The sequence below is a fragment of the Loxodonta africana genome, chromosome 3 (assembly GCF_030014295.1).
Source record: "Loxodonta africana isolate mLoxAfr1 chromosome 3, mLoxAfr1.hap2, whole genome shotgun sequence".
NCBI classification, from domain to species: domain Eukaryota; kingdom Metazoa; phylum Chordata; class Mammalia; order Proboscidea; family Elephantidae; genus Loxodonta; species Loxodonta africana.
Genome location: NC_087344.1, coordinates 26,372,301 through 26,444,389, shown reverse-complemented (window position 1 = coordinate 26,444,389; position 72,089 = coordinate 26,372,301). Strand labels below are relative to the sequence as shown.

The 72,089-nt window shown below is 41.6% G+C and overlaps 1 protein-coding gene across 1 annotated transcript; it reads left to right on the top strand.

Moving 5' to 3' along the window:
- The first annotated feature begins 41,143 nt into the window (after window positions 1-41,143).
- On the top strand, window positions 41,144-68,443 carry LOC100659723 (zinc finger protein 883-like). The gene is made up of 5 exons (XM_023552370.2): window positions 41,144-41,454; window positions 49,129-49,375; window positions 63,028-63,154; window positions 64,080-64,224; window positions 64,780-68,443. Exons 2-5 carry the CDS (start codon window positions 49,373-49,375, stop codon window positions 66,506-66,508), a joined length of 2,004 nt encoding a protein of 667 aa, XP_023408138.2. The 5' UTR covers window positions 41,144-41,454; window positions 49,129-49,372; the 3' UTR covers window positions 66,509-68,443.
- The last annotated feature ends 3,646 nt before the right edge of the window (window positions 68,444-72,089 follow it).

The window sequence follows — 72,089 nt, the reverse complement described above, 5'->3', positions numbered from 1 at the left end:
ATTGATCCAAAAAGAAAAACACCAAGACATATTATCATCAAACTCACCAAAACCAAAGATAAACAGAAAATTTTAAAAGCAGCCAGGGAGAAAAGAAAGGTTTCCTTCAAGGGAGAATCAATAAGAATATGTTCTGACTACTCAGCAGAAACCATGCAGGCAAGAAGGGAATGGGACGACATATACAGAACACTGAAGGAGAAAAACTGCCAGCCAAGGATCATATATCCAGCAAAACTCTCTCTGAAATATGAAGGCAAAATTAAGATATTTACAGACAAACACAAGTTTAGAGAATTTGCAAAAACCAAACCAAAGCTACAAGAAATACTGAAGGATATTGTTTGGTCAGAGAACCAATAATATCAGATATCAGCACAACACAAGGTCACAAAACAGGACGTCCTGATATCAACTCAAATAGGGAAATCACAAAAACAAACAAATTAAGATTAATTAAAAAAAAAATACACATAACAGGGAATCATGGAAGTCAATAGGTAAAAGATCACAATAATCAAAAAGAGGGACTAAATACAGGAGGCATTGAACTGCCATATGGAGAGTGATACAAGGCGATATAGAACAATACAAGTTAGGTTTTTACTTAGAAAAATAGGGGTAAATAATAAGGTAACCACAAAAAGGTATAACAACTCTATAACTCAAGATAAAAACCAAGAAAAACGTAACGACTCAACTAACATAAAGTCAAGCACTATGAAAATGAGGATCTCACAATTTACTAAGAAAAACGCCTCAGCACAAAAAAGTATGTGGAAAAATGAAATTGTCAACAACACACATAAAAAGGCATCAAAATGATAGCACTAAAAACTTATTTATCTATAATTACCCTGAATGTAAATGGACTAAATGCACCAATAAAGAGACAGAGAGTCACAGACTGGATAAAGAAACACGATCCATCTATATGCTGCCTACAAGAGACACACCTTAGACTTAGAGACACAAACAAACTAAAACTCAAAGGATGGAAAAAAGTATATCAAGCAAACAATAAGCAAAAAAGAAGGGGAGTAGCAATATTAATTTCTGACAAAATAGACTTTAGACTTAAATCCACCACAAAGGATAAAGAAGGACACTATATAATGATAAAAGGGACAATTGATCAGGAAGACATAACCATATTAAATATTTATGCACCCAATGACAGGGCTGCAAGATACATAAGTCAAATTTTAACAGAATTGAAAAGCGAGATAGATACCTCCACAATTATAGTAGGAGACTTCAACACACCACTTTCGGAGAAGGACAGGACATCCAGTAAGAAGCTCAACAGAGACACGGAAGATCTAATTACAACAATCAACCAACTTGACCTCATTGACTTATACAGAACTCTCCACCCAACTGCTGCAAAATATACTTTTTTTTCTAGCGCACATGGAACATTCTCTAGAATAGACCACATATTAGGTCATAAAACAAAGAAAAACTAGGGAAAAGAAATCAAATACTTGGAAAGTGAACAATACCCTCCTGAAAAAAGACTGGGTTATAGAAGACATCAAGGAGGGAATAAGGAAATTCATAGAAAGCAACGAGAATGAAAATACTTCCTATCAAAACCTCTGGGACACAGCAAAAGCAGTGCTCAGAGGCCAATTTATATCAATAAATGCACACATACAAAAAGAAGAAAGAGCCAAAATCAGAGAACTGTCCCTACAACTTGAACAAATAGAAAGTGAGCAACAAAAGAATCCATCAGGCACCAGAAGAAAACAAATAATAAAAATTAGAGCTGAACTAAATGAATTAGAGAACAGAAAAACAATTGAAAGAATTAACAAAGCCAAAAGCTGGTTCTTTGAAAAAATTAACAAAATTGATAAACCATTGGCTAGACTGACAAAAGAAATACAGGAAAGGAAACAAATAAACCGAATAAGAAACGAGAAGGACCACATCACAACAGAACCAAATGAAATTAAAAGAATCATTTCAGATTATTATGAAAAATTGTACTCTGACAAATTTGAAAACCTAGAAGAAATGGATGAATTCCTGGAAAAACACTACCTACCTAAACCAACACATTCAGAAGTAGAACAACTAAATAGACCCATAACAAAAAAAGAGATTGAAACGGTAATCAAAAAACTCCCAACAAAAAAAAGCCCTGGCCCGGACAGCTTCACTGCAGAGTTCTACCAAACTTTCAGAGAAGAGTTAACACCACTACTACTAAAGGTATTCCAAAGCATAGAAAATGACGAAATACTACCCAACTCATTCTATGAAGCCACCATCTCCCTGATACCAAAACCAGGTAAAGACATTACAAAAAAAGAAAATTATAGACCTATATCCCTCATGAACATTGATGCAAAAATCCTCAACAAAATTCTAGCCAATAGAATCCAACAACACATCAAAAAAATAATTCACCCTGATCAAGTGGGATTTATACCAGGTATGCAAGGCTGGTTTAATATCAGAGAAACCATTCATGTAATCCATCACATAAATAAAACAAAAGACAAAAACCACATGATCTTATCAATTGATGCAGAAAAGGCATTTGACAAAGTCCAACACCCATTCATGATAAAAACTCTTACCAAAATAGGAATTGAAGGAAAATTCCTCAACATAATAAAGGGCATCTATGCAAAGCCAACAGCCAATATCACTCTAAATGGAGAGAACCTGAAAGCATTTCCCTTGAGAACGGGAACCAGACAAGGATGCCCTTTATCACCGCTCTTATTCAACATTGTGTTGGAAGTCCTAGCCAGGGCAATTAGGCTAGACAAAGAAATGAAAGGTATCCGGATTGGCAAGGAAGAAGTAAAGTTATCACTATTTGCAGATGACATGATTATATACACAGAAAACCCTAAGGAATCCTCCAGAAAACTACTGAAACTAATAGAAGAGTTTGGCAGAGTCTCAGGTTATAAAATAAACATACAAAAATCACTTGGATTCCTCTACATCAACAAAAAGAACACTGAAGAGGAAATAACCAAATCAATACCATTCACAGTAGCCCCCAAGAAGATAAGATACTTAGGAATAAATCTTACCAAGGATGTAAAAGACCTATACAAAGAAAACTACAAAACTCTACTACAGGAAACTCAAAAGGACATACTTAAGTGGAAAAACATACCCTGCTGATGGATAGGAAGACTTAACATAGTAAAAATGTCTATTCTACCAAAAGCCATCTATACATTTAACGCACTTCCGATCCAAATTCCAATGTCATATTTTAAGGGGATAGAGAAACAAATCACCAATTTCATATGGAAGGGAAAGAAGCCCCGGATAAGCAAAGCACTACTGAAAAAGAAGAAGAAAGTGGGAGGCCTCACCTTACCTGACTTCAGAACCTATTATACAGCCACAGTAGTCAAAACAGCCTGGTATTGGTACAACAACAGACACATAGACCAATGGAACAGAATTGAGAACCCAGACATAGATCCATCCACGTATGAGCAGCTGATATTTGACAAAGGACCAGTGTCAATTAACTGGGGAAAAGATAGCCTTTTTAACAAATGGTGCTGGCATAACTGGATATCCATTTGCAAAAAAATGAAACAGGACCCATACCTCACACCATGCACAAAAACTAACTCCAAGTGGATCAAAGACCTAAACATAAAGACTAAAACGATAAAGATCATGGAAGAAAAAATTGGGACAACCCTAGGAGCCCTAATACAAGGTATAAACAGAATACAAAACATTACCAAAAATGATGAAGAGAAACCCGATAACTGGGAGCTCCTAAAAATCAAACACCTATGCTCATCTAAAGACTTCTCCAAAAGAGTAAAAAGACCACCTACAGATTGGGAAGGAATTTTCAGCTATGACATCTCCGACCAGCGCCTGATCTCTAAAATCTACATGATTCTGTCAAAACTCAACCACAAAAAGACAAACAACCCAATCAAGAAGTGGGCAAAGGATATGAACACACATTTCACTAAAGAAGATATTCAGGCAGCCAACAGATACATGAGAAAATGCTCTCGATCATTAGCCATTAGAGAAATGCAAATTAAAACTACGATGAGATTCCATCTCACACCAGCAAGGCTGGCATTAATCCAACAAACACAAAATAATAAATGTTGGAGAGGCTGCGGAGAGATTGGAACTCTCATACACTGCTGGTGGGAATGTAAAATGGTACAACCACTTTGGAAATCTATCTGGCGTTATCTTAAACAGTTAGAAATAGAACTACCATACAACCCAGAAATCCCACTCCTAGGAATATACCCTAGAGATACAAGAGCCTTCATACAAACAGATATATGCACAGCCATGTTTATTGCAGCTCTGTTTACAATAGCAAAAAGTTGGAAGCAACCAAGGTGTCCATCAACGGACGAATGGGTAAATAAATTGTGGTATATTCACACAATGGAATACTACGCATCGATAAAGAACAGTGACGAATCTCTGAAACATTTCACAACATGGAGGAACCTGGAAGGCATTATGCTGAGCGAAATTAGTCAGAGGCAAAAGGACAAATATTGTATAAGACCACTATTATAAGATCTTGAGAAATAGAGTATAAACTGAGAAGAACACATACTTTTGTGGTTACGAGGGGGGGAGGGAGGGAGGGTGGGTGAGGGTTTTTTATTGATTAATCAGTAGGTAAGAACTGCTTTAGGTGAAGGGAAAGACAACACTCAATACATGGAAGGTCAGCTCAATTGGACTGGACCAAAAGCAAAGAAGTTTCCGGGATAAAATGAATGCTTCAAAGGTCAGCGGAGCAAGTGCGGGGGTCTGGGGAACATGGTTTGCGGGGACTTCTAAGTCAATTGGCAAAATAATTCTATTATGAAATCATTCTGCATCCCACTTTGAAATGTGGCGTCTGGGGTCTTAAATGCTAACAAGCGGCCATCTAAGATGCAGCAATTGGTCTCAACCCACCTGGAGCAAAGGAAAATGAAGAACACCAAGGACACACGACAACTAAGAGCCCAAGAGACGGAAAGGGCCACATGAACCAGAGACCTACATCATCCTGAGACCAGAAGAACTAGGTGGTGCCCGGCCACAATCGATGACTGCCCTGACAGGGAGCACAACAGAGAACTCCTGAGGGAGCAGGAGATCAGTGGGATACAGACCCCAAATTCTCATAAAAAGACCAAACTTAATGGTCTGACTGAGACTGGAGGAATCCCGGCGGCCATGCTCCCCAGACCTTCTGTTGACACAGGACAGGAACCATCCCCGAAGACAACTCATCAGAAGTGAAAGGGACTGGTCAGCGGGTGGGAGAGAGACGCTGATGAAGAGTGAGCTAATTATATCAGGTGGACACTTGAGATTGTGTTGGCAACTCTTGTCTGGAGAGGGGACGGGAGGATAGAGAGAGAGGGAAGCTGGCAAAATTGTCAAGAAAGGAGAGACTGAAAGGGCTGACTCAAGAGGGGGAGAGCAAGTGGGAGTAGGGAGTGAGATGTATGTAAACTTATATGTGACAGACTGATTGGATTTGTAAATGTTCACTTGAAGCTTAATAAAAGTTATTTAAAAAAATGTGAAAAGACAAGCTACTGACTGGGAGAATATCATTCATAACCATATACCTAATAAGAATCTATATAATGATTAAAGGTACAATATATCAGGAGGATATAACCATATTAAATATTTATGCATTCAATGACAGGGCTGCAAGATACATAAAACAAATTCTAACAGCATTGAAAAGTGAGATACACAGCACCACAATTATAGTAGGAGACTTCAACACACCACTTTCGGTGAAGGACAGAACATCCAGAAAGAAGCTCAATAAAGACACAGAAGATCTAAATCCACAATCAACCAACTTGACCTCACAGACATATACAGAACACTCTACCCAACAGCATCCGAGTATACTTTCTTTTACAGCACACATGGAACATTCTCTAGAATAGACCACATATTAGGTCACAAAGCAAGCCTTAGTGGAATCCAAAGACATTGAAATACTACAAAGCATCTTCACTGACCATAAGGCCATAAAAGTAGAAATCAATAACAGAAAATACAGGGAAAAGAAATCAAACACTTGGAAACTGAACAATACTCTGCTAAAAAATGACTGGGTTATGGACATTAAGGATGGAATAAAGAAATTCATAGAATGCAATGAAAATGAAAACACTTCCTATCAGAACCTTTGGGACACAGCGAAAGCAGTGCTCAGAGGTCAATTTATATCAATAAATGCACACATCCAAAAGAGAAGAAAGGACCAAAATCAAAGAATTATCCCTACAACTTGAACAAATAGGAAGACTGCAACAAAAGAAACCCTCAGGCACCAGAAGAAAGCAAATAATAAAAATTAGAGCAGAATTAAATGAAATAGAGAACAGAAAAACAATTGAAAGAGCTAACGAGACCAAAAGCTGGTTCTTTGAAAAAATTAACAAAATTGATAAACCTTTGGCCAAACTGACAAAAGAAAAACCCGAGAGGAAGCAAATAACCCAAATAAGAAAGGAGATGGGCGATATTGCAACAGACTCAACTGAAATTAAAAGAATCATATCCGTTTAATATGAAAAATTGTACTCTAACAAATTTGAAAACCTAGAAGAAATGGATGAACACTACCCAACTAAACTAACACAAACAGAGGTAGAACAACTAAGTAGACCCATAACAAAAGAAGAGATTGAAAAGGTAATAAAAAAAACTCCCCCCCCCAAAAAAAACCCTGACTCAGACGGCTTCACTGCAGAGTTCTACCAAACTTTCAGAGAAGAGTTAACAGCACTACTACTAAAGGTATTTCAGAGCATAGAAAAGGACGGAATACTCCCAAACTCATTCTATGAAGCCAGCATATCCCCAATACCAAAACTAGGTAAAGACACCACAAAAAAAGAAAATTACAGACCTATATCCCTTCACGAACTTAGATGCAAAAATCCTTAACAAAATTCTAGCCAATGGAATTCAACAACATATCAAAAAATATATAATTCACCATGACCAAGTGGGATTCATACTAGGTATGCAGGGATGGTTCCACATTAGAAAAACAATTAATTTAATCCATCACATAAATAAAACAAAAGGCAAGAACCACATAATCTTATCAATTGATGCAGAAAAGGCATTTGACAAAGTTCAACACCTATTTGTAATAAAAACTCTCAGCAAAATAGGAACTGAAGGAAAATTCCACAACATCATAAAAGACATTTATACAAAGCCAACAGCCATCATCCTCCTAAATGGAGGGAGTCTGAAAGTATTCCCCTGAGAATGGGAACCAGACAAGGATGACCTTTATCGCCAATCTTATTCAACATTGTGCTGGAGGTCCTAGCCAGAGCAATTAGGCTACATAAAGAAGTAATGGGCATCCAGGTTGGTAAGGAAGAACTAAAAGTATCTCTATTTGGCGATGACATGATCTTATACACAGAAAACCCTAAAGAATCCTCAAGGAAACTACTGAAAGTAATAGAAGAGTTCAGCACAGTATCAGGATACAAGATAAACATGCAAAATCGGTTGGATTCCTCTACACCAACAAAAAGAGGAAATCACCAAATCAATGCCATTTACATTAGCCCCCAAGAAGATAAAAAACTTAGGAATAAATCTTACCAGAGATATCAAAGAAAACTACAAGACACTACTGCAAGCAACAAAGAGAGACCTACATGAATGGAAAAACATACTTTGGTCATGGATAGCAAGACTTAACGTTGTAAAAATGTCTATTCTACCAAAAACGATCCATAGATACGATGCAATTCCAATCCAAATTCCAATGACATTTTTTAATGAGATGGAGAAACAAATCAGAACTTCATATGGAAGGGAAAGAGGCCCCGGATAAGTAAAGCATTACTGAAAAAAGAAGAACAAAGTGGGAGGCCTTACTCTACCTGACTTTAGAACCCATTATACCACCGCAGTAGTCAAAACAGCCTGGTACTGGTACAACAACAGATACATAGGCCAATGGAAAAGAATTGAGAATCCAGACATAAATCCATTCACATGTGAGCAGCTGATATTTGACAAAGGCACAAAGTCAGTTAAATGGGGAAAAGGCAGTCTTTTTAACAAATGATGCTGGCATAACTGGATATCCACTTGCAAAAAAGTGAAACGAGACCCATGTACAAAAACTAACTCAAAATGGATCCCAGACCTAAACATAAAATCTAAAATGATAGAGATAATGGAAGAAAAAAATAGGGGCAATGCTAGGAGCCCTAATACATGGCATAAACAGTATACAAAACGTTACTAACAATGCAGATAGAAGAGAAACTAGATAACTGGGAGCTCCTAAAAATCAAATACCTATGCTCATCCAAAGACTTCACCAAAAGAGTAAAAAGATTACCTACAGACTGGGAAAAAGTTTTTAGCTATGACATTTCCGATCAATGTCTGATCTCTAAAATCTGCATGATGCTGCAAAAACTCAACTACAAAAAGACAAGCCAATTAAAAAATGGGCAAAGGATATGAACAGGCACTTCATTAAAGAAGACATTCAGGTAGCTAACAGATATATGAGGAAATGCTCACGATCATTAGCCATTAAAGAAATGCAAATCAAAACTACAATGAGATTCCATCTCACTCCAGTAAGGCTGACATTAATTAAAAAAAAAAAACAACACAAAATAATAAATGTTGGAGAGGTTGTGGAGAGACTGGAACACTTATACACTGCTGGTGGGATTGTAAAATGGTACAACTACTTCGGAAACCGATTTGGCGCTTCCGTAAAAAACTAGAAATAGAACTACCATATGATCCAGAAATCCCACTCCTTGGTATATATCCTAGAGAAATAAGAGCCTTTACACAAACAGATACATGCACACCCATGTTCTGCATTTCTAAACTGCAGCACTGTTTACAATAGCAAAAAGATGGAAGCAACAAAGGTGCCCATCAACGGATGAATGGATAAACAAATTAAAGTATATTCACACAATGGAATACTATGCATTGATAAAGAACAATGATGAATCCATGAAACATTTCATAACATGGAAGAATCTGGAAGGCATTATGTTGAGTGAAATTAGTCACTTGCAAAAGGACAAATATTGTATGAGACCACTATTATAAGAATTCAAAACATAGTTTAAACAGAGAAGAAAATATTCTTTGATGGTTACAAGAGTGGGGAGGGAGGGAGCAAGAGGGGTTTTCACTAATTAGATAGTAGATAAGAACTATTTTAGGTGAAGGGAAAGACAACACTCAATACAGAAGAGGTCAGCACAACTGGACTAAACGAAAAGCAGTTTCCTGAATAAAATGAATGCTTCTGAGGCCAGCATAGCAGGGGCGGGGATTTGGGGGCCATGGTTTCAGGGGCCAACTAAGTCAATTGGCATAAGAAAACATTCTGCGTCCCACTTTGGAGAATGGTGTCTGGGGTCTTAGATGCTAGCAAGCGGCCGTCTAAGATGCATCAACTGGTCTTGTCCCACCTGGAGCAAAGGAGGATGAAGAACACCAAAGACACAAGGTAATTATGAGCCCAAGAGACAGAAAAGGCCACATAAATCAGAGACCCCATCAGCCTGCGACCAGAACTAGATGGTGCCCGGCTACAACTGATGACTACACTGACGGGAAACACAACAGAGAATCCCTGATGGAGCAGGAGAGCAGTGGGATGCAGACCGCAAATTCTCGTAAAAAGGCCAGATTTAATGGTCTGACTGAGACTAGAAGGACCCCGCAGTTCATGGTCCCCAGACCTTCTGTTAGCCCAAGAGGGGAGCCATTCCCAAAGCCAACTCTTCAGACAGGGGTTGGACTGGTCTAAGGGATAGAAAATGATACCGGTGAAGAGTGAGCTTCTTGGCTCAAGTAGACACATGAGACTACATGGGCAGCTCCTGTCTGGAGGGGAGAAGAGAGGGTAGAGGGGGTCAAAAGTTGGCCAAACAGACAGGAAAACAGGGAATGGAGGGAAGGAGTGTGCTGTCTCATTAGGGGGAGAGCAACTAGGAGCATATAAAAACAAGGGGTATATAAATTTTTGTATGAGAGACTGATATGATTTGTAAACTTTCACTTAAAGCACAATAAAAATTAAAAAAAAAAGAATCTAATAACCAACATGTGCATAAAACTTTGACAACTGAAGAACAAAAACAAATAACCCAGTCATAAAATGGGCAAAGGACTTGAACAGACAGTTCACCAAAGAGCACATTGAAATGGCCACTAAACATCTAATATGCTTAGCTCCCTTCTCAACGACATTGCCCAGGCCTTGCTGGTCTGCATTGTTGCCCTCTGGCCACTGAGGTTGGCAAGTAAGAGGCAATGCTGGTGCTTCTGCCAAAGCTGTAGGACAACAGAGCTCTTCCTAATTTGCGTAAACTCACAGGAAGTTCCTGGGTGGCACAAATGGTGTGTGTTCAAGTACAAACCTAAAGGTTGGAAGTTCTAACTCATCCAGTGGTGCTGCAGAAGAAAGGCCTGGAAATCTGCCTCTGTACAGATTATAGCCAAGAAAAATTTATGGAGCTCAGTTTTCCTCTGTAACACATGGGGTCAGTATGAGTTGGAATCAACTGAAGTGCAAAAGGTTTGGTTTTGGCTTCTATGCTCATAGGGGTCAGCCCAGAGCTGCTGTGCATCATCTTGCCTACCTGGGAATGAAGCTGACACAAGGACAGCAGAGCCAAGAAATAGAGAGAGATGCTGCCCTGGTGAGTTTGTTGGGTTGCCTTGATCCAGCTGAGTCTGAGGCCATCAGTTTTGGTTCCATTAAGTAATGAATTTCCTTTTTGGCTTTATACAACCAAAACAGTTCTCCCTAGCAGTGTGATGATGGTTGGCAAACAACCTCTCCAGGTCTCAGTTTCCTCATCTGTATAATGGGTTGTGGCTGTCAACAGTGAAATGAGTGTATGTGTGCTGACTGCCCTACTCCATCCTGATGTTAAATAAACATCCTATAGTATCTAAGAATAACCCAGTTTGTTCTGTCTTCTGCAGTTTGCTTGCTTGGATACAAGAAGGCTTTTCAATGGACATGTTTGACCCTTACCATTCTTGCCCACTGCAACAACCCAGTCAGAACATTGAAGGCCTGAGGACAGAGGGAGTAGACATATCCAGGGACAGGGCTCTGAGGAAACTGTCAGAGGCTCCAGGGACCATTTCTGGAACGTTCAGGGCCATGATTGGCTCTGTGTTCCTTCGAAGTGACCTCTTTTGGGCTCATAGCTGGGATGAGCTCTGAGAACAAAGAGCACGTTTCAGACAATGGACCTGAGATTGAGGCTTTTCTGATGTGGCCCCAGCAGGGCAGGAACATGGATGGAATTGCCTTCCTAGTGAGGACACCTAGGCTGTTTCACTGAATGGCCACCAGGACATGGGGACTGTGGCTCCTGCCAACCTGGAGGCAGGTGTGACTTCAACCTTCGTCTCCTGTATCTCCCAAGACCGGGCCCCTGGGGCAGAGCCTGCACTGAGGATTTGTGAATGTAAGGGATTGAATCGTATCCCCCCAAAATTCATGCCTGCACAGAACCTCAGAATGTGACTTTATTTGGAAAGAGTCTCTTTGCATAAAAAATTAGTTAAGGGTCTCCAGATGGTATCTTCTCGGATTTAGAGTGGACCTTAAATCCAATTACAGGTGATCTTATAAAAAGAGAAGACACAGACACAGAAGAGAAGGCCATGCGAAGATGGAGCAGAGATTGGAGTGATGCAGCCACAAACCAGGAACACCCAGGACCCACCAGAATCTGGAGGAGACGTGGAAGGATCCTTCCCTAGAGCCTTTGGAAGAAGTGCATACCTGCTAACACCCTGAATTTGGACTTCTGGCCTCCAGGACTGTGAGAGAATAAACTTCTGTTTATTTACCCAGTTTGTGGTTCTTTGTTGCTGCAGACGCAGGAGATTCACAGAGTGAGCAAATGGTTTTCCAAGAAAGCTCCCAGAAGACCTGGGTGGGGAAGTCTAGAAGCAAGGAGGGGAGGTGTGGAGTCTAGGCAAGGGCATGAGTCAGAAAGTCCAGTGGAGGGTGACTTTGGCTTTGGCCCCCGGGGAGACTCGGAGACACCTCTTGCTTTAGGGCAAGAGAGCTGGGGTGTTTGCACTCCACACTGCAGTCATTGGTCAGGGCTGCCCCTGGGCTACGTTAAGTCCAGGCACTTTTTGTGTATGTGATTTAGGTGAAAGTTTACAGAGCAAATTAGTTTCTGATTGAGTAGTTAATACACAAATTGTTTTGTGACATTGGTTGCCAATGCTGTGATTTGTCAACACTCTCCTCTTCTCCATCCCTAGTTCCCTGTTTCTATTTATCCAGTTCTCAGATCCCTTCCTGCCTTCTTGTCTTTGCTTTTGGGTTAGTATGCCCATTAATTTCGTATACATGATTGAAATATGAGGCACGTCCCTTATGGGTGTCTAATCTTTGGCGGAAGGGTGAACTTCATAAGTGATTTCAGTACTAAGTTAAAAGAGTGTCTGGGGGCCATACTCCAGGGGTTTCTTTAGTTTCTGTCAGACGATGTAAGCCTTGTCTCTTTGTGTGTGCATGAATTTGAATTTTGTTCTACATTTTTCTCCCACTCTGTCCAGGACCCTCTATTGTGATTCCTGCCAGAGCAGTCGACAGTGGTAACTGGGTGCCATCTAGTTTTTCTGGGCTCAGTGTGGTGGAGGTTGTGGTAGTTGTGGTTGATTAGTCCTTTGGACTAATCTTCCCCTTGTACCTTTGGTCTTCTTCATTCTGCTTTGGTCCAGCCGGGATGGGACCAGTAGATGTATCTTAGATGGCTGCTCATAGGCTTTTAAAACCCCAGTCGTTACTCACCACAGTTAGAGGCATATTTTCTTTATAGACTAAGTTATGCCAATTGAGCTAGGTGTCCCCGGAGACTGTGGTCCCCAACCCTCAGCCCAGTAGCTCAATCTCTCAGGGCATTTGGATGTGTCTGTGATCCAGACACTTCTGACCCGCCAGTGGACTGCAGGCAAAGTTCACTCTAGCAGCCCAGGCAGCCCTTCAAAAACGTGGAGTTGGCCTCCATTCCTACTCTTCCAGTTGCTTTTTTAGAAGCATAAATCAGAGAAGCTTGACACAAAGATCATATATTGTATGACCCCATTTATGTGAAATGTCCAGAACAGGCAAATCCATAGAGAGAGAAAGCAGATTCATAGTTGTCAGAGGCTGGAGAAAAGAGAATGGGGAGTGACTGCTAATGGGTATGGAGTTTCCATTTAGGGTGATGAGACTGTTCTGACACTAGAAAGAGGTGGTGGTTGCGCAATTCTGTGAATGTCCTAAATGTCACTGAGTTGTTCGTTTTAAACTGGTAAATTTTATCCTATTTGTATTTTAATACACACAATATAGAAATCATGTTATATCCCTGCTGTGCTCTGAAGCCTTCCATGGCTTCCCAGTGCCTCAGAACCAAATCTATACTCCTCTCCTAGCCCAGGAGCCCTTGTGTGGTTCCATCCTGCAGCTCCCCACCGTGTCTCCTTACTCATCTCCTTGTCTCCAGCCACACCAGCCTCCCCCCTTCTCCTCTGACATCCAAGGTTTTTTCCACCTCAGGGCCTTTTCACATGCTCTCATTCATCCTTCAGGTCGCCAGTGAAATGTCACCTCCCAGCAGACCAGCCTCAAGTTCAATGCCCTGTCTTTGTACCTTGGAGGTTTGCTTTAAATCACTGCCCACAGCTTGTCATTTAATTGTGGCTTTAGATGTTGAATGGTGTCTTGGTCTCCTAATGCTGCTGTAACAGAAATACCACTAAAGCGTAGTTTTAAAAAAATAGGAATTTTTGTTCTTGCAGTTCAGGAAGCTAGAATTCTGAATTCAGGGTGCTGGGTCTAGGGGAAGGTTCTCTCTCTGTCGTTTCTTGGGAAAGATCTCTTTCAGTTTCTGTGGTCCCAGCAATCTTTGATTCCTCGGCAATCTCCAAGAGGTGTCTATCTTCCACTCTGTGATTGCTTCTGTGCCTAATCTGCTCTTTTTATATCTTGTGAGTAGGTTTAAGACCAACCATAGACTGATATGACCTCATTACCAAGACTAAGAAAACCCTATTCCCAAATGGGTTTACATCCACAAGTACAGGGGTAAGAATTCCAACACTATTTTTGGTGGGACACAATTCATCTAAAGCAAACAGAAGGTTCTACTGGGAAGGAGTGCTAAGGTGCTCAAATGTGTGGAGAATGAATGAATGAGTGAGTGAGTGAAATGAGTGAGTGGAAGGACCAATAGATGGACTAAGGTGAGGAGAGGAGAGACTGTCTGGGTGATGTCTGAGGGAGAGTTTCCTGGCAGTCTGTGAAGACAGCCCCAGGAGGAAGCGATGCCTCTTCACCTGTTTTACCCAGGAAGAAAAGAGTCTCCATTCTAATCAGCTGCTTGTTCTCCCAAGCTCACTGCTGCCTCAGAACGAAGGGGACTATGTTTCCCTTCCTTTCACCATTCTTCAGTGGATTTTCCTTTCAAACTGCTGGCAAGCTTGGGTGGGGGACAGTGGGGCACATGGCATTAGGAGTGGGGAAAGGCTACCGCTCTGACCTATCTCCCCCAGGAGGCCTCTTTGTGCTCAAACTCTGCCCAACGTGCCTATCCCCATATATAGTTTATTTTTGTCTGCTTTTTACGGATTTTTTTTTACAAAAATTATATCACATACAGACCTCTAAAGCTGGTTGTTATCCTCCAGGATGGAATTCATTTTTTCAAAGCTCTGTATTCACGGAATCCCTGGTGGTGTAGTGGTTAAGAGTTCAGCTGCTAACCACAAGCTCAGCAGTTCAGCTCCACCAGGTGCTCCTTGGAAACCCTATGGGGCAGTTCTACTCTGTCCTATAGGGTCGCTATGAGTCAGAATCGACTCGATGGCAACGAGTTTGGCTGATTTGGTTGGTATTATTTCACAACTGAAGTCACCTTAACTTGTCCCATCCTTTCCTCTATTTGCTTCATCCCCCGGATTTTGCTGGGGACACGAGGCTGCCGGACATCTGTGAACATTGAACCTTTGTCTCCTGGGGCTCTGATGTCAGTGGGTTTGCCCCACAGGGAAAAGGGAACACAGGCTTTTTAAGACACTGTCCTAGATCAGTTTGCAAAAGGCTGAGTATGGTGCAGCCATTGCGGAAAAGTGTGTCAGTTGCTCATGAATTACCATGTGACCCAGCAATTCCACTCGTGGACATATACCCAAGAGAAAGGAAAATTTACATCCACGCAGAAATGCACAGCACTATTCACGGAAGTACCAAAATGGAAATAACCCAAATATCCATCAATAAATGAATGAGTAAGCACAGTGTGGTCCATCCACCCGATGGGATATCACTCAGCCATAAAAAGAAATGGAGTGCTGATACCCACTACAACGTGGCTGGACCCTGCAAACATTGTATGAAGCGAAAGGAGCCAGACACAAAGGACCACATAGTGCATAATTCCATTCAAATGAAAGGTCCAGAACAGGGAAATCCAAAGAATCAGAAAGTAAACTAGTGGTTGCCTTGGGCTAGGGGCAGAAGCCCTGATGGCACAATGGTTAAGTGCTGGGCTGGGAACAAGTTTGGTGGTTTGAACCCGCCCAGGTCTCCAACGGAGAAAGATTTGGCGATCTCCTCCCATAAAGATTTACAACCTTATGGGGCAGTTCTACTCAGTCACATGGGGTCACTATAAGTCAGAATCATCTGGATGGCACCTAAAAACAGAGTTTGGAAATGGGGGAGTTGGGGAGTGATGGCTAATGAGTATGAAGTTTCTTTTTGGGGAGTGACACAAATGTTCCAGATCTAGATAATAGTGGTGGTTGTACAACTCTGTGAATATAATACAAACCACTGAATTGTACACTTTCAAAATGGTTAATTTTGGGAAGGGAGGAGGAGAAGCTCATGCTTATTGGGCACTGAGCTGTGAAGGATGATGAATAAATTTGGAAACAGACAGTGGTGATGGTTGCACAAAATGGTGAATGTAATTAATATACTGAACTGTACACATAAAAATGGTTGAAAAGTGATTAATGTAATTGATATCACTAAATTGTACACCTGAAAAATGTTGAATTGGAAAATGTTGTATTATATATGTTTATAACAATAAAAATGGTTGAAATGGCAAATGTTTTGTTATAAATATTTTATCACAAATTTATTTTTATTATGATTTTGGCTTTAAAGAATGGAAATTTAGTGGGCAGAGTTCTGGAGGCTTTGAGTCCAAATCAGGATCTTGGCCATGTTGGTTCCTTCAGATGGCTTTGAGAGAGGAATTGTTCCCTGCCTCTCTCCTAGCGTCTGGTGGCTGCCAGCAGTCTCTGGTGTTCCTTTGCTGCTTGTAGATGAGTCTGACTTCATCATCACATGAAGTCTGTCTTCCCCCTGGTGTGTGTGTGTGTGTGTGTGTCCGTTTTCATGTCTGTTCTCCCCTTTCATAACACACCACTCAGAAGGGATCAGGATTAAGACCCATCCTATTCTTGTATGACCTCGTTTAATTTAACTGATATTATATTCGAAGAAAGATCCCATTTCTAAACAAAGTCACATATACAGGTACAGGGGCTGGGACTTCAATAATTCAATCCATAATACCTGGTTGACCTTGGTTTCCAGTTCAAATTTAAGAATGAGGCAATAGATTTATAATACATAAGATCCCTAGGAATGCTATGTATTGAGTGGGACTTTTCTACAGGCAGGTCTTGTTTTTTGTTTTTTAAGAAAAAAAAAATTCTTTTTAAAGGTTAAGCTTATGTTAAGAGAATTTTATCTCAATTAGAAGCCAGAAGGAGGAGGATGCCTACACTCAGGCTGGGGCAGGCCCCCAGGACACAAAAAGAGTGGAATTGTGTATTGATGCGTGTAAGTTGTGCAGCGTGCTGGGCACTGATCCCCAGATCCCTGGTGGTGGAAACTATTGTTTTCCTATATTGCAAATGAAGAAACTGAGGCTCAGAGAGATGGATAACTCGGCCAGTTCACACAGCACAGCAAGGACATGTTAGGGCTGAGGACTTGAGTTCTGCTTTGGGCTGAGCTGCCTTCTGGCAGCATTCTCAGGATGTGGAAGTCAAAATCTGGAAGCTGAGAGTTCACCTCTCACTCCTGGGGCAGGAACTCCAAGACCTGGGAGGCAGCGTTTCCATGTGTCCAGTCTAAGGGATCTCGCCAGAAAACCCCCCTAAACAAAGCTCAGCTCATGAGCGCCCCTCGTGGGGCTGAGAGGAAGGGGCTAGTGCCAGATACTCCTCAGAGCGTGAATTTCTGGGGAGTCTTTAGTACACTGTAGTATAGAGCTTGGCTGCTAACCAAAAGGTCAGCATGGTCCTGAGCAAGGGGTTGGTGGAAAGAATAAAGTGCGTGTATGTGTGTGTGGAAACGTGAACATTCAAGTGTTATGTAGGCATGCGTGTGTGCGTGTGCATGTCTGCATGTGTGTGTTGTGTCTGCATTGTGTGTATATGTGCGTGCACGTGTGTCTGCACAAGTGTGTGTGTGTGTGAGTTGAAGGATTCGTGCGTGTGGATGTGCGTGAGTGCTTTGCAGATGTGTGTGTGTGCATGTGTCACCGTGTATGCACATGTGTGAGCATATTGCTTATGGGTGTGTGCCTGTGTAGGGAGAGCTTAGAAACTAGCAAAACTGGCCAGAAATCCTGGTGGTTAGAGTATGGGCTCCAGAGTCAGCCCATCCCGGCCTCAGTCTCCCCATTGTGAAGCTGGTTGATCTTCATGGTCAGGAGGATCAGCCCAGTGAGCATCAGTGACTGTTCGAAGATTTGTTCCAGGCCAAACCCCACAAACAGGGAAGATTTCACCATCGGTGCCTGCCCACTTCCCAAAGGAACCCTTATAATAGGTGGATGTGCAGTTTTTCAGAATGTCTGTGATATTGTATTTATACATTTGTGTGTTTCTATCTCTACAGAGTACAGTATAGTATACTAAAGGAGGCCTGGTGGCTCAGTAGTTAAGATCTTGACTGCTAGCCAAAAGGTTGGCAGTTCGAATCCACCAGCCCCTCTTCGGAAAACCTATGCAGCAGTTCTACTCTGTCCTATAGGGTCGTTATGAGTTGGCATCAACTCGAGGGCAATAGGTTTTGGTAGCATACTAAAACAACTCCATAAGTACTATATAAACCAGCTTTTTCAATTAACAGTACATTTTGGATTCCTCCTCACTGGACCTCATACTCATACTTCATCCAATGTCCCCACCAAAGGAAAGGAGGCCCCAGAGGGGAAGGCCTAGCTCGAGGTCACCACTGTCACCCCCGAGAGCTGACACTGGGCCTGGATCTGCTTGTTCGTCCTACCTGGTGTCAGGCCCCACCAGGGATGGAGGGCTGGTTGTCAGGACTTGAGACTTTGTCCAAAGCGCATTTCTTCATTATTCTTTTATCCATGCTGGAGGTTTGGAGCTAAGATCCTAGCCCAGGCAGAGGAGGCCCCAGCTGGGTGAGACGGAGCTGGTCATGGAGGACTCCAGCCCAAGGGGGCCAGGGATGAGCCTGGGAGAGCAAGAGGGGAAGCGAGGGCTCTGTCTGGGAAGATGGGCAATGCTGCCCGGAGAAGGCAGTGTACAAGGCGAACCCTGATGATTGAATGGCGGTCTCACAGGCATAGTCGGGACAAGGTGGAGAGTGACCACGTGAGTGGAAGCTGGGTATCTTTAGGCACCTCCTTAACATGACACTCATGAATAGAAACTGATGCTTGATGCTGGGGCTTAGCTGTAAGTCCCAACTTGGCGCAGGAAAGGTAGGCACCTGCTGCAACACAGCACTGCAGGCACCCAGGTGGAGAAACCAAGGATTGAGTAGGCAAAGTGACTTTGAAAGAGGGTAGCCAGGGACTGAGCTGTTCCCCTTTGTGAGTATCAGTTTCCCTGTCTCAGAAAAGGAGCCGAATACTCGGCAGAGTCACAGCCAGTGCCTGGGTGAGATTTTGGCACTTGGTCAGCTCCTGGATTCCAGGCACTGACCAGTCCAGATCCTCGCAACAGCCTTCAATTCCCAAAACACCTGGGGGATTCAACAACCGACCTCTCTTCTGGTCAAACCTGGGCTCTTATGGGCTCGGAGGGGTAGGTGAGGGTAGGGTGAGTGGTACACAGCCCTGCCCAGGGTCCAGTGGACATGGGAATGGGCTGGGGTAAACAAGACAGAGCTTCACGAGTACAGAAACGGAGGCCCAAGTCAGCAGGAAGTGGAGGGAGCAATAATAATAACAACGACAAGAGTGAGGTTGCTGTGAAATTCTGTCCTGGGAGTGGCCCTGTTAACATATGTTATGTATTGAATCGTGTCCCCCCAAAATAAGTGTTATAAATCCTAAACTCTGTGGTTATAATACCATTTGTGAATGAAGTGTGTCGTCATGTTAATGAAGCAGGATTAATTTATGTCAATGAGGATTAGGTTGTTTATTATGTTAATGAGGCAGGATTGGGGTGTATCTTGAGTCATTCACCCTTGACATATAAAAAAGATTAAACAAGCAAGAGAAGAAGAGATGGGTGAACAGAGATGCCAAGCCACATGAGGACTGCCCAGGAGCAGAAGCTCAAAGAGACTAGGAACTTTCTCCAAGCCAACAGAGAGAGAAAGCCTTATCCCTAGAGTTGGCACCCTAAATTCAGACTCTGGCCTCCTAAACTGTGAGAAATTAAATTTCTGTTTGTTAAAGCCACCCATTTGTGGTGTTTCTGTTATTGCAGCACTAGATAACCAAGACATCATATTTAACCAACAACCCTGTGGCCACGTTTCTCAGGAGGAGTTGGAAGCTCGAGGATGATGGGCCGCTGGATGGGGGAGCATCTCCGGCACTGATGACCCCCCTTGTGGGTGGACAGAGGGAGAAGTCATGACTTGGAGGCTGAGTCCTGTCCCCAGAGCAGAAAACAGCGTCACGGTATCACAGGGACAGGTGTGGAGATCGCTGAGGGTTTGTGGCTGGCGGCATAGCCCACTCCAAAGAGTAGTACCTGCCCAGGACACCACAGAAAGGACTATCACTTGTGGGGATCCACAGCCCCCCATTTCCTCATGAGGTAGGCACGCTGAGAGGTTTGTGCACCAAGTTGGACCACTCGAAGATGTGTAAGGAAGGAGGGGAAGGTGGGGGCAGGAAACCTTGGTCCCAGAAATACCCTGTCTAAGGTGTCATGGATTGAAGCATGTCCCCCAAAAAATGTGTGTATCAACTTGGTTAGGCCATGTGTGGTTGTCCTCCATTTTGTGATTGTAATTTTATGTTGAGAGGATTAGGGTGGGATTGTAACACCGCCTTTACTCAGGTTACCTCCCTGATCCAAGAGAAACAGAGTTTCCCTGGGGTGTGGCCTGCACCACCTTTTATTTCTCAAGAGATAAAAGGAAGCGGAAGCAAGCAGCAAGTCGGGACCTCATACCGCCAAGAAAGCAGCACCCGGAGCAGAGCATGTCTTCTGGACCCGGGGTCCCTCTGCCTGAGAATCTCCTTGACCGGGGAAGATTGAGAAAAAGGACCTTCCTCCAGAGCTAACAGAGAGATAAAGCCTTCCCCTGGAGCCGATACTCTGAATTTGTAGTAGATTGTGAGAAAATAAATTTCTCTTTGTTAAAGCCATCCACATGTGGTATTTCTGTTATGGCAGCCCTGGATGACTAAGACATAAGGCTTTATCCACAAAGAAGTGTGTTCTAGGACATCCATGGTGAAACTGCCTGTTGGGGCCCAAGTTTGGGGACCATCAAATGTCTCTTGCGGGAGCTTGTTAAATAAATGAGGGCCCATTGGTGCAATGGGGTATTATGCAGGTAAGAAAGCACACTTCAGTAGCCACGAATTCGTCCAGCCCCCAAATTTGGTTTCTAAGACCTTTCCCCACTGAAAGGAACCAGGGGTCCTGGAGAAATGGCTGATCTGGAAGGGGTGGACAGAGAATATAAAGATGAGCTTGGAGCCCCTTGTAGTTCTGGAAAGGAAGGATGGGGTTTCAGAATCCCACAGTGGTGGAGTATGTTGGAGGGACCCAGAGCCACCTGAATGAGCTCTGGAGGGCCAAGGCTGGGACAGTTTGTGCATTGGGTTTTAATCCAAAGTATAATGTAAATATCCACGAGTCCATACTAATATAAGTAAATACATAAACTGTTGTTTTTGTTGTTAGGTGCCGTCGAGTGGGTTCCAACTCATAGCAACCCTATGTACCATAGGATGAAACACTGCGGGGTCCTGTGCCATGTGTACAATCGTTGTGGTGCTTGAGCCCATTGTTGCAGCCACTGTGTCGATCCATCTTGTCAAGGGTCTTCCTCTTTTTCGCTGACCCTCTACTTTACCAAGCATGATGTCCTTCTCAAGGGACTGATCCCTCTTGAAAACACATTCGAAGCATGTAAGACACAGTCTCTCCACCCTTGGAAACCCTGGTGGAGTAGTGGTTAAGTGCTATGGCTGCTAAACAAATGGCCAGCAGTTCAAATCCACCAGGCGCTCCTTGGAAACTCTATGGGGCAGTTCTACTCTGTCCTATAATGTCTCTATGAGTTGGAATAAACTCGACAGCAACGGGTTTGGTTGCGTGGAAAATAAACTGAGAGAAAAATCTTCACGCCAAAGAGTCCATAAAGATGTGTGCAGATACTGCCCCCTGGAGGAGGTTAACATCACCTATCCCTCAGTGTGGCTGTGCATGGCAGTGACCTTTATAGTTTGGGATGGAAGGAGTGCTTCACAGTGGAGACACCTGACAGCACACCAGGTGAGCAAGGTCAACACCAGCAGGTAAGTCAGCTGGAAGCATGTGCCCTGGATATGAGGTGATGAGTGTGGAACCTCGCCTCCGTTGCCTTCCTCCAAAAACCCGTTACCATAGTCCAACAAAGAGAAAACGCCAGAAAATCCCAGTATTGGGGCATCCTACAAAACACTTGACTAGCATCCCTTAACACAGTCAAGGTCTCAAAAATGAGTAGCCTGAGAAACTGTCACAGCCCTTAGGAGCCAGAAAAGATGTGAGGACTCAATGTCATGTGAGTCCTGGATGGGACCTTGGGACAGGAACAGGACATTAGGAAAATACTAAGGAGCTCCAAGTGAAGTATATCAAAAACCAAACGAAACCCGTTGCCGTTGAGTTGATTTTGACTCATAGCAACCCTATAGGACAGAGTAGAATTGCCCCATAGAGTTTCCAAGGAGTGCCTGGTGGATTTGAACTGCTGACCTTTTGGTTAGCAGCCGTAGCACTTAACCACTACACCACCAGGGTTTCCATAGACTTCAGCTAATGTATTGGTTAATTGTGACGCATGTACATCGCTATTCGTCACCAGGAAGGATCAATCGTTGGAGGAGGCTCTTAGTGAGGTGAATTGGCACAACAGTAGCAGTGATGGACTTGATCACGCTGGAGACTGTGAGGATGATGTAGGACAGGACGTTCTGTTCTGTCCACATTGGGTTGTCTTGAGTTGGAGTTGACTGGATGGCAGCTACCACCACCATCACTGCACTAATGTAAGATTCTAATAATGGGAGTACCTGGGAATGGGGTTGGATATATGGGAACTCTCTGTATTGTCTCTCAACTTTTCTGTAAATCTAAAATTACTCTAAAAGATAAAGTTTATTTAAAAGAAAGAAGTTGGCCAATTGTTAGATAATAATAAAAATATTTTGTACTCCAAACAAACAAAAACAAATCCAGGTGGGTCTCTCTTCATGAAGTGGCATGTGGGGATATGCAAGATGGGTATTTTGATATTAAGGTATAATTGACGTTCATAAAATTAATCTAAATAAAATCCAAACTTTTAGCATACAGCTGTGTAACCGAGACCACAGTTGATATGTAGAACAGTCCCAGCTTCCCCCAAGTCCCCCAAACTCTCCCTTACCTTGTGCATTTTGCCCTTTCTAGAATTTCATAGAAATGGATTCATTCAGTAATAATATAGCCTTATGAGTCTGGCTTTTCCAATTTATATAAATATAAATAGAACGTGCAGTGAAGCAGAGTCTGTATTTATGAGCAGGATGTAAATGTGCAGCACTAAATTATCTATGTGGGCTGCATTCTTGACGGAGACTGAGACCTGGGGGATGGAACAACTTCTTCACCTTTTCATTTTCACCCAGTATTACTTATTCAACTAGATGAATTGGCACAGTTGCTGCAATGATGGCCTCGAACATGGAAATGATTGAGACAATGGCACAGGACCCGGCACTGTTTTCTTCTGTAGTACATAGGGTAGCTATGAGTTGGAACTGACTCGATGGCACCTAACAACAACGACAGCAATGTTACTTATTCAAAGATTAATTAAAAAATCTGAGGCACTCAGAAAGTCCGCCAAGCGCACTGCTGGGTGAGGAAACCAGTCCCCGAGCTGCCTGCATAGTGGGGCTTCTTTCATCCTATGTTTTAGGATGTGGGGAAGGGCAGGGAGGAGGGGGCCTCAGTGCTCTGTCCTGCATGTATCTGGGTTTTGATTTGTGTTTGATTCTCCCACATAGAAAATGTACTCATGCATCTTTTTTTTTTATCAGTTGCATGGGTGTGCATGCACATATGCACGATCTGTGTGTGCACATGTAAACATGGGTTCATGCCTCAAGCATGCACAGAAGTGTATGTGTTGTAGTATGCATGCACATCTCTGTTCAGTTATGCACATACGGGAACACACGGCATGCCCACATCTATAAATGTGTGTGTACACGCATGTGTGTGTGTGGGAATGCATGTACATATGCACGCAGGTAGGAGTGGGAGCACACACACATAGCGGAGGTCTGCTCTGAAACCACAGATGGCGTCATTTCTCAAGCTGAAAGAACTGAAAAAAAAATTCAAGCCTCGAGTTGCAAAACTGCAGGAGTCTATGGCGGAAATATTAAATGAAGCAGGAGGCATCAAAAGAAAGTGGAAGGAATACACAGAGTCATTAACCAAAAAAAACTGGTCAACATTGAACCATTTCAGGACATAGCATGTGATCAGGAGCCAATGGTAGGGAAGGAAGAAGTCCAAGCTGCACTGAAGGCATCGGTGAAAAACAAGGCTCTGTGAATTGACGCAAAAACAATCGAGATGTTTCAACAAACAGATTCAGTGCTAGAAGTGCTCACTCTTCTGTCCCAAGAAATTTGGAAGACAGCTACCTGGCCAACCGACTGGAAGAGATCTGTATTTATGCCTATTCTTGAGAAAGGTGATCCAACCGAATGCGGTATAGTGAACAACATCATTAATATCATATGTAAGCAAAATTTTGCTGAAGCTCATTTATTTAAAAGCGGCTGCGGCAGTATATTGACAGGAAGTGCCAGAAATTCAAGCCAGATTTAGAAGAGGACGTGTTGTTGTTGTTAGGTGCCGTCAAGTCGGTTCCGACTCATAGCGACCCTGTGCACAACAGAACGATACACTGCCCGGTCCTGAGCCATCCTTACAATCGTTGTTATGCTTGAGCTCATTGTTGCAGCCACTGTGTCAGTCCATCTCATTGAGGGTCTTCCTCTTTTCCGCTGACCCTTTACTCTGCCAAGCATGATGTCCTTCTCCAGGGACTGATCTCTCCTGACAACATGTCCAAAGTATGTAAACGCAGTTTCGCCATCCTTGCCTCTAAGGAGCATTCTGGCTGTACTTCTTCTAAGAGAGGTTTGTTTGTCCTTTTGGCAGTCCACGGTATATTCAATATTCTTTGCCAACATCACAATTCAAAGGCGTCAATTCTTCTTTGGTCTTCCATATTCATTGTCCAGCTTTCACATGCATATGATGTGATCAAAAATACCATGGCTTGGGTCAGGCGCACCTTAGTCTTCAAGGTGACATCTTTGCTCTTCATCACTTTGAAGAGGTCCTTTTTCAGCAGATTTACCCAATGCAATGTGTCTTTTGATTTCTTGACTGCTGCTTCCATGGGTATTGATTGTGGATCCAAGTAAAATGAAACCGTTGACAACTTCAATCTTTTCTTCATTTATCATGATGTTGATCATTGGTCCAGTTGTGAGGATTTTTCTTTTCTCTGTGGTGCGCTGCAATCCATACTGAAGGCTGTGGTCTTTGATCTTCATTAGTAAGTGCTTCAAGTCCTCCTCACTTTCAGCAAGCAAAGTCGTGTCATCTGCATAAAGCAGGTTGTTAATGAGTCTTCCTCCAATCCTGATGCCCCATTCTTCTTCATACAGTCCAACATCTTGGATTATTTGCTCAGCATACAGATTGAATAGGTATGGTGAAAGAATACAACCCTGACACACACCTTTCCTGACTTTAAACCAATCGGTATTCCCCTGTTCTGTCCGAACAACTGCCTCTTGATCTATGCACAGGTTCCTCCTGAGCACAATTAAGTGTTCTGGAATTCCCATTCTTCGCAGTGTTATCCATAGTGTGTTATGATCCACACAGTCGAATGCCTTTGCATAGTCAATAAAACACAGGTAAACATCCTTCTGGTATTCTCTGCTTTCAGCCAGGATCCATCTGATATCAGCAGTGATATCCCCGATTCCACATCCTATTCTGAAACTGGCCTGAATTTCTGGCAGTTCCCTGTTGATACACTGCTGCAGCCATTTTTGAATGATCTTCAGCAAAATTTTGCTTGTGTGTGATATTAATGATATTGTTCTATAATTTCCACATTCGGTTGGATCACCTTTCTTGAGAATAGGCATAAATATGGATCTCTTCCAGTCAGTTGGCCAGGAAGCTGTCTTCCATATTTCTTGGCATAGATGAGTGAGCACCTCCAGTGCTGCATCTGTTTGTTGAGACATCTCAATTGATATTCCAACAATTCCTGAAGCCTTGTTTTTTGCCAACGCCTTCAGAGCAGCTTGGACTTCTTCCTTCAGTACCATCTGTTCCTGATCACATGCCACCTCTTCAAATGGTTGAACATCTACAAATTGTTTTTGGAATAATTCCTTCCATCTTCTTTTGATGCTTCCTGCATCGTTTAATATTTTCCCCATGGAATCCTTCACTATTGCAACTCGAGGCTTGAATTTCCTTTGCTCATTTTTTAATTAGATTATTTGTCTTTTTGTTGTAGAGGTGTTGGGTTTTCTTGTAGATTTTAGAAATCAGACCTTTGTCTGAGTTGTAATAGCCAAAATTTTTTTCCCAGTCTGTAGGTTCCCTTTTTACTCTTTTGGTGAAGTCTTTCGATGAGCATAAGTGTTTAATTTTTAGAAGATCCCAGTTATCTAGCTTATCTTCTAGAGTTTGTGTGTTGTTGTTTGTGGTTTGTATCCTGTTAATGCCGTGTTTTAGGGCCTCTTGTGTTGATCCTATTTTTTCTTCTATGAACTTCATAGTTTTTAGCTTTATATTTAGGTCTTTGATCCATTTTGAATTAGTTTTTGTATATGGTATGAGGTATGGACACTGTTTCATTTTTTTGCAGATGGACATCCAATTTAGCCAGCACCATTTGTTAAAGAGACTGTCTTTTCCCCATTTGATGGACTTTGAGGCTTGTCGAAGATCAGGTGACCATAGTTGGGTGGATTTACATCTGAGTTCTCAATTATGTTCAGTTTGTCAATGTATCTGCCATTGTACCAGTACCAGGCTGTTTTGACTACCGTAGCTGTATAGTAGGTTCTGAGGTCAGGTAGTGTGAGTTCTCCTACTTTATTCTTCTTCAGTAGTGCTTTACTTATCTGGGGCTTCTTCCCTTTCCATATAAAGTTAACGATAATTTTTTCCGTCTCTTTAAAGAAGGTTGTTGGTATTTGGATTGGGATTGCATTGTATTTGAAAGTCATTTTGGGTACGACTGTCATTTTCACAACGTGTGTCTAACTATCAATGAGCATGGTATGTTTTTCCGTTTATGTAGATCTGTTTTGGTTTCTTGCAGTAGTGTTTTGTAGTTTTCTTTGTACAGGTCTTTTACATTCCTGGTTATATTTATCCCTAAGTATTTTATTTTTGAGGGGCTATTATAAACGGGAACCCTGGTGGCATAATGGCTTAGTAGTACAGCTGCTAACCAAAAGGTCGGCAGTTCAAATCCACCAGACGCTCCTTGGAAGTCCTATGGGGCAGTTCTGCTCTGTCTTATAGGGTCGCTATGAGTCAGAATTGACTCAACGGCAATGGGTTTGGTTTTTTTGGTTTTATTATAAATGGTTTTGTTTTCCTGATTTCCTTTTCGTCATTCTCTCAATTGGTGTATAGGAATCCAACTGATTTTTTTAATGTTTATCTTGTATCCTGATGCTCTGCCGAATCTTTCTATTAGTTCCAGTAGTGTTCTCATGGAGTCTTTTGGGTTTTCTATGTATAGTGTCCTATCATCCGCAAACAGGGACAGTTTAACTTCTTCATTACCATTTCGAATGCCCTTTATTTATCTTTCTTGCCTTATTGCTGTAGCTAGGACTTCCAGCACAATGTTAAATAGGAGTGGTGATAAAGGGCATCCTTGTCTTGTTCTCAAGGGGAATGTTTTCAGCCTCTCTCTGTTAAGAACGATGTTGGCCATTGATTTTGCATATAAGACCTTTATTTTGTTGAGAAATTTCCCTTGTACACTTATTTTATTGAGAGCTTTTATAAAAAAAAAAATTTTTTTTTTTTTTTTTATCAGGAATGAGTGTTAGGCTTTATTGAATGCCTTTTCTAGATCAATGAGTTGATCATGTGATTCTTTTCTTTCCTTTTATTTATGTGGTGGATTATGTTGATTGATTTTCTAATGTTGAACCATCCTTGAATACCTGATGAATCCTACTCTGTCGTGGCATATTATTTTTTTTGATATGATGCTGAATTCTATTAGCTAGAATTTTGCTGAGAAATTTTGCATCTATATTTGTGAGACATATTGATGTGTAATTTTCTTTTTTGTGGTGTCTTTGCCTGATTTTGGTATCAGGGTTATGCTGGCTTCCTAGAATGAATTCGGAAGTATCACTTCCTTTTCTGTGTTCTGAAATAGTGCGAGAAGTACTGGTGTAAGCTCTTCTCTGAATGTTTTGATGGGTATATAACTCTTGCTTGGCATTTTTTTTCCCATCAAGATTTTATATACGTCACCCCATTGCCCTCTTGCCTCCGTGGTTTCTTCTGAGTAGTCGGAACTTAGTCTTATTGGCTCTCCTTTGTAGGTGACATTTCATTTATCTGAAGCAGCTCTTAAAATACTCTACTTTTCGTTTTGGCAAGTTTGATTATGATATGTCTTGGTGGCTTTCTTTTGGGATCTACCTTGTATGGGGTTTGATGAACATATTGGATAGATATCGTCTCATCTGTCATGATATCATGGAAGTTTTCTGCCAACAATTCTCTGTATTTTCTGTTATCCTTCCCTGTTCTGGTACTCTTGATAGAGTCCCACATATTTCTTATGGTTTCTTCATTTTGAAATATTCTTTTGTCTGATTTTTCCTCAGATATGTTGGTGTCAAGTGCTTTATCTTCAGTCTCACTAATTCTGAATTCCATTGCCTCAATTCTGCTCCTAGGACTTTCTGTTGAGTTGCCTAATTCTGAGATTTTATTGTTAATCTTCTGGATTTCTGTTTGCTGTCTCTCTGTGGATTCTTGCAGCCTGTGAAATTTGTCATATGCTCTCTCTAATCTTCTTAAGTTCCTCTAATGCTTTGTCTATGTGTTCCTTGTCTTGTTCTGCATCTTGCCTGATCTCCTTCTTGATCTTTTAAAGAGTTCTATATATTAATCTTTTGTATTCTACCCCTGGGAATTACAGGAAGTTATCTTCATTACAAGATTTCTTGATTCTTTGTTTTAGGAGCTTGCTGAAGCCATCATGATCTGCCTGTTTATGCGATTTGATATTGACTGTTATCTCCAAGACATCAATAATTTATTGTATTTATTTATGTATGCTTGCTGTGTGCTAGTTTCTGGTTTTGTTTTGACATACCCAAATAGGCTGCTTAAGTGAGCTAATTTGATTGCTGGTACCTCTGAACCTCTAACGTCCTGTCAGCAGGTGGTTAAAGCCATTACTAGGTATATGAGCCCAGGAGTCCGTTTACTTTTCTTGTATAGATTCAGCTCAGGTGTTCAGGTAGTCAGTCACCAAGAGTGGTGCAGACTCTCACCTACAGTCTTAGATGAGCAGGGCTGATTGGTGTAGGCGCAGGTATCTGGTTGCAGTAGGGGGTAATCACTAGCTGAGCAAGGCAGTGGACTGACAACCACTGCTGAGTGTCTGTGAGGAAAGTGTGTCCCTGTTCCCTACAGTGCATAAGTGGGTGGGTTCTGCAGCTGGATTATGGGCATCTACTGCTGTTGGCTGTGAGGACTGGGAGGCACCATTTATCGTTGGACTCCTGTTGTAGGTGGCTAGGAGGCATGGATGGAGCCACCAGCCCTCAGACCCCTGATGTGGGTAAATGAGAGCCCTGCTTAATAGGCAGAGTGGTTTCAAACGTCACAAACCTGCCTCTCCACCATACAGCTGAAACAGTTGAAGTTAAACTTCAGGTATATACCCTGTTGGACTGTGCTAATGAGGGCCTATGCTGTTGAAATGGGCCCACGCAGGTCTATGCAAAGGTGAAAGACATTCGAAGTCCGTGGACCCCTTATGCCTGTGCCTAGGCAAAGGAGCTGTTTATGCCCTGAGTTCCTGGCTTAGGGGGGTCAGCAGATTATTTTCTCCCCTGTTCGTCAATTTGTTCCTTCTGCACAGCTGGGAGAATACCTCAGGGCACATGACAGGTCCTTCTTCCGCCCCAGGGAAAGTGGCTATCACCGAAGCTGGCTTGGGACTCGTTGCAGAGTGGGGAGAGATCAGGTAAATAGGAGACGGTTTTTTCCCAAACAGGTGTCTTTGATCTGCGTGGTAGTTTAGACACAGGTACTTATCTTTTGCCAATTGAGCTCCATCTTTTGCTGGCTCTGGATGTGTGAGTGGACTCTCCACCACTCTGTCTCTCCTAATGTGGAAAAACCCCCCTGAAAGCTGCTGGTTGCTTCATCGTGCTCACACCAGCAGATCTAGACTGCAGGGTACCAGTACCCACCAGGTCAGGTCTGGCAACTCCTCGCTGTTTCTGAACTGTCTCTCCCTCCCCTGCCACTCAGTCCAACTCCTCAAATATGCCCTTGATGTTCAGGGATCCCCGGCTGTCATATATATAATCGATTCACTTGTTTTTTTTTTTGTCTTTGTTGTAAGAGGGACCATAGGAAGCGTCTGACTACTCGGCCATCTTGGTTCCACCTCTAAAACTTTGAACTTTCATCAGAAATATTTTAAATATATTGCAGGGGAAGGATTGGTTCTTAATCATGTTAACTACCTTGTAATCAATTTAATATTTGGGGAGGGTGAATTAAAAAAAATCTTTACCACAGAGTGAGACTATCTAACTCCTATCAATGAATCTGCAATCCCTTGTGAGTGGAGATTTGATGAACTTACAGAGCCACTAAGATGAAGGTGAGCTTAGACTTTGGAGCCAGACAAGTTGGTCTGAATCATGCTGAGACACTTCTACACTGTGTGAACTTAACCCCGAGTTCTTATTTGAACTACGAATTCCTTAAATACTTAAGTCTATGCAAAATGCAGATGGGTTTTGGTGAAGGACAGTGCATTATTTCTACTTCATCGTAGGACCAGAAATACATCTTCCCTGTCTTATCTGAGATTTATAAGCTCTCCAGGATTCTGTCACTATTTCCTCTACACAAATGCTCATCACTTCTCCTTTTCACAGGACATCAAACCGGTCCACTGTGATATTGATGGCGTCATGCTGATTTGAACAGAATAATTAGGAAGTAGGAACAATTTTAGACACCTTGATAAGACACATGTGTACAAGTGGGTGGGAAATAAACCCCATGGAAATTTATGGGCCTGCTACTTTAGTGAAATCTCTAGGAGTTCAGGGTCTGGGGCATGGTGATACATCCTTTCCAATGTGAAGGACAAGTTGTTGCATCATTCCCTGCCACCACTGAGAAAGAGGCACCAAGTGCAGTGGGTCTCTTTGGATTTTGGAGACAACGTGCACATCATGCGGGCCTGCTACACTTCATGTGGGCTTGCTCTGGGACCCTAGTAGAGACTGAATGCTTGATCATGGTCCATCAAGTTATATGCAACCTGATCTACCCATCAAGAATTGGGTGTTGTCTGACTCATCGAATGATAAAGCGGGGTGTGCATAGCAGAAGTGGAAGTGGTCTATATGAAATTAAGTTCATGTATGTCCTTAGAAGAGAGGATGGTGAGGCTTCATCTCACGTACTTTGGACATGTTATCAGGAGGGACCAGTCTCTGGAGAAGGACATCATGCTTGGTGAAGTAGATGGCCAGCAAAAAAGAGGAAGACCGTCAACAAGATGGATTGACACAGTGGCTGCAACAATGACTGTAAGCACAACAATGACTGTGAGGGTAGCACAAGACCAGGTAGCATTTTGTTCTGTTGTACTTGGGGTTGCTGTTAGTTGGAACCAACTCAATGGCACCTAACAACAGATGTTTTGTGCAATGGAGTTAGGTGTGGTAGAATGGGCTAAGGGGTAGGTTGGGGACAGATTATGGAAGGTCTTGAATGTGAACCTAAGTTATTCATTTTGTAGGAAAGGAAGAACCATTAAAGATTACTGAAGGGAGTAACAAGCAACCACAAAAAATATTAATAGAGAATGTTATCTAATTTTGATATGCACAGTGAAGTATGAGGTGCACAAAGCTAAGGTTTAGTACAGTGGCTTTTATAGTATTTTGACCAAATTTACAGTCAAAATACATTTTTATGCCAAAATCTAGTATACACACACAACTGAAACTTAAGGTAAACAAAACAAGACTTAGCCTTACTATGTGCAGCATTTTAGTTTCCATTACACTCCACTCCACCTCCCTCTACCCTATGTCATTTCATTCTGTTTCATGCTGGTTTTACTCACTAAATCAATTTTCTACCTACAAAGGTGTAGCTGGAAGTTTGAAAAATACTATGTTTAGGAAATTGAAAGTGGAATGCACAGGGGTTAATAGGAGTAGGATGGCAGTTAATAGGTGATAGCAGTAGTTCATTTACAAAGAAATGTATTAATTCATTCCTTCAACACACTTTCATTAAGTACCTGCTATGTAGCTGGCATAAAGATACAAAGATACCTGAAACCTAGACATGACCTTGAGGAGCTCATGGCCAGTGGTGGAAACAGCTAGCAAATTCAGTGTGCCATGTTCTTCAGTGGGGATTTGAGAAAAGGATCTCAGGAATCTCTAACTATCTGAGGAAATTAGGGGACTTTTACAGAGAAAATCGAGACTGAGTTGTCTCTTGAAGGGTGATTTTGCCAAAGAGAGGGGACTGCTGGGGGACATTTTAAGTGAAGGTAAGTGTGTGACAAGGTGAGGAAGTGTTGACAGCACACAGTGTGATCTGGGTACGCTTGGCAAATTTGTTGTTGTTGTTAGGCGTCATCAAGTCAGTTTCCAAATTTTGTATTCCAATCACCAGTAATTATTAATGCATCTTGATTGCATGTTTGATTGATTTCAGAATGCAAAAGTTGATAAAAATCTTCAAATTCCTCATCTTTGGCATTAGTGGTTGGTATGTAAATTCGAGGAAACCCTGGTGGTGTAGTGGTTAAGAGTTATGGCTGCTAACAAAAAGGTTGGCAGTTTGAATCCACCAGGTGCTCCTTGGAAACTCTATGGAGCAGTTCTACTCTGTCCTATAGGGTCGCTATGAGTCGGAATCGACTCGACAGCAATGGGTTTGGTTTTTTTTTTTTAATGTAAATTTGAATAATAGTCATATTAACTGGTCTTCCTTGTAGACATATATGTATATTATCCTATCACTGACAGCGTTATACTTCAGGATCGACCTTGAAATGTTTTTTTTTTTTGATGATGAATGTGATGTCATTCCTCGTCAATTTGTGATTCCCAGCATAGTAGAACATGTGAATGTTCAATTCAAATTTCCGATACCAGTTCAGCTCACTAACACCTAGGATATTGTTGTTTGTGTTCCATTACTTTTCTGACGACTTGCAGTTTTCCTAGATTCATACTTCATACGTTCCTTCTTCCAATTATTTAAAATTTTTTTTTATTTTGCTTTAGGTGAAAGTTTACAGCTCAAGTTAGCTTCTCATATAAAAATTTATACACACATTGCTATGTGCCTCTAGTTGCTATTCTTATAATGTGACAGCTCACTCCCCGTTTCCACCCCGGATATCCTGTGTCCATTCAAGCAGTTCCTATGTCTTTCTACCTTCTCATTTCACCTCTAGACACGAGCTGCCCATTTAGTCTAGAGTATCTACTTGAACTAAGAAGCACACTCTTCCACAGTAGCATTTTTTGCCTTATAACCCAGTGTAATCTGTCTGAAGAGTTGGCTTTGGGAATGGTTTTAGTTCTGGGTTAACAGAGTCCGGGAGCCATGTCTTCTGGGATTTCTGTAGCCTCAGTCAGTCCATTAAGTCTGGCCTTTTTTAATTGAGTTCTGCACTCTACTTTTCTCCTGTTCTGTCAGGGACTCTCTGTTGTGTTCCCTGTCAGGTTGGTCATTGCAAGTAGCCAGGCACCATCTAGTTCTTCTGGTCTTAGGCAGGTGGAGTATCTGGTTTATGTGGGCCTTTTTGTCTCTTGGGGTAATATTTTCCTTGCGTCTTTAGTGTTCCTCTTTCTCTTTTACTCCAGTTGAGTTGGGACCAATTGATGCATCTTAGATGGCGTCTTTCTTGCTTTTAAAATCCCAGATGCCACTCACCAAAGTGGGATGCAGAACATTTTCTTAATAAACTTTGTTATGCCAATTGACCTAGATGTCCCCGAAAACCGTGGTCCCCAGACCTCTGCCTCTACTACTCTGTCCTTCAAAGTGTTAGGTTGTGTTCAGGAAACTTCTAGCTTTTGGCTTAGTCCAGTTGTGCTGACTTTCCCTGTATTATGTGTTGTCTTTCCCTTCACCTAAGATAATTCATGTCTACTATGTAGTTAGTGAATACCCCTCACCCTCCCTCCCTACCCTTGTAACCATCAAAGAATGTTTTCCTCTGTGTTTAAACCTTTTCTGGAGTTCTTATTATAGCGGTCTCATACAATATTTTTCTTTTTGCGACTGACTAATTTCACTTAGCATAATGCCTTTTGGATTCATCCATGTTATGAGTTGTTTTGCGGATTCACCACTGTTCCTTATCGTTCCGTAGTATTCCATTGTGTGAATATACTATAATTTGTTTATCCATCCCTCCATTTGAGACAGATAGGGTTAACAGTACTGGCGGAACAAAAAAGCTGTTAAAAGATTACCATCTAGAAGTTGGGTAAACAGGAACCACACCCTGTCAACATGAGATAAGGTTGAAACAACCCCTGAATTACTATCTGATTCTGAGTGTTTTTCTAGTCCCTTCCCCCTTTACAGGCTCCCCCATGCGTAGAACAAAGTGTGACTGCTGTTTAACCTCCCTTACCCCTCCGAGGATGGTGATGTATTGCCAAAGATCAGTGCACTTGGGCTATTTCCCATAAGTGATGCCAAGGGCTGCCGAGAGGACTCCATCTTGAATATCAACGGGTTACATCTTGTATTCCAGATGCGCATGCAACCTAATTAACATGTACCACCTTTCTGAGAAGTACCCGCCCCTTGAAAGAAGCCCACTAAATATTCACTACTCTATTGTCTCCATCGAACCCATATAAGCCCTAGCTTTGCTTCCCTTTTTGAGTCAGCCTTTTGGAGAGGCTTAGTCCCCCCCAACTCCTTCTGCTTGACTCAAGCAAAATAAAGCTTGCTGAAGATAAAGTTTGTCTTTCACGTGTATTCTTACTCAGGAAAAGACAAGGACACTTTGTGTCAGATTCGCGATTGGTAACACACTGATGGGCACCTAGGTTGTCTCCATCTTTTTGCTATTGTGAACAGTGCTGCAATGAACATGGGTGTGCCTATACCTATTCATGTGACACCTCTTATTTCTCTAGGATATATTCCACCATATTCCAGTTATTAATGGATGTTTGCAGGTGTTTCTTCTCATTCTGACTCGTGCCACATCAGTAAATGAGAATCCCAAAAGCTTTACTGCATCCACATCAAGGTTGACTGCACTTTGAGGAGGCAGCTCTTCCCCAGTTGTATTTTGCGAGCCTTTCAACTGAGAGGCTCACCTTCAGGCACTATAAGGACAATGTTCCACTGCTATTCCTAGGGTTTTCATTGGCCATTTTTTTTTTGTTCGTTTGTTTAAAAATAGATCCCCAGTTTCTTCTTCCTAGTCTGTCTTGACGTGAAAGCTCTACTAAAACCTGGCCACCATGGGTGACCCTGCTGGTATTTGAAATACTGGTGACATAGCTTCCAGCATCACAGCAACATACAAGCCACCACAGTATGACAAATTTAGCAAATAAGAATAAGAGACACACAGCTAAATTTGAATTTCTGATAAACAATGAATACTTTTCCGTGTAAGTCTGCCCTATGGATCTGGAAGGGGCAAGATATTCTATGTAGCTGCAACATTGGTGGGCATGCGGAAGTGGCAGAGATGAGTCTGGGGGTGTGTTCAGATCAGATTGTGAGATCTGAAAAAAGAATAAGAGTCTGCCCTGTAGACACATGCTCATAGACAAGGGTAAGTAGAGAATAATTACTGAATGATCAATGAAGGTGGAATCCTAGCGTGTAGTTGGAATGATCATTGTTTATTAAGGTTTATTAATTCCATTTCAGTTCTTCATTCTCTCCTTCTATGCTACTGAGATACCTTTGTTGGAATGGGATTGGAGTAGAAACAGAGCCACTAGGCAGTTTAGAGGCAAATGAATAAAGTTTGGTCCACACAGCCAGTCACAGCAATCGAAATCCTTACTTGGGATAGCATGGATGGGTAAGATGGTCACTGTAGGTCCTCAGATGCCTAGACTGAACTAGCTTTCCCTGTGCGGCACCTGGGACCTGATATGGAAGAAAGATGAGGAGGAAATAATGTTGAGTAAGGAGGGAGTGACAGGTTTGTGGACTTCAACTCTTTCTCTAGGCATGGATTCCTCCCAGGCCAAGGCAGTGCTCCACCCTTAAAAAATTTTAAGGCAGAAAAATCCCCAGCCTTCCAGAGCACACACTCACATTGGACTTTTTAAAGTAAATGAATCTGCATCAGCATTCAGTTGGATCACCTTTCTTGGGAATAGGCATAAATATGGACCTCTTTCAATCAGTTGGCCAGGTAGCTCTCCTCCAAATTTCTTGGCATAGATGAGTGCGCACTTCCAGTACTGCATCTGTTTGTTGAAATGTCTCAATTGGTATTCCGTCAATTCCCAGAGCCTTGTTTGTTGTCAATGCCTTCAGTGCATTGCACTTCTTCCTTCAGTATCACAGGTTCCCGATCACGTTACCTCATGAAATGGTTGAATGTTGACCAGTTCTTTTTGGTATAGTGACTGTCTATATTCCTTCCATCTTCTTTTGATGCTTCCTGCGTCATTTAATATTTCCCCCGTAGAATACTTCAGTATTATAACCTGAGGCTTGATTTTTTTCTTCAGTTTTTTCAGCTGAAGAAATACTGGGCATGTTCTTCCTTTTTAGTTTTCTAATCCAGGTCTTTGCACATGTCATCATAATATTTTACTTTGTCTTCTCAAGCCACCTGTTGAAATCTTCTGTTCAGCTCTTTTCCTTCACCATTTTTTCCTTTTGTTTTTGCTATTTGACTTTGAAGAGCAGGTTTCAGAGTTTCTTCTGACCTCCATTTTGGTCTTTTGTTTTAATCTGGTCTTTTTAATGATCTCTTGCTTTCTTCATGTATGATGTCCTTGATGTCATTCCACAACTCGACTGGTCTCTGGTCATTAATGTTCAACAAGTGAAATCTATTCTTGAGATGGTCTCTAAATTTAGGGGGGATGTACTCAAGGTTGTACTTTAGCTCTCGTGAATTTGTTCTAATTTTCTCCAGTTCCAACTTGAACTTGTTAGGAGTAATTGATGATCTGATCAGATGTAGGCCCCTGGCCTTGTTCTTACTGATATTGAGCTTTTCCATCGTCTCTTTCCACAGACGTAGTCGATCTGATCTCTGTGTATTCCATCTGGCGAAGTCCATGTGTGTAGTTGCTGTTAATGTTGGTGAAAAAAGGTATTTGTAATGAAGAAGTCCTTGATCTTGCAAAATTCAGTCGTTCAATTCATTGTTTTTAGCGCCAAGGTCATATTTTCCAACTATCGATCCTTCTGTGTTTCCACCTTTCACGTTCCAATTGCCAGTAATTATCAGTGCATCCTAATTGTATGTTTGATCAATTTCGGACTGCAGAAGTTGGTAAAAACCTTCAATTTCTTCATCTTTAGCCTTAGTGGTTGGTGCATAAATATGAATAATAGTCGTATTAACTGGTCTTACTTGTAGGTATATGGATATTACCCTATTACTGACAGTGTTGTACCTCAGGATAGATCTTGAAATGGTCTTTTTGACAATGAATACAACACCATTCCTCTTCAAGTTGTCATTCCGGGCATAGTAGACCATATGATCGTCTGATTCAAAATGGCCAATAGCAGTCCATTTCAGCTCACTAATGTGTAGGATACTGATCTTTGTGCTTTGCATTTCATGTATGATGATTTCCAATTTTCCTGGATTCATGCTTTGTACTTTCCAGGTTCTAATCATAAATGGATGTTTGCAGCTGTTTCTTCTCATTTTGAGTCACATCAGGAAATGAAGGTCCCGAAAGCTTGATTCCATCCATGTCATTAAGGTCGACTCTACTTTGAGAAGGCAGCTCTTCTCCAGTCGTACATTGAGTGCCTTCCAACCCGAGCAACTCATCTTCCTGGCACATGTCAAACAACGTTCCACTGGTATTCATTGGCTAAATTTTTTCAGAAGTAGACTGCTGGGCGCTTCTTCCTAGTCTGTCTTAGTCTGGAAGTTCAGCTTAAACCTGTCCGCCATGAGTGACCCTGCTGGTATTTGAATACTGGTGGCATAGCTTTCAGCATCACAGCAACACACAAGCCTCCACAGTATGACAAACCAACAGACAAGTGGGGGTTAATATCGTTATTAGTAGATATTTTTTATTGAGCACTTATTCTCCGTCAGGTGTTGTGTTAAGCATTTTAAATGCATAATCTCATTTTATCATCCCAACAACCCAAATTAATGAAGAAATTTTTGGTTGCAATTAATGAAAATACAGATCAAATATTTTATGTAAAAAAAAATTGGATCATATGCTTGGACATCTCTGGGACAGCTGGCTAAGGACATGGCTGTATTCATGGGCTCAACAATGTCACCAGAACATTTTCTTTCTCTCTGCTCTACTTCTCTCTAAGTTGCTGCATCCTTAGGCTATCCTCATTTTATTATGAAGTGAATGCCATCAACTCTATGCTTTCATCCTGTCATAGATTTAATTATGGACCCCCAAAATATATAATTTGCATAGGCCATAATTCCCAGTATTGTGTGATGGTCCACCAGTTTGTCATCTGATGTGATTTTTACATGCTGTAAATCCTGTCTCTATGATGTTAATGAGATGGGATTAGCCACAGTTGTGTTAATGAGTCAGGACTCAATCTACAAAATTAGGTTGTGTCTTAAGCCAATCTCTTTTGAGATATAGAAGAGCAAAGCAGGCAGAGAAACATGGAGACCTCGTATCACTAAGAAAGTAGCGCTGAGAACAGAGCACATTCTTTGGACTCTGGGTTCCTGCACTGAGAAGCTCCTGGACCAAGGGACAACTGATGACAAGGACCTTCCTGTAGAGCCGACAGAGATAGAAAGCCTTCCCCTGAAGCTAGCACCTGAATTTGGACTTCTAGCATCCTATACTGTGAGAGAATTTCTCCTTGTTAAGGCCATCCTCTTGTGGTATGTCTGTTATAGCAGCACTAGGTAACTAAGACACATCCTATCAAGGTAACAACCCTAAAAGAATCCCCACAACAACCTCAGTAGAAGTCCCAGAATGGATTCTGATTGGCCTTTTACAGGTCACATCCTCACTGCTGACCCAAACACCAGGGTTCTCTTAGTACCAGGCATGGGTCACCCACCTATCCTTACAGCTGGGAAGTGTGGCCAGCCTTCTTTGAACTATATGGACCAAACTAAAGGAACGACAATTCCCCAAGGGAAAATCTCAATATCATTGCCAAAGAAGGAGGGAGGGATGAAAGAAAAGAACAACACCGGGAGATAATTTCATCCATCCTATGGAGAAGTTTTTTTTACATCTCCAATTTCATATAAGAGGGAGCTGAGGCTGAGGGAGATGAAGTGACTTGACAAAAACAACTCTTGGCTGGTACACGGCAGAGCTGGAATTTAGACTCTAAAGTTTGAACTTTGAGACACTGCACTATTCAGCCTTCCTGACAATAACAACCTTAGGTGATGGTGTATTGTGGTATTTGAGTGCTCTTCATGGCCAACTTGCCTCGCTGTCCTTTATCAGAGAGAAAGTCAGCAGGATTACGGAAAAGGGGACATAATAATATATATGGTGGCTATATATTATGTCTCTTTTTCTGTAATCTTGGTGAAAATCTAAAAATTAAACCCTGCAGAAAATTAAAACCAAACCCAAGAAGTGATAAATCCTGTCTGTATAGGATTAATGGTCCATTTTTTCCCAAGAGCATCTTTAACAACACATTGGGGATGTGATTTGCCCCAGATTGTAATATTAACATGAAACAACATTTTTGAAGCATTTGAGGGTTCCTTAATCATGACTCTTTTATCCACGAATACATCAAAGCATTTCGACCTCATCATATTTTTCTTAGTTTTCTAGACTATGTTCTTACCAACCTCCTCCCACCTTCACAAGTGTGTTGAAGTTAGCAAGCATATAGAAGACCTGAATAACACTCAGCCGTCTTGACCTGGTTGACCTTTATTGAACACTCCACCTAAAAACAGAAGAAGACACATTGTTTCTAAGTGCTCATTAAATTTTCAGCAAGCTAGACCATATGCGGGTTTAACACCAGAGTAAAAAGAAAGAGTAAATGAATAAGAAAAATTGTGGCATATTCATCCAGTAGAATAAAACAGTGACAAAATTATTTAGCGAATTACTGTTAGGTGCAACAACAGGTGAAATCTGATAGACATTGTGTTGACTAGATGAAGTCAGACACAATATGCTTCATACAGTACTATTCTGATTAAATGAAGTCCAAGAATGGGCAAATCTTATCTCTGGCAGTAACAGTCATAACTCTGGTTACCCTGTCAACTGAGAAAAGAGTAGGAAGGAATCTTCTTGTGTGCTAGAAAATTTCCCTAACTTGATCTGAGGAGGTTATATGAGCGCATATTCAGATGTAGAAATTCATTGCATTGTTTAGTACACATTATATACCTCTTGTTTATATGAGTGTGTATATTTTTGGTATGAGTAAAAATGTAAAAACTGTTTACAGTTGTCATTTTCAAAGGTATTTCATCTTTTACCTACTGGCCCTCAGAACGACTGGTATCTTACTGCCCCTCACCCTGGGAAAGTCCTCTCTCCAGGGTCCTCAGCACTTGGAGAGCTCAGACTGGGTTTGCACAGTCTGTACCCTGCCCTGGGGAAAGATTCCTTGTATGCAAGAGATGACAAATCATGAAACAGAAGCCAACCTAGAGACTTCAACAATTCTAAAGATAGGTAAATATTTATGAGGAGCAAAGAAATTATTTCTCTAAAGACCATGGTAAATTTTTTTTCAAATGTCCAAATACATATATACTTTCTCTGCTCCCCAAGGGTATCTTTGATTACTGAAATTGTGTTTCAGTTCATATACGCATTCAAGAAAACCTGGGCTTTTCTCTACAGAAGAAATAACAACTCAGAATCAAATCAATGGCAATGGATTTGGTTTTTTTTTTTTTTTGGTGGACAGAGCCCATATACAAGGGAGAGCCACTGAATCACAAGGTCCCTAACGAGAGCCCTGTATTCCCGCTGGGAACTCCTCCCCTGAGGCACTGAAAGGTCACAGAAACCGGAAGCGGAAGTGTGCGTCCTCGGGTGGGCAGGCTTGTTTGGTCGCACTCCTGTTCCGATGTAAGGTAGTTTTTGCCTCTCTCTCCAGTTGGCCTGAGGAAATACCGGGTGACCCCCACAGGCTCCTTTCCCGGGCCTCCTCTCCCGGGGCGCTGCTCCCGCTCTCCTGGCACTGCCGGTCTTTTCGGCCTCCCAGAGCCTCGGGACTTCCTCAAGCCAAGGGGGTCGCTGCCTCTGCCGCCACCATCGCCGCTGGCTCTTTTCTCTTTGCTGTTTCCTGCGAGATCCCGGCCCACCGGGCCGCAGCTGCTTTCTGGACGGCGGGGCAGCTGGGGTGGACCTGTGTCTCCTGCTGCATTAACAGGTAAAATCGTGTGACCCCTCGCTAAGTAAAAGCGTGGTTCTCAGACCAGCATTGTCGGGATCACCCGGGTGTATGAAAAATGCAGTTACGGGCCTCATGTATGCCCAGGGCAGTCAGTCTGAGTGTAAATCCCCTGCCCCCACCTCCACCCCCACCCATCTGCCGTTCATCATGCTCTTTTTCGTTTCTTTCCTTTTTTTAACAATCCAGATGCAGACTGTCTTCAGCGTCATCTGCCACCACTCCCGAACACACACACACACACACACACACACACACACACACACACACACACGAGTCACATTGAGCTCCTCATCAGGCCTCAATCACACCATGGCCTGTATGTATAAAAAAAAGAAAAAAAAATTTTTTTTTGTATACTTACCATTTATTGAGCTATTTCAGAAGAACTGGGCAATTTGCTAAGTACTTTATATACTGAAAAAAAAAAAAACCAACGAAACCTCGTTGAGGTCAAGTAGATTCCGAGTCATAGTGATCCTCTAGGAGAGAATAGAACTGCCCCATAGTTTCCAAGGAGTGGCTGGTGGATTTGAACTGCTCACCTTTTGGTTAGTAGGCATAGTTCTTGACCCCTGCACCACCAGAACTCAACTTTATATACTCCTTTTATTAACAATACTGTGAGGTAGGGAATATTTGCCGCATTTTACAGAAGTTTTTTTTTTTTTTAATAGTCTTGGAGATATTTGCCCGTGGACAATTGTCTATTAAGTGGCAGTGTCTGAACTCAAATTCAAGTCTGTTCTTACTCAAGGGGCATATTCTTGATCACAATTTCCCTGTGTAAAAATGACTTCCCTTTGATTTCTGTGCTTCTTCAAAACAGAATTTTGTTAAGTATTGCTGGTCATACAAACAGTAAGGTTGTGGTGAGGAATATATCCCACTTCCTTTTTTGGTTATAGATGTTTAAGACAAAGAAGTAAGAACTGTGAGTTGGAACTAGCATGCATACTTAGGACTATTAATTATCCCAATTTCAGGGAGAAATATTTAGCAAGAGGCATGTTTTGAGGAATCTCTTTGTCTGTAAGGCAGAAATTTTCATCATGATTGTGTGAGGAACCATACAGCCAGCCCTAGTTCTTGTGATATAAAATGTGTTACTGCGAACAAGCTTAAGTAGGCAACGAGGGAGAGCACACACCCAGTATGGGTGGTCTGTGTGGGATTGGATGCTGGGGATTGAACCACAATTTCTGCTTCCAAAGCTGCAACCTTCCAACCTTCTTAAAAGGTTGACGTTTTCTTGGAGTAAAAACCATGCATATTCCCAGTGTCAGAACAGCGCATATCAGGTATGAGGGCAAAATGTAGGGCATGTGTAATGAAACTAACCAAAATACCTGAACAGACCCTAGAGGTCAGGCACACTCCTGTGTTGCAAAAAGTACCTCATCCTTTGTACTAATTTTACAAAGAGAGTCAAGTAGGAGTGCCTGGGTGGTGGAAAATGTTAAGATTACTAGCTTAAAGTTTGGTGGTTAGAACCTAACCAGATTTGCCTTGAAAGACAGACCTGCCAGTCTGCTACCAAAAGGTCATAGCATTGAAAACCCTATGGAGCAAATTTAAATTGTCTGAATTTAAGTGTCTCGTTTGAGAAGTCTTTGGAAACTGCAATGCCATCAGTTTAATTGTTTTTTTTTTTTCCTTAGCATTATAATTCATGTGATCTTTTTTGTTGTTGTTACAGAAGCAGTCTTGTGTTGTTTTTATCTTTCCTTCTTCATATTAATAACAAGGCGATCCAGATCCAGTTACCTTGAGAAGCCTTTTCTTTACACACTGCAGTTTCTCAAATGTGATGTTATTTCTCTAGGTTTTACAGCCTAAAGTTGTCATTAAACCTGTGAAGCACCCGCGTTCCTCCCTCTATCCCCATGGTATCTAAATGTCCCTCTTTTCACTCACACACTCAGACCAAGAAACTAAGTTTCTTTCTTTCTTGTTTTAATAATGTCATTTCATGCTATCTATTCTTGTGTGTGGTAAAATACATATGACAAAACCTTTTCCTGTTTCAGCCATTTTTCCATGTGCAATTCAGTAACACTGATTACTTTCCCCACGTCGTGCAGCCATCACCAGTGTCAGTTTCCAGGTTTTCCATCACCCTTAGCAGGGACTTGCTGCCTCTTAACCATTAACTCCCATTCTGCCTCCCATCGCCCCTGGTAACCATTTGGTCTCTGCCATCACCTGTGCTAGCTATTTCAGTTAAGTGCAATCATAAAATATTTGTCCTTTGTGTCTGACGTGTTTCATTCATGTTGCAGCATTTATGAGAACTGCTTTTTTTGACTGAATAATACTCCATTTTATTTATCCATTTATCTGTTGATGGACATTTGGGTTATATCCATTTTCTCAGTATTATGAATCGTGCTACAGTGAATATTGGTGTAAAAATACCTGTTTGCATCCCTGCTTTCAAATCTTTTGGGTGTATACCTATTGTTATTAATTGCCATTGAGGCTGTCGTGGACTTATAACTGTGCTATCAGATTTTCTTGGGTGTAATCTTCACAGGAGCGGATTGTCATGTCTTTCTCCAGCAGAGCTGATGGGCAAGTTCAAACTGCCAACCTTTTGATTAGCTGCCAAGGTGGAAACCTCCCACAGAAGGAAAACTCAAAGATTTTCCACTAAAACAAGTGATAGAAAAGTGGTAAGACTGTACTTTGTCAAAGACGGAAAACTTCAACACCTATGAAAACGAGGCAGTCCCATTGAGTTCAGGGTCTCACAGGATTCACTGTATTCTCTCCCATTCTTTGGGTTGTCTCTTCACGTTGATGACAAAGTCCTTTGATGCGTAAGTTTTTTTTTTTTTTTTTTTAATTCTTTAAACGAACGTTTACAGTTCAAGTTAATTTTTCATGCAAAAATTTATGAACATATTGTTTTCTGACATTAATTGCAATTCCTACAATGTGCCAGCGCATTCCCGTTTTCCACCCTGGTTTCCCTGTGTCCAGTCAACCAGTTTGTGTCCCTTCCTGCCCTCTCATCCTGCCTCCAGACAGGAGTTGTCCATTTGGTCTCGTATATTTGATTGAGCTAAGAAACACTTCCCACATGTATTATTTTTTGTTTTCTAGTCTTGTCTGATCTTTGTCTGAGGGGTGAGCTTTGGGAATGGTTTCAGTTGTGGGTTGCAGAGCGTCTGGGGGCCATAGTTTTTGGGGTTCCTCTGGTCATTGTCAGACCATTAAGTCTGGTCTCTTTACGTGAATTCGAGTTCTGCTCCACGCTTCTCTCACTCTGTTCAGGAATCTCTGTTACGTTCCCTGTCAGGGCGGTCATTGATAGTAACCAGGCACTGCCTAGTTCTTCTGGTCTCAAGCTGATGGAGTCTCTGGTTTATGTGATCTCTTAGTCTCTTGGGCTAATGTTTTCCTTGTGTCTTTGGTTTTCTTCATTCTCCTTTGCTCCAAGTGGGACGGTACCAATTGATGCACCTTAGATTACTGACTGCAAGCTTTTAAGACCCCAGATGCCACTCACCAAAGTGGGAATCAGAACATTTTCTTAATAAACTTTGTTATGCCGATTCTTCTAGATGTCTCCTGAAACCGCGACCCCCAGACCCCAGCCACCCTGTCCCTCAGAGTGTTTCGGTGTGTTCAGGAAACTTCTTAGCTTTTGCCTTGGTCAAGTTGTGATTCACAAGATTTTTAACTTACCTGTTTTGTCTTTCATTGGTTGTGCTTTTGGTATCATATTTAAGAATCCAGTGTTGAATACTAATGTGTGGAGAAAAGAAATGATCGTATTTTTAAGATTGTAATAGTATTGCATGTATCCAAAAGTTCAAAAATCCATAGAGTAAAAATGATCATTAAATACTACTTGTAATCTCAACATCGATAGAAAAATGTGGTGCCTTTTATTTTTTGCTTTCCTTTCCTAGAGGTAGATATTCTAAAAGTACTCCCTTTTTGAACTGGAGTTCCTCTTGGAGACATGACTGTTAATGTAGTCACTTCATATCAAATGCAAACTTTCATTCAAAACTATTGAATTTTCCTAGTTCAGAATGTAAGAATTGTCCCTCAGATAACACTACAATATCAACTTACATTTCCTGAGGGCCTACTACATGCCAGAACTGTGCTCTTCCTTTCCTTTAGCTTGAAGCTTCAGAAGTGGGAATGGAGCCTGTTTCAGAGGTTTCAGTTTGCTTCTTCGTGTCCAGGAAGACAACCTGCGTGTTGAGATATGGGCTCTTGGGTACCAATGGACTCAGAGACCAAAACCTTCCCATAGTCCACCTGGGGCGCTGAGGACTGTATGCTTGGAAATCTAGCATGTCTGAAACAGAGCTTTTAAAACTCATCTAAATAAATCAAGTTTTCCCCTGGCTTTCCCAACCAGTAAGTGACGTTAGCATCCATTCACTAGATGAGTGGAAGTAGTCCAAGGTAGCCTGTGAGAGATCTACCTTATGAAAGCAGCCTATGAACTTTCTTCTACTTTTTCTCTTGTCACAAGAAGGTATAATCTCCACCCAGCAGCAAGAGGCATAGTTCAAAAATGTAAACCAAGTAAGCTATACATCTATTTATTTTAGAATAATTTTTTAAAATAAATCAATGTATTTATTTTAAAATAAAATTCATATATTTTATGTTGGCCAACAAGATTCTGCATGTTCAGGCTTATGTGTTGCTCTCTGACTTAAATTTGTAACACTGTCATGTTTGATAAGCTCTTGGAACATTTAAAAAAAAAAACCTTTTTCAGTGGTGTCAGGATTTTCTCTGCCTTTCAGCCTTTGCATCACATATTATTATTACAGGAAAAACATTTTAGCCTTAGGAATTTGCTAATTCTTATAATTCAGGTGTCATTTCAAATGTCACCTCCTTAGAGAGTGCCCCTCCTGTCTGTTCAGTTACTCCCACTCATTTCTGCTAAAATATCATTGTAGGTTTCAGAATGAGGTAAATCCAATTTAGATTGACATTAATCGTGGAAACACAAGCAGATTGGATTAAATGTTACCTTTGCTTTCATAGCTCCATTTCCCTGTATTGGAGCCCTGATGGCATAGCAGTTAAAGCACTTGGCCACTCTGAAAGGTTAGTGGTTTGAACCACCACTGCTCTGTGGGAGAAAGATGTGACGGTCTGCTTCCATAAAAATTTTTACCCTTGAAAAATCTATGGAGCAGTCCTACTCTGTCCTGTGGGGTCAGTATGAGTCCAAATCAACTCAATGGCATTGGGTTCGATTCACCCCGCTGCCACTATTTGACCAGCTTCCAACATACAAAAAGCTGTGAAGCTCCGCATTATAGTGATGAGAGTTTTCACACCCTGTGTGCTATGTTGGTTGCTTAGGTTTCTGGTGAGTCCACTAGAGCTGTGATGTACACTAGGCAGATTTATTCTTTCAATTAAAATTAATTAAAATTAAAAGGAAAAGTTCAATTACTTAGTTGCACTAGGTATATGTTCAGTGTTAATAGCCACATGGGGCCAATGGCCCCCATATTGGACCATGCAGAAACAGAACATGTTTATCATCACAGAAAGTTCCATTGGATAGTGCTGCTCAAGAGTATACATGAACATGGTAATCTGTGTGCGTACTCAGTGATCAGTGTCGTAGGCCAGAAGGAACAGGAAAACAAATTACACAGTGCCCTGCTCATAGTTTTACAGGCTAGCATGGGAGACATTTTTAAATAAATAATGAAAACCAGGGACATCTGATACCTGTAATAAAATGACCTGGTGGCACAGTGGCTTAAGAGCTCAGCTACTACCCAAAAGGTCAGCAATTCAAATCCACCAGCCACTCTTTGGAAACCGTATGGGGCAGTTCTACTTTGTCCTATTGGGTCGCTATGAGTCAGGATCAGCTCGACGGCAACTGGTTTAGTTTTTTTTTTCTCTAAAGTCAGGTTAAACTGCTTGAAAAGGAAAATTATGTAAGTGAAGATTTAGAAAATTAGTTTTATTTAGCTACGGGCATGTTCGTGTAGGGCTGATAGCATGTGGTATGGGCGAGGGTGGGAAGAGTACTTCCATTGGGAAAAATGAGTGTGTAAATCCCTGAGGCAGCAGAGAATCTAGTGTCATCCATTCCTTGATGAAAATCAGAGGTGCTTGAAGCAGAGAAAACAAAGTGTAGGTGGGAGTTTGTGTGAGGCAGATTGGAGGGGGCAATGACAGCAGGTTGTTCAGAACCATGCTGACTACTCTAGGCTTTTAAAGGCCAGTGGACAGCCACTGAGTGGCATTAAGCAGTTCCTGTGCTGCAAATAGATTTTGGAAGTGACAGCCATGATTACATGACGACCGTCAGACAGGACAGGAGCTTGTTACAAATGAATTAAGGATGACTGAGGAGGCCTAGACATGGAGATTGGTTGTGGATCAGGAAGATAGTGCAGTGATATACTGTAGATATAAGATGGTTTAGAATGCTCAGTCATTGGGTTACAGGCTGTACATTAGTGACTGCTTCTCATACTTGAATATCAGGGTAGATAATCTGGTGATTTTGTTAAAACGCAAATTTTGATTCAGAAATTCTGGAGTGGGGCTTGAGATTCTACATACTGAACCAGTTCCTAGTTTACACTGGAAATAATGAGAAATAAGGGTATGGATGAAAATTAGAGAGTGCTATCAGACAAAATAACAAAAGAAAAACAAAAAGAACAAACCCATTGCCATCAACTCAATTCTGACTTATGGCAACCCTATAGGACAGAATAGAACTGCCCCATAGGGTTTCCAAGGAGCAGCTGGTGGATTTGGACTGCCAACCTTTTGGTTAGCAGTGAAGCTCTTAACCACTGCACCACCAGGACACCAACAAAAGAAAGGATAATGCTTAAAGGGCAGACACTGGTGTAAAGATCATGTGAGAGAGAACATTTACACTGAGACCAAGAAGTGAAAGAATAGGAGTCAGCTTGAGGGAAACGGCTCCTTAGAGAAAATTTAATGATTTTCTGATTTATCTGCTGATCGATTTATTACAAGGTTGAAAGACGAAGTGTTCAGGAATCTTCCCAGATTTCTCAAAAGGATAGGGACTGGTGGTGTCATGGTTTGAATAGGAAAGGGGAAAAAAACTCAGAGAAAAAAGAAATGTTAATTGCAAAAGCAACAGGAAAAATTGCGATCACGTATTATAATGCTACAAATGAAATTTTAAAAGCAAAATAGAAGTGTTTTAACTGCACATAATTAAAAATGAATGAACCATGATCAGTTCATTGACAAAACTTGAAAAATATGTTCTTCCTGAAAATTCACCCACGTTAATATCCAGTAACAGTGCATGTATGAATCTATAAGGGACAAAGTTACATAGGTGAACCCAGAACTTCAACATTGGACCCCTGACTCCCTAGGGAAAATTAGGTTCAACCTTTTCATCCTGGCAAGGCTTCTTATGCTCTGGGATGAATAAAATCCTCCCATATGTGATCTTGTTGCCAGAAAGAAGATCCGATGGAGCTGCATGAAAAATGCAGATGTGTGCTGTGGAGGCTGGAGCCTGTTCTGCCTTGAGTGCAAATGCCCCCAGGGTAGAGCATTGCCTAAGCCTGGGAGGAAGCCAAAAACCCGTCACTCCCTGCTTACTCAACACTGTTTTTTCTCCCCATCCTTCTTCCATTTCAGGTATCAAGTGTGATACAGGGAGAACTAGTCCAGTTCAGGCAACTGGGGACCTAGGACGACTGTCTTGCACATCTGTAAATCACAAGTACAATTTCAATTGCCCTGTCTAGTGTGTGGACCAGACATTTTTCATCTGCCTCCAAACTGCCCAGTGTTCTGCTTCCACTCTCATGCCTCTTGTTGAAGTGGGTCCTTGGGCTTAGAGACGACGTTCTCTCAGATTTGCAGAACCTAGAGCAAGGAAATGGTGAGTTCTGTGGAAAACCGGGTTAGTCGTACTGTAAGTGGGTGAGACTTGTTATGATTGTTGGGGGACCAGCTGTGTGTTTTGAGAATGTGGTTTCTCAATGAAGAAAATAGGTGGCAGAGGAGGCCAAGGGACTGAGCCCCATGACCCATCCTAATGCCCTGCTCCACCGTCACTGGGCCCTTCCTCTATACATACGTGGGTTTTCAAGATTGGAATGCCTGGGATCACCTTCCTTATGTGACTCTCAGAGTTGGCACCATGGGGTGTTAACATCCCCGCCTAGGGCCTTGGTGCTTTGTACAATGACAGAGCCTGAAGATGGAGCAGCTCCAGCCCTCCATAGCCATTCTTGTCCCATCTCTCTTAACAGTTTTCTTGACTTCCCCCAGGCACTGGAGAATGTTCTGCGTAGTTCTAAAACTACAGCTCTGCCTGTGACACTGTGTTATGGGTTAGTAAAGGGGGAAGACAGTTTGTGAGTGAAGACCCTGACTGTTTATGGGGTCCTGGGTGGTGGTAGTACCTTGCTAATGTCACCGTGGGTGTGAACCTCAGGAAAGTGAATCCATCTGGAGCCTGCGTGGAATCTCCAGATCCTTTCTTCCTTCACAAACCGCCCCCTCCCCGCCCCGACCCAGAGGGGAATGCTTTTGCTTTGAGGCTTGCAGGTGTGTGGAAAGCATGAATCCCTAATCTAGATCTTTGGCTTCCCACCTATGCCTAGAGCTGGTGTTTAATCCCTATAATTTTTTTTTACTGTTCTCCATAGTCTTTGTTAACTATGCAAAGACATTCAACTGTGCGAATCATAAGAAATCATGGCTATCATTGCAAAGAGTGGGAATTCCAGAACATTTAATTGTGCTTATGAGGAACCTGTACATAGATCAAGAGGCAGTTGTTCGAACAAAACAAGGGGATACCATGTGGTTTAAAGTCAAGAACAGTGTGCATCAGGATTGTATCCTTTCACCATGCTTATGCAATCTGTATGCTGAGAAAATAATCTGAGAAGCTGTACTATATGAAGAAGACCGCAGCATTAGGATTAGAGAAAGACTGATTAACAACCTTCGTTGTGCAGATGATACAACCTTGCTTGCTGAAAGTGAAGAGGACTTGAAGCCCTTACTAATGAAGATCAAAGACCACAGCCTTTAGAATGAATTACATCTCGACATAAAACAGAAATCCTCAGAACTGGACCAATAATCAACCTTGTGATAAATGGAGAAAAGATTGAAGTTGCCAAGGATTTCATTTTACTCAGATCCACTATCAATACCCATGGAAGCAGCAGTCAAGAAATCAAAAGACGCATTGCATTGGGCAAATTTGCTGCAAAAGACCTCTTTAAAGTGTTGAAAAACAGTGATGTCACCTTGAAGATTGTGGTGCCCACGACCCAAGCCATGGTGTTTTCAGTCGCCTCATATGCATGTGAAAGCTGGGCAATGAATAAGGAAGACCGAAGAAGAATTGACACCTTTGAGTTGTGGTGTTGACGAAGAACACTGAACATACCTTGGACTGCCGAAAGAACGAATGACTCTGTCTTGGAAGAAGTGCTACCAGAATGCTCCTTAGAAGCAAGGATGGCAAGAGTATGTCTCACATACATTGGTCATGTTTTCAGGAGGGATCACTCCCTGGAGAAGGACATCATACTTTGTAAAGTAGAGCGTCAGTGAAAAAGAGGAAGACCCTCAATGAAATAGATTGACACAGTGGCTGCAACAGTGGGCATAAGCGTAACAGCGATTGTGAGGATGGCATAGGACCGGACAGTATCGTACATAGGGTTGCTATGAGTCAGAATTGACTTGATGGCAGCTAAGAATAACAACATAGTCTTGAATTAGAATCTAAAATTAAAGTGTTCATTTTTGCTGGAGAAACTCAACATATGAGATATGTGTATTTAAGTACTTGGATTTACAGTTTCCCTGGAAGAAAACTTCTGGATCATTTGGTGTGTTTCTTCTGATAATTTCTCAATTTAACGGATATAAACTTCTCAAACACAGAGGAGCCTATTCTAACTGATATAAAAGTTACTCTAAAGTTTATTTAAATCTTCAGATGGTTCTTATAGACTCTTACTGTATTTAATACATTATGCCAGAACCTCTAATGTGTTACACACCTTAGCCATTTTAGAAACCTTTTCCTAACTGAGATAAAATTGATGTACAGACTCTGATATCCCTGGTTACCGTTTTTAGAAAGAGAGCTCTTAATTTATACTTTTATGATTTTCACAAGTGTATTTGACCATTTAACAACAGCTGGGTCCTAAATGATTAAATTTTAAATGATTTTATTATTACAAATGTGAATTCCAAGTAAAAACACTTACTATCTCATATGACATATCATGTTTAAAAGTACAGTCTAGTTTACTGAAATTATGTTTTTCAAATAGGTAACACATACCTTTGAAATTTGAAACTCAGTATGAACTTTAAAAGTATACTTTCTGAAGCCTTGTTCCTACTCTTGCCCTCACTCAGCCCATCCCTCTTCCCACAAAAAAACAAAACCAAACCCATTGCAGTCGAGTCGATTCTGACTCAGAGCGACCCTAAAGGACAGAGTAGAACTGCCCCATAGAGTTTCCAAAGAGTGCCTGGTAGATTTCAGCTGCTGACCTTCTGGCTTAACCACCGGGGTTTGCTCCCTCTTCCCCCAGCTTCCTTTAAATAACCAGCTTTATTCCTGCCTGAAGCATCTTGCCAGTGTTTATGTGTAAGTGGCAAATAGAATTTATTTCCCTTAGTTTGTTGTACAAAAGATAGCATGGGAGTGAGTGGCCATCTAAGATGCATCAATTGGTCCCAACTCACCTGGAGCAAAGGAGAATGAAGAACGCTGTCTTAGTTATCTAGTGTTGCTATAACAGAAATACAACAAGTAGATGGCTTTAACAAAGAGAAATTTATTTCCTCACAGTCTAGTAGGCTAGAAGTCCAAATTTAGGGCATCAGCTCCAGGGGAAAGCTTTCTTTCTCTGTCGACTCTGGAGAAAGATCTTTCTTGTCCATCTTCCCCTGGACTAGGAGCTTCTCTGTGCAGGAAACCTGGGTCCAAAGGACACACTCTGCTCCTGGAGCTGCTTTTTTGGTGGTATGAGGTCCCCAACTCTCTGCTTGCTTCCCTGTAAGATAAAAGGTGGTACAGGCCACACCCCAGGGAAACTCCATTGGATCAGGAAGGGTGTTACAATTGCACCCTAATCTACAATCACAGAATGGAGAACAACCACACAATACTGGTAATTATGGCCCAGCCAAATTGATAAACACATTTTTGGGGGAACATAATTCAATCCATGACAAGCACCAAAGACACAAGGAAAATTTTAGCCCAAGAGACAGAAAAGGCTGCATAATCCAGAGACTCCATCAGTCTGAGACCAGAAGAACTAGATCATGCCTGGCTACCACCAGTGACTGCCCTGGCAGGGAACACATCAGGAGAAAAGTGGGGTGCAGAACTCAATTTCTGGTAAAACGACCAGACTTAATGGTCTGACTGAGACTGGAGGGACCCTGGAAGACATGGCTCCTGGACTCTCTGTTAGCCTAGAACTGAAACCATTCCCGAAGCCAACTCTTCAGACAAAGATTAGATTGGGCTATAAGACATAAAATGATACTGGTGAAGAAGTGCTTCTTAGCTCAAGTAGATTAATGAGAGGAGAAGGCAGAAAGACAAGAGCTGGTTGAATGGACACAGGAAATTCAGGGTGGAAAGGAAGAGTGTGTTGTCCCATTATAGGGAGAGCAACTAGGGTCACATAAAAATGTGTGTATAAATTTTTATATGAGAAACTAACTTGAACTATAAACTTTCACGTAAAGCACAATAAAAAAATAGTAAAGAAAAAAAGATAGCATGGGATTTACACTTTTTTAAAATCGTGCTTTAGGTGAAAGTTTGCAGCTCAAGTCGATTTCTCATATACAGACTTACATGCATATTGTTATTGTGACATTAGATGCAATCCTCACCATGTGACCACACTTTCCCCCTTTCCACCCAGGGTTTCCTTGTGTTTATTCAGTCATATGCTGTCCCTTCCTGCCTTGTCATACTGCCTCTGGACAGGAGCCACCCATTTGGTCTTGTGTATCGCTTGAACTAAGCAACACATGCTTCGCGAGTATTATTTTATGTTTTATAGTCCAGTCTAATCTTTGTCTGAAGAGTGGGCTTTGGAAATGGTTTTAATTCTGGGTTAAGGGAGCATCTGGGGCCATGGTTTTGAGGATTCCTCCAGTTTCGGACCATTAAGTTTGGTCTTTTAAGGTGAATTTGAGCTCTGCCCTGCACTTTTCTCCTGCTCTGTCAGGAACTCTGTTGTGTTCCCCGTCAGGGCAGTCATTGATGGCAGCCGGGCACTATCTAGCTCTTCTGGTCTCAGGCTGAGTCTCTGGTTTATGCAACCCTTTTGTCTCTTGGGCTAATATCTTCCTATGTCCTTGGTGTTCTTCATTCTCGTTTCCTCCAAGTGGGGTGGAACCAATTGATGCTTCTTAGATGACTGCTTGCAAGCTTTTAAGACCCCAGACGCCACTCACCAAAGTGAGATGCAGAACAATTTCTTAATACATTTTGTTATGCCAACTGACCTAGATGTCCCCTGAAACCATGGTCCCGAGACCCCAGCCCCAGCTACTCTGTCCCTCAAAGTGTTTGGTTGTGTTCAGGAAACTTCTTAGCTTTTGCTTTTAGTCTAGTTGTGCAGACTTGCCCTGTATTGTGTATTGTTCTTCCCTTCACCTAAAATAATTCTTCTACTATCAGTGGGTTATCTATTTAAGTGAATTCCCTTCTCCCTTCCTCCCTCCCCTCGTAACCATCAAAGAATGTTTTCTTCTGTGTTTAAACTTTTTCTTGAGTTCTTATAATAGTGGTCTCATACAATACTTGTCCTTTTGCAACTGACTAATTTCACTCAGCATAATGCCCTCCAGATTCGTCCATGTTGTGAGATGTTTCGAGGATTTGTCTTTGTTCTTTATCGTTGTGTAGTATTCCGTTGTATGTGTGTACCATAATTTATCCATTCATCTGTTGATGGGCACCTAGTTTATTTCCTACTTTTTGCTGTCATGTACAGTGTTGTAGTGAATAGGGGTGTGTATGTATCTATTTGTGTGACAGCTGTTATTTCTCTGGGATCTATTCCAAGGAATGGGATTGCTAGATAGTATGAAACTTCTATTTCCAGCTTTTTAAGGAAGCACCAAATCCATTTCCAAAGTGATTGTACCACTTTACATTCCCACCAGCAGTGCTTAAATATTTCAGTTTCTGCACCACCTCTCCAACGTTAATTATTTTGTGTTTTTTGGATTAATGCCACCCTTGTTGGGGTGAGATGGTATGTCATTGTAGTTTTGATTTGCATTTCTCTAATGGCTAATGATCACGAGTTGGCATTTTGTTTTTTCCCTAAAGTCACGAGACTGGTTTGGGTGCGATACCATCCGTTTCTGGCTTAGGGGGTGTGGCAGTTGTTTAATACTGCTGGACTGATATCAGAGCAGAACAGGAAGGTGGATGTGTGATGGGAAATGAGGCACTTCTCAGCTGTGAAAGTCCCAGAGAGGGAGGGTTTATTTTGATCCTGCACGGTAGGTTAGGTTAAAGTCTTGAACTTAACTTTAGCCGATCCAACGCCACTTCCTCCTGGATCTGGAGCCTTGTATAGACTCTCCGCTGCCCAGCCTCTCCCAGTGTGGTAAAATGTGTCCCGATCGCTACTGCTTGCTTCAACGCACATGCGCCAGCTGATCCAGCCTGCAGGGTGCTGGCTACCTCAGGTCTGGCACTTCTTCACTGCTTCTAAACTGTCTCTCCCTTCTTCTGCTGCTCATTTCGACTCCTCAACTTTGTGTTTGTTGTTCAGGGCTCCTAGATCGTCATGTTTAATTGATTTACTTGTTTTTTCGGGTCTTTGTCGTAAGAGGGACCACAGGAAGCGTCTGACTATTCCGCTGTCTTGGCCCCACTTATTTTTAATGAACAGATTATTCTGGCAATCTTTTCGTAACAGTACACAGAGAACTAAAATCTAACTTCATATAAAACTCCAGAATACTACGTATGATTGACCTATGTTGTTTTGTTGTTGTTTTTAACTGTATGGCCATGAATGGACACACTTGGATTGTACCCCTTATTTTGCATTAACAACACTTGTTCTATGAATATAAATTTCTAAGATCCTGATATTAATAGTTTAGGTATAAAAGCCCTTCTCAACTATTGTTAGGTGCTGTCAAGTTGTTTCTGACTCAGAGTGACACTGTGTACAACAGAACAAAACACTGCCTGATCCTGTGCATTCCTCACTGTGGTGGCTGTGTTTGAGCCCATTGTTGCAGCCACTCGTTGAGGGTCTTCCTCTCTTTCCCTGGCCCTCTGCCTTACTAAGCATGATGTCCTTCTCCAGGGACTGGTACCTCCTAATTACATGTCTAAAATACACGAGACAGTCTCATCATTCTCGCTTCCAGGGAGCACTCTGGGTGTACTTCTTCCAAGAGAGACTTGTTCATTCTTCTGACAATCCACGGTATATTCAGTATTCTTCACCACCAGTGTAATTTAAAGCCATCCATTTTTCGGTCTTCTTTATTCACTGTACAGCTTTCACATGCATATGAGGCCACTGAAAACACCACGGCTTGGATCAGGTGCACCTTAGTCATTAAGGTGACATCTTTGATTTTTAACACTTCAAAGAGGTCTTTTGCAGCAGATTTGCCCAGCGCAATATGGTGTTTGATTTCCTGACTACTACTTTCATGGGCATTGATTGTGGATCCAGTTAAAATGAAATCCTTGACAACTCTATCTTTTCTCCATTTATCATGATGTTGCTTATTGGTCCAGTTGTCAGGATATTAGTTTTCTTTATGGTGATGTGTAATCCATACTGAAGACTGTGGTCTTTGATCTTCAATAAGTGCTTCAAGCCTCCTTCACTTTCAGCAAGCAAGATTGTGTCATCTGCATATCACACAGGTGGCTAATGAGTCTTTCTCCAATCCTGATGCCGTGTTCTTCTTCATACAGTCCAGCTTCTCAGATTATGTGCTCAACGTACAGAGTGAATAAGTATGGTGAGAGGATACAACTCTGACACATACCTTTCCTGATTTTAAACCACACAGTAACCCCTTATTCTGTTGGAATGACTGCCTATTGGTTTAAGTACAGGTTCCTCATGAACACAATTAAGTGTTCTGAAATTCCAATTCTTTGCAATGTTATCCGTAATTTGTTATGATCCTCACAGTTGAATGCCTTTGCATGGCCAATAAAACACAGGTAAATATCTTTCTGGTATTCTTTGCTTTCAGCCGGGATCCATCTGACATTAGCAATGATGTCCCTGGTTTCCCATCCTCTTCTGAATCTGGCTGGAATTTCTGGCAGTGCACTGTCACTGTACTGTTGCAACTGCTTTTGAATGATCTTCAGCAAAATTTTACTTGTGTGTGATCGCAGTGATATTGTTTGATAATTTCCGCATTCTGTTGAATCGCCTTTCTTGGGAATAGGCATAAATATGGATCTCTTCTAGTCAGCTGTCCAAATAGCTGTCTTCCAGATTTCTTGGCATAGACAAGTGAGTGCTTCTAGCCCTGCATCCGTGTGCTGAAACATCTCAGTTGGTACTCCATCAGTTCCTAGAGCCTTGTTTTTCACCAGTGTCTTCAGTGCAGCCTGGACTTCTTCCTTTGGTACCATCAGTTCCTGATGATGCGCTGCTTCCTTAAATGATAGAACATTTACCAATTTGTTTCAGTACAGTGACTCTGTCTCTTCCTTCCATCTTCTTTGATGCTCCTGCTTCATTTAGTATTTTGCCCATAGAATCCTCTACTGTTGCAACTCAAGTCTTTAATTTTTTCTTCAGTTCTTTCAGCTTGAGAAATACCAAGCATGTTCTTCACTTTTGGATTTCTAACGCCAGGTTTCTGCATGTCTTTATAAATACTTCACTTTGTTTTCTTGAGCTGCCCTTTGAAATCTTCTGTTCAGCTCTTTTACTTCATCGTTTCTTACATTTGCTGTAGCTACTTGATGTTCAAGCACAAGTTTCAGAGTCTCTTCTGACATCCATTTTGGTCTTTTCTGTCTTTCTTGTCATTTTGATGACCTCTTGGCTTTCTTCATGTATGATGTCTTTCCCCAACTTAATCTGGTCTTCGGTCATTAGTGTTCAGTGCATCAAATCTGTTCTTGAGATGGTCTCTAAATTGAGGTGGGATATGTTCAAGGTTGTGCTTGGGCTTTCGTGGACTTGTTCTAAGCTTCTTCATCTTCAACTTGAACTTGCATATATGCAATTGATGGTCTGTTCTAGAATCAGCCCCGGCCTTGTTCTGACTGGTATTGAGCCTTTCAATTGTCTTTTTCCACAGATGTAGTTGATTTGATTCTTGTGTATTCCGTTTGGCAAGGTCCACGTGTATAGTTGCTGTTTATGTTGTTGAAAAAAGTTGTTTGCAACGAAGAAGTCCTAGGTCCTGCAAAATTCTGTCATGTGATCTCCCCCATCATTTGTCACAAAGGCCAAGTTTTCCAACTACTGATCCTTGTTCTTTGTTTCCAGTGTTTGCATTCCAATCACCAGTAATTATCAGTGCATTCTCATTGCATGTTTGATCAGTTTCAGATTGCAGAAGTTGGTAAAAACCTTCAGTTTCTTTACACTTTGGCCTTAGTGGTTGATGTGTTAATTTGAATAATAGTCGTATTAACTGATCTTTGTAGGCATATGGGTATTGTTGTTAGGTGCCATCGTGTCAGTTCTGACTCATAGCGACCCTATGCACAAAAGAATGAAACACTGGCCAGTCCTGTGCCATCCTTACAGTGGTTGTTGTGCTTGAGCTCATTGTTGCAGCCACTGTGTCAATCCACCTCATTGAGGGTCTTCCCCTTTTCAGCTGACCCTGTGGTTTGCCAAGCATGATGGGTATTATTGTCTCATTAATAGCATTGTACTTCAGGATAGATCTTGAAATGTTCTTTTTGACGATGAGTGCAACACCATTCCTCTTCAATTTGTTGTTCCTGGCATAGTAGACCATGTGTTTGTCTTATTCAAAATGGCCAATTCCAGTCCATTTTAGCTCACTAATGCCTAGGATAGGATATTGATGTTTATGCCTTCTGCTTTGTTTTGATCATTTTCTGTTTTCCTAAGTTCATACTTCATACATTCTACGTTCCAATTACTAATGAATGTTTGCAGCTGTTTCTTCTCATTTTCTTTTGTGCCGTATCAGCAAATGACATTCCCAAAGCTTGACTCCATCCACGTCATTAAGATCAACTCTACTTTGATGAGGTAGCAGTTTCCCAGTTGTATTTTGAGTGCCTTCCCACCTGGGGGCTCATCTTTCAGCACTATATCAGACAGTGTTCTGCTGCTCTTCGTAAGGTTTTCACTGCCTAATTTTTTTCAGAAGCAGACCTCCAGATCCTTCTTCCTGGTCTCTCTTAGTCTGGAAGCTCAGCATAAACCTCTCTGCCATGGTGACCCTGTTGGTGTTTGAATATTGATGGCATAGTTTCCAGCATCGCTACCACACACAGGCCCCCACATTACGACAAACTGACAGATGTGTGGGGGAATTAGGTAACTTTTTTTTTGTTAAATAAGCTAGTTGTAGTAGCGATTGTGAATCATAGTTACACCAAGTGTTTCAGAGTAGAACTGTGCAGTCTACAGTTTTCAGCGGCTGATTTTTTGGGAAGTATCACCAGACCTTCATAGGTGTCTGTGGGTGGACTCAAACCACAAACCTTTCAGTTAGTAACCCTTTGCGCTGCTCAGTGACTCCATTTAGTTGACACTGTCCCACATTTGGAAGTGTATATGCTTTCTGTCACTGCCTTGCATTACTTGATATGTCACAAATCAACTTTATATAGATTGGTGGGCCTTTTCAAGGGCAGTTCCCCCCTCCCATTGGTGAATTTGTTTATTCCTATGGAGATACTACAATGTCTAATATATTATAGATTTATTTACAATACGAATATATAAAAGTATGATTATATGGCATGTTTGGACAAGCTTTTTCCTTAGAACATGTTGACACTTCATTTTTAATGTATTACCTTTTTTTTTTTTTTGTGAAGTCTAAAAAATAATTAAATTGCATGGAGTTTTATAGACGTGAGTTGGAAATAACTATGTGGGGAGAACAGTTTCTAGAAGGCATGCTGTATCATTTCATTGATTTCAGCCTATTTGGGTGTCATTTAATAATGTTTTATAATTTTTTCATTAGATCTTTACATTCCTCTTAGGTACTTTTTATTAAAATACATGCTTTCTTTTAAAAGTTGATTTCTCATCTGCTTGGTACTAGTGTATAGAACTGAAATATTTAAAATAAACCTTTCTTTGATTTTGTATTGTGATCCGACTTGCTAAAATGTCTCGGTCTTATTATCACATGTACCATCTTTTGGGGTTCCATATAAGAAAATTATTCTGTAAAATAAAATGTGGTTGTGCTCCTCTCCCTTCCCCCATTTAGCATTCTTATTTCTTTACATTTCTTTGATTCTTGATCTTTTTTGGCATTTACCAGCTACAACCTTTAGGATAATGTTGAGTCAGAATGGAATAATTGTTATCAGTGAGAAACTTTTCAGTATGTATGTACTTCCGATGGCACTGGGTTTTTTGGTTGATGTACTTTGGAGTACAGGCATCCCTCATTTTATTGTGCTTTGCTTTATTGTGCTTCGTAGATGGTGTTTTTTACAAATTGAAGGTTCGTGGCAACCCTGTGTTGAGCAACTCTGGTGGTGTCATTTTTCCAAAGGAATGTGCTCACTTCAAGTCTCTGTGTCATGTTTTGGTAATTTTCGCAGTATTCCAAACTTTTTCATTATTAGTATATCTGTTATGGTGATCTTTGATCAGTCATCTTTGATGTTACTATTGTAATTGTTTTGGGGCACCATGAACTGCTCCCATAGATGATGGCAAACTTAATCGATAGATGTAGTTTGTGTCCTGACTGCTCCACCAACTAGCTGTTCCCCAGTCTCTTTCCCCCTCCTTGGGCCTCCATATTCCCTGAGACACGACAGTATTGAAATTAGGCCAATTAAAAACCCTACAGTGGCCTCTCTGTGTTCAAGTGAAAGGAAGAATTACACACTTCTCACTTTAAATCAAAAGCTAGAAATGATTCAGCTTAGTGAGGAAGGCACGTTGAAAGCCAAGACAGGCCAAAAAGGTAGGCTTTTTGGCCAAGCAGCCAAGTTGTGAATGCAAAGGAAAGTATCTTGAAGGAATTTGAAAGTGCCTTCCAGTGGACATATGAATGATGAGAAAGCGAAACAGTGTAATAGCTGATATGGAGAAAGATTTAGTGATCTGGAAAGAAGATCAAACCAGCCACAACATTCTCTTAAGCCAAAGCCTAATCCAGAGGAAGGCCCTAGCTGTAATTCTGTGAAGGCTGAGAGAAGTTAGGAAGCTGCAGAAGAAAAATTTGAAGCTAGCAAAGGTTTATTCATGAGGTTCAGGGAAAGAAGGCGTCTCCATAACATCAGAGTGCGAGGTGAAGCACCGAGCTTTGATGTAGAAGCTGCAGCAACTTTTACTGGCTAAGATAATTAATGAAGGTGGCTACAGTAAAGAGCAGATTTTCTTTTAATAGAGAGAAAACAGCCTTATGTTGGAAGAAGATGCCATTTAGGGCTCTCATAGCTAAAGAGGAGAAGCCAATGCCTGGCTTCAAAGCTTGAAAGGACAGGCTGGATCTCTTGTTAGGGCCTAATGCAGGTGATGGCTTTAAATTGAAGCTAACGCTCATTTACCATTTTGAAAGTCCTTGAGCTTTTAGAAGTTAAGCTAAATCTACTCTACGTATGCTCCGTAAACAGAATGAAAATGCCTGGATGACAGCACATCTGTTTACGACATGGTTTACTGAATATTTTTAGCCTACTGTTGAGAAAGAAAGGTTCCTTTCAAAATATTACTGCTCATCAACAGTGGTGACCAAAGAACTCTGATGGAGATTAACAAGGATATTAATGTTGTTTCCATGCTTGCTAACATAGCATTCATTCTGCAGCCCTTGGATCAAGGAATAATCTCAACTTTCAAGTCTTATTATTTGACAGATGGATTTCATGAGGCTGTAGCTGCCATAGAAAGTGGTTCCTCTGATGGACCGGGGCAAAGTAAATTGAAAACCTTCTGGAAAGGATTTATCATTCTAGATGTCATTAAGAATATTCGTGGTTTGTGGGAAGAGGTCAGAATATCTACATGAACAGAAATTTGGAAGAAGTTGAATTCAGCCCTCATGGATGACTTTGAAGGGTTTAAGACTTCAGTGGAGGAAGAACCTGCAGATGTGGTGGAGATAGCGAGAGAACTAGAATTAGAAGTGGAACCTAAAGATGTGACTGAATTGCTCCAATTTCATGATAAATTTTAATGGTGCAGAGTTGCTTCTTATGGATGAGGAAAGAAAGTGGTTTCTGAGATGGAATCTACTCCTGGTGAAGATTCTGTGAACATTTTTTGAAATAACAGCAAAGGATTTAGAATATTACATAAACATTTTCCAAGTAAACAATGTTTACATGCTTAACTTGGTGACATTAATTGTATTCATCATGTTGTGCAGTCATTACAAAATGGGAAGTGAAGCTCTTCTGCTGGGTCAGCAAACTCAAGGGCGTGCTATTCTTATTTGTGCAGAGGATAGTGATCTTTGTTGTTGCATAACATTAGACCATGTTTATGTGGGGGTGTATGAATTTATGTGTGTTGAGGTGAACAGGCACTAATAGTTGGTGTACACTTGCATCAGGTCTTGAAATTTGAAACTTGTGGGAAGATCTGGATTCTTCTGTTTCTTGTCTCTCACCTGAGCTTTTTTTTTAAATTACTTTTGCCTGTCCCTGTGAAAGGGACAGTTTGACAGAACGATTACTTTTTAAAAAAATAAGTGGCTGACATGGAAAAATTACTAATTCTCCAAAAGATTATTCTTTTTTCCACATGTGGACCTCTCACCTCATGATCTTCTAGATTTGTTCAAGAAAATATGACCAGCTCAGGGCCTTGGGTTACCAGATAGTTTGTGTGGGCCTCTGGTCCTTCCATGAATGTGAGGGGCAAAAGGAAACACTGCCATTCTACAGTGTTTCCCCGTTGTTAATGCCTCATCTATCCTTCACTCTGTGCTTTATGTTTTGTTGAGTGTTCTGGTGGGTCTTATGGAAGGAGGTGAAATTGTTCAGAGGGACATGATGATCTGAATTAGAGCATTTCTCTAATTTCTGCTATGTTTTCTAACTGTCCTAGACCATGAAGAGAGAGGAATAAAACTGCAATTGAAATTATTTCAGTGTGTTGGAAGTCTGTGAGATAAGATGCAATCAGTGAGGAAGTGAATGTAGTTAGAGAATAAATGAGCCTGGTGGCTATACCCTAGAGTAGACCTTGGTAGAACACAAAACCTGTGTCAAATCCCTATAAATTCTCAGTTACCCAAGATGGTCAGCCTCACCTTTCTTTCTTATACACATTGGAGCATGTGGTACTTTGCTGATGCAGAATTTGTGGGATGTTTTAGGACTCAGTGGTCATTGAAGATGTGGCTGTGATCTTTAGCCAGGAGGAGTGGGCTTTGCTGGATCTTGCTCAGAGGAAGCTGTACAGAGATGTGATGATGGAAACCTTTAGAAACCTGGCCTCCCTAGGTAAGATTGGCGTCATTTTTTAAAAAACGTTTATTTCTTCAGGGAACAAAAGTATTTTAGTCATTGAGTTTGCTCCAGTATTTGGGCTAAGGAATGTTAATAAATTGTTAAATAAAACAGGCATGGTCCCTTGGTGTATGGCGCTCACATATCCTGGCATTCCCATGAACATAAAGCTTTAAGTGTTGTAAGTATTAGCTTCAGGGATCACTTTGGGCTTCTGAGACATTGGTGTTTTGGGACCTTATAAAGAGTTTTACTGTGTTTATTACAAGTTTAACATGATCGTTTTGCTTCAAAGACGCTCACAACTGCCCATCTTCAGAAATCCTGAAGAGCAAAATATTATTGGCTCAGTGTCAGGGAAATGTTCATTGCTCTGCAGTCTTCCCTCATGGTATCCATTTCTCCATGAGCACCGTGTTATCTATACCCATTTGGTTTGTCAAAGAAGGAGGGACATTGGAGATAGGACTCATTCAGGGCCACTGTTTGGGAAGCATCACGAAAGCAAGAATTTTTTGAAGAACCAACACTGCATGGAGGAAATTACATTTGAATCAGTCAGCTAGAAAGTGTCTCTGTTCGACTGGGGACACAACGTCACAAATTCCTGAGCTTACTTTCCTGACATTAGCAGTCCTCTCACACTGGGGTCATGGAGTCTCTTTTCCTCTTTTAATGTTACACGTGTATTGTGTCCAGTATCTTTCTAGATAGCTCTCCTAGTAACATCTTTTTGTGTCTCTGTCTCTGTCAATTTTCATGAATATGTTCCCTAGTAAATTGCTTTTAAACCATTGTCAGAGTGCTGAAACAATGAAATGTGGCAAAGTCTTTTCTTGCTTCATAACAGCTTTTTTTCCCCCTAATAATTCTCTTACTTGTTTTATTTCGAAAACCTCAACATGAATTATTGGGTCAGTCTCTCGAAACCTTCATGATGGGGAAACATTCAGTGAACACGTAATGGTGCGATTCATGAAGAACACTTGCTCCTCCATGTTAGGAGACATGTCCAGATTGTATGACAATAAAGATCAGTATGAAAACCAGAAGAGAAATTTGAGGTGAGTATCATTCATACAAGAGAAAACAGTGCCTCAGGAGAAAGTCCTAAGGTGTCCTGACGTATATATACGCATATACATATGTTTATACGTATAATGCTTGGTAAAGTAGAGAGTCAACCAAAATGAGGAAGACACTTAATGAAATGGATTGATACAGTGGCTGCAATAATTGACTCAAACATAGCAATGATTGTGAGAGGATGGTCCAGGACCAGGCAGTGTTTTCATTCTGTTGTACATGGGGTTGCTATGAGTCAGAACTGGCTTGACAGCACTGACAACAATGTATATAAACCTAGCTGTAAAATTATGTGTTCAGAGAATTTTCACAATATAACGTTTTCATAAATTTGAGTCAAGTACCAAGTATTTGAAACATTTTTAACTTGGATATGATCATCAGAATGCCACATATTTCAGAAAAACAGTGACAGTAATGGTAGTATTTCTGTTAGATGATTTAACCTATGAAACATGAGACAAGTCAGGGCAAAAAGCATGCACTCTCACTGTTTGTTAATGGTTAAATGGGAACAAATTTATTTCCAACAGAATGATGCCTATTTTTAACAGAAGTCATACAATAAAGAACCTCTGTAAAAGTGATAAAGGCAGTCAGTGTGAGAAAACCGTCAGCCGGATTCCAAATCAAACTGTGCTAAAGAGAAATCCTCCAGAAGTAAATCCTTTTGAATGCTGTGAGTATAGAAAAGCCTCCATGGATCATTCATCAAATAACCATCATGTCAGATCTCACACTGGATGCAATACCTGTCATTCTAAGCAAAGTGGAGAAACCTGCACTTGTCCCTCTTACCTAACCACTCCAGTGAGAAATCTTACAGAAGAGAAACCCCGTAAATGTAAGGTATGTGGGAAGGACTTAATTTGTATCTCCGTCCTTAAGAATCCTGTGACCACACTCACTGGTGGGATACGATATGAATGTAGCGAATGTGGGAAAGATTTCTGTAGTTTATCATCCTTTTTCACACATATGAGAGGTCATAGGCATGAATGTAAAGAATGTTGTAAAACCATTAGATATCCTTCATCCCTCATTTTACATAAAAAGCTTCATAATATAGATAAGCCTTATGAATGTACAGAAGGTGGGGAAGCCCTTAGTCAGTCATCATACCTCACTACACATACAAGAACTCCCAATGGGCAGAGGCCTTATGAATGTAAGGAATGTGGGAAAACCTTTAGTCGTTCCTGTCACCTCTCCAAACAAACAAGAACTCACAGTGGAGAGAGGCCTTATGAATGTAAGCAATGTGGGAACGTCTTTAGTCAGTCATCACACCTCACTATGCATATAAAAACTCACAACGGACAGAGGCCTTGTGAATGTAAAGAATGTGGGAAAACCTTTACTCAGGCCTCATCCCTTCGTAACCATATAAGGACTCACAGTGGAGTGAGGCCTTATAAATGTAAGGAATGTGGGAAAGCCTTTTGGCAGTCCTCACAACTCACTAAACATATAAGAACTCACAGTGGAGAGAGGCCTTATGAATGTAAGCAATGTGGGAAAACCTTTCGTCGTTCCTGTCACCTCTCTGAACACAGAAGAACTCACAGTGGAGAGAAACCTTATAAATGTAAGCAATGTGGGAAGGCCTTTAGTCGGTCATCAAACCTCACTGGACATATAAGAATTCACAGTGGAGAGAGGCCTTATGAATGTAAGGAATGTGGAAAAGGCTTTAGGTATTCCTCAGTCCTCAGGGCACATATAAGAACTCACACTGGAGAGAGGCCCTATGAATGTAAGGAATGTGGGAAAGCCTTTAGGCACTCCTCAGACCTCACTAAACATATAATAACTCACAGTGGAAAGAGGCCTTATGAATGTAAACAATGTGGGAAAACCTTTAGGCGTTCCTGTGACCTCTCTGAACACATAAGAACTCACAGTGGGGAGAGGCCTTATGAATGTAATAAATGTGGAAAAGGCTTTAGGTATTCCTCATCCCTCACTACTCATACAAGAATTCACACTGGAGAGAGGCCCTATGAATGTAAGGAATGTGGGAAAGGCTTTAGATGTTCCTCGGTCCTCTCTACCCACACAAGAATTCATACTGGAGAGAGGCCCTATGAATGTATGGAATGTGGGAAAGCCTATAGGCAAGTTTCACACCTCATTAAACATACAAGAACAGCTCATACTGGAGAGAAGCCTTTTGAATGTAAGGATTGTGGGAAACCGTTTACTGATTACTCAAACCTCCCTAGGACATGTAAGAACTCACAGTGTAGAGAGAACTTATGAATGTAAGGAATGTGGGAAAACCTTTAATTAGTCCTCGTATCTCTCTGGACACATAACTCACAGTGAAAAAACTGCTCAATGTCAAAAGTGGAATGTGTCATCCTTACTGCTATAAGTTCAAACAACAAATTGCCAAAAGTCTGTGATAAAGAACAGAATTTCTCAGTGAGTAAGAAAGCACTATGAACTCATAAGTGGGATCATTACAGCTACATAGTGCCTTTGGGAGAAATGTCAGTTTCATTGTAACTACTGCACTGTCCTCATCAGTGTTTGTTACTTTCTTAGTCCAAGCTAGATTTTACCTTTCTTAAAGTCTTCAGTTATTACAAATAAGGCTGCAGGAAATAGCCTTGAGCAGATTTGGTTTTATGTTTCTTAACGTATTACGGATGTTATTTTGCATACAGTAAAGTACACTGATTTTGTATTTGGTTTGAGAGTTTTGTTTCCCTGTTTATTGCATTTCCTTCCATTCTTTTCTTTTGGAAAGTTAGCTGTTTTACCCTTTATAATTACTAAATTTGTTTGTAGGCTGATACTATGAGACTGCAAATATGGTAATTTTCATAGTATTTTGGCCTACTAATTTTATTAAAAAATGTTAGTTATTTTTACCCATTGATAATTATTACCTACGGTTATTATTACTGTGGTGTTTACCAAATGGTATTTTCTGTTCCAATCATTTCTTCTATGTTTATTAGTTGTAATTCTGCAAGGAATATCTTTCACTTCTCTCCCCTTTGTTTATTTATTAAATTGTTTATACCAGTGTTATGAATTGAATTGTGTCCCCCAAAAATGTGTCAGCTTGATTGGGCCATGATTTCTAGTGTTGTGTGATTGTCCTCCATTTTGTGATTGATGTGGTTTTCCTCTGTGTTGTAAATCCTAATCTCTGCCTGTGGTTAATGAGGGAGGATTCGATTATATTGAAGAGGATGAGGGTGGAATGTAATACCCTCACTCAGGTCACATCCCTGATCCAGGGTAAAGGGACTTTCCCTGGGGTGAGGCCTGCACCACCTTTTATCTTACCAGACATAAAAGGAAAGGGAAATGAACATAGAGTGGGGGAGCTCATACCACCAAGAAAGCAGCGCCGGGAGAGAGTGCATCCTTTGGACCTGGGGTTCTTGGGCAGAGAAGCTCCCAGTCCAGAGGAAGATTGATGACAAGGACTTTCCTCTAGAGCCAGCAGAGAGGGAAAGCGTTCCCTTAGAGCTGACACCCTGAATTTGGACTTTTATCCTAGTAGACTGTGAGAAAATAAACTTCTCTTTGGTAAAGTCATCCATTTGTGGTATTTCTGTTACAGGAGCACTAGATGACTAACAACCAGTAAAGGCTAATCAGTATTACTTTTTTTTTCTTTCCTAGCTAAAATTGCCCCAGATTTGGTTATTAGGAGTTCTCTTAAGGAGATGCTGGAGCCCTGGTGGTGCAGTGGTTAAGCATTTGGCTGCTAACCGGTTTGAATCCACCAGCCACTCCTTGGAAACCCTATGGGAAAGTTCTAATCTGTCCTGTAGGGTCACTATGAGTTGTAATCGACTCAAGCATGACAGGTTTTGTTTTGTTTTTTAAAGTAGGTTTCTGTATGTTTTGACATATTCCCATTATAATTCGTACATCACGTTCTGGCAGTGTTTATCTTGTCCTTTCTCTGCCCAAGCCCTGGAGTTAGACTTTTGCCCAAGAAACCTTGGTTCCTTTTATTAGAAAATTATATTTAGAAACAAAGATCTCGGCATTAGATATGGTTATTGCTACTGGACCCTTAAAAAGAGCTAGGAAATAAATGTATGAGTATACATATACAAAGATGTATATTTATACCTATTTCTATGTGTATTTGTATATATTTGAAAATCCACAAGATCATCCTCATATGCCTGATTCCAGTGCAACATCAAAGGGTTCATTTTAGGCTTTCCCCTTACTTACATGTCCTCCTTTCTCTAACAGTAATACTTCAGGGTCTCATCCACAATGCATTATTTGCTGCATCTTAGAATATACATAACATAGTTTCAGAATTGCTGTCATGTGATGAACCACCAGCTGACGGCTGGTCTGGCATGGCAGTGATGGGGTAACTGTGATCTGCACCGTGATGTGTCTTGTCCTCCAGCAGGCAGGCCAGGTTGCTCATGTGGCAGAGGGGTGTGCCAAGAGTGAGAGAAGGCATTTGGTGTTTCTTGAGGCCTAGTTGGGCATCTGCACACACTGGTTTTTTAGTGCCCAAAGCAAGTCACTAAAAAAAAGCAGTTACCCGTCATATGGAATCTCACTCCTGGCAATCCCAACTGTGTCAGAGTACAACTGTGTGCAATTTGGTTTTAATAGCTGAGTTTTAAAAGTCCATTGTCAGGCCTTTCTTCTAAGGCATCTCTGGGTGGACTTGAACTGCCAACCTTACAAGTTAGCAGCAGAATGAGTTCAATGTTGATACCACTCAGGGATTCTGAACAAGACATTAAAAAACCCAAACCCAGTGCTGTCGAGTCGATTCCAACACATAGCGACCCTATAGAACAGTGTAGAACCGCCCCATAGAGTTTCCAAGGAGCGCCTGGTGGATTTGAACTGCCGACCCTTTGGTTAGCAGCTGTAGTGAAGCTAATTCCTCATCTGGTGGGTGGAATCACAAACTCACATAGCACAGAGTATGGATAGAGACACAAGGAGAGGTGAAGAATGGCCCCTACTTTTGCTTACAGTCAACAGCTTTCATCTCTCGTGTTCTCATGTGGAAGTAAACCCACCAGCAGCCATTTCTGGCCTCTCTCCACATCCCAGTCACCTCTCCCCGGGATGGGAAATGGCTTCTCTTACTCTTAGGTCAAAGGGACCAGACATGCCGGTCTGGCCCCTCCCCTCATCTCTCCTTGGGCTCTGCCTGCTAGTAGCGAGCCTGTGGTCCTTTCAACTCTGCTCTGGCCTGAAGGTTCCCTGCTGTGGAAGCCTGGTCACTACATGGATCCACGTTATGTGTGAATGATGTCAAGTCCACTAGCCCAGATGTGGCTTCTCTGTGGTCTAGGCAGCCCAGGTGTGTCTATTTCCCTTGGGGTCCTCTGTCATTTACCATTGTTCAGTCCATGTCTTCCCCTCTACAACTCAACTCTGGTTTTCATGCAGCCCAGACCCATACCCAGCCCCTCTCCATGCTCCCTGATTTCTTCTTGTCTCTGGGGTGTTCCCACCTGGGTCTGGACTAGGGTGAGACCAGTGATGCCTCCATGGTCCTCAGTGTAAGGAGTAAACACCTCCCTGTGTCCTGGGCCCCTCGTCCACCTGAAGGAACTAGCCACCAACCCAGTCCTGTGCCTTGGTGAGTCCTCCCTCCTCACACCCCACATTACCATGTCAGGCCTCTCCCTTTTGTTTCCCCTAGGGAGAGCTATTGTCCTTTCCCATGGCTCATCTGTGTTCTGGAGGTTGAGTGCTTGCTCTTCCCTCAGGTTTCCTGGGTCTACTCTTGGTTCAAAGGTGCAGAGTCCTCAGGGGCTCAATCTTCCTCAGTTGGGATGAACTTCCTGCCGCTCCCATATCATGTGTCCGTAACTTTCCTTAGCTCGTCTGGGCTCCTTTCCCCAGGGTGCCCTGGCTCAGATGCACTTTTTATTTTGCTTTCCAGTATTCCTGCAGGGGCCCTTGGTTCCACATCAGGTACTTTTCTTCTAATTTTGCCTTGACTTAGGCTCCATGTCCCTTGGTGGGTCTTGGTTTTGTCTCAGTTGGACGTTACATCGTGAATTATGCACACCTCCATTGCCACCTTCCCACTCTTCATGTGATGTTGTGGTCCACACTGTTTCAATCTCAACTTGGCAGCTCTGTTTCCTCCTTGGGTTCCCCGGTGTCTCCTGCCGCCATCTGACATGAGCTTCCCAAACCAAAGTTTTCCACTCCCAAGACCCTATCTTGCCACTAGCTTATGTGGAAAATATCCAAGAATGTTAACTGATCTCAGAGTTAATATGAATGTGGTGTGGTTGCTAAAAATCCATGCAGTCATAGGCTTTATAGTAGCCTGAGAATTTATCAGACTAATTATACCCTAATATTACTAAACCTTGTTTAAAGCCTGGATTTCAGTCTTGAGTACTGCAATTTAAGAACTGTTGCCAGTTCTTGATGTTAGGTGCCGTTGAGTTGTATCCCACTCATAGCAACCCTGTGTATGACAGAATGAAACACTGCCCGATTCTGAGACATCCTTTACAGTCTATTTGCTTGAGCCGATTGTTGCAGCCACTGTATCAATTCATCTCGTTGAGGGTCTTCCTTTTTTTTAACTGACTCTCTGCTTTACCGAGCATGATGTCCTTCTCCAGGGACTGCCATCTTTCCTTTTTCTGGTTGTCCTTTTTCCAGGATAGATTTGTTCCTTCTTTTGGCAGTCCATAGCATATTCAATATTCTTTGTCAAGCCCACAACTCAAAAACATCAGTTCTTCTTCCATCTTCCTTATTCATCATCCAGCTTTCGCATGCATATGAGGCGATTGAAATCACCATGGCTTGGGTCAGACACACCTTGGTATTCATGGTGACATTTTTGCTTTTCAACACTTTAAAGAGGTCTTTTGCAGCACGTTTGCCCAATGCAGTGCATCTGTTGATTTCTTCACTGCTGCGTCCATGGATGTTGATTGTGGATCCAAATAAAATGAAATCCTTGACAACTTCAATCTTTTCATCATGATTTTGCTTATTGGTCCACTTGTGAGGATTTATGCTTTCTTTATGTTGAGGTGTAATCCCTACTGAAGGCTATATGGTCTTTGATCTTCATCAGTAAGTGCTTAAAGTCCTCTTGACTTTGAGCAAGCAAGGTTGTGTCCTCTGCATAATGCAGGTTGTTAATGAGTCTTCCTCCTACTCAGATGACCCATTCTTCTTCATATAGTCTGGCTACTCGGATTATTTGCTCAGCATACAGTTTGAATAAGTATGGTAGAAGGATACAACCCTGATGAACAACTTTCCTGACTTTAAACCACGCAGCATCCCATTGTTCTGTTCAAATGACTGCCTCTTGATCTATGTATACGTTCCTCAGGAGCACAATTAAGTGTTCTGGAATTCCCATTCTTCCCAGTGTTATCCGCAATTTGTTCTTATCCACAAAGTCGAATGCTTTTGCATAGTCAGTATAACGTAGGTAAACATCTTTCTGGTATTCTGTTTTCAGCTAGGATCCATCTGACATCAGATATGATATCCTTGATTCCTCCTCTACTTCTTAATCCCGCTTGAATTTCTGGCAGTTCCCTGTCAGTATACTGGTGCAGCCACTTCTGAATGATCTTCTGCGAGATTGTACTTGCATGTAACATTAATGATATTGTTGGATAATTTCCGCATTCGGTTGGATCACCTTTCTTGGGAATAGGCATAAACATGGATCTCTTCCAGTTGATTGGCCACATAGCTGTTTTCCACATTTCCTGGCACAGACGAGTGAATACTTCTAGTGCTGGATCCGTTAGTTGAAACATCTCAATTGGTATTCCGTCAATTCCTAGAGGTTTGTTTATCACCAATGCCTTCAGTGCAGCTTGGATGT

Bases quoted from the DNA above. Each gene is read 5' to 3' on its own strand.
- LOC100659723 (XM_023552370.2), top strand. The intron at 63,155-64,079 runs GTAAGATTGGCG...TTATTGGGTCAG, and splicing joins TAGAAACCTGGCCTCCCTAG to TCTCTCGAAACCTTCATGAT. The intron at 64,225-64,779 runs GTGAGTATCATT...TATTTCCAACAG, and splicing joins AACCAGAAGAGAAATTTGAG to AATGATGCCTATTTTTAACA.